Source organism: Hevea brasiliensis, chromosome 10 (assembly GCF_030052815.1).
Source record: "Hevea brasiliensis isolate MT/VB/25A 57/8 chromosome 10, ASM3005281v1, whole genome shotgun sequence".
NCBI lineage: Eukaryota > Viridiplantae > Streptophyta > Magnoliopsida > Malpighiales > Euphorbiaceae > Hevea > Hevea brasiliensis.
This window is the reverse complement of record NC_079502.1, coordinates 14,845,829-14,917,917: the sequence shown is the minus strand read 5'-3', so window position 1 is coordinate 14,917,917 and position 72,089 is coordinate 14,845,829. Positions and strand designations below refer to the sequence as shown.

Sequence of the window (72,089 nt, the reverse complement as noted above, 5' to 3'; positions counted from 1 at the left end):
ATATGGAAAGAAAGTGATAAAGGGCACTATATATAGGCGAGGGGACTGTTCTAGAATGGGTAAAAGGGGGAAGGATCCAGAGAAAGTGAGGTAAAAAGCTGGAGTAACGGAAATGCCACGTCAATTATTTTCCAGTAAAAACGACATAAGCCGAGTCAGTTGTGTCGCGGGTTGTGTCGCTCTCGGCGTGAATATCTGACGATCGACACAACCTGCGACATAAGCTAATTCGGTTGTGCTGCAGGTTGTGTCGCTCTCGGCCATTTTTAACTCAACTTCAAAATTTTTGCAATTCGACTTTAATCTCCTCCAAATGGCTACTCTGATCAAAATTCATCAAATTTCTCCAGATTTAACCTACAAAGCAAATAAATTCCAAAAATTAAACTAAGAAATGTGAAAATTGTAAAATTGACTAAATATATACTAATATCTAAAATAATAGCTATGAATAAGGGTAAATTATGTGCAAAAATTATACCTAAATGATGATATAAAATGCATGCATCAAATTCCCCCATACTCAAACTCTTGCTTGTCCTCAAGCAAAAATTTCATTGAAACTCATTTGGAAGGGAATAGAATCAGTCTTTGAAAACACAAAATCCACTAATCCAAACTACCAACTTACCTCTAGCTACCAACATTCCAAATTCCCACCAGCAAAAGCACAAAGAATGAAGCAAGCACTCTCAACTATTACAGAATAGCTAAGAATTAACCAATCAACCCAAGCAACAAATACCAACCAGCTACAAGAGTCAATTGTGCCAAAACAAACCTAAATGAAATAGATAGCCAATGTGTCTCAAATAGATGGTGAGTAATGTATGGAAGATTATATTGCCAAACCCATATGCAAGCATAAAAGATCTAACTCTACTAATGTAACGAGCATTTTTCAAAGAATCATTAGGTCTTTTTAAGGGTTGTAATGGGGTCTAATAGGGTAAAATTGTGGTTAACAAAGAAAGGGAATAAGGTAAACAAAATATGAGAATAATATTAATCGTGAAACTCAAAGTGCATCCAATTTTTTCTCTCTTTTTTTTTTTTTTATGAGAATAGTATTTTATTTTGATTTTGTATGTGTCCCTATTTTATGTCACACCCAAAATTACCTTTGGGATATTTTGGTGACCTTTTCAACTTTTCACAATTACTCTAGCACTTTTCAAGATGTTTCAATCCTCCGAGATTTTTTTATTTTATTTTTATTTTTATTTTTATATTATCATTTTTTTATGCACTTAATTGCTAAAATACTATTCTCATAGATAGGTGGTAGTGTTTAGGTTTAATGGCTAGGTAAATGATTTGGGTTCCAAAGAAATTAGGGATTTAAGGTTCAAGGGGGTTTGCAAGGGTTAAAATGAAATTAAGGTAGGTTAAGGCTAAATGTGAGGTTTAAAATATGAAGAAATGCCTAAATCATATTCTTATCAAATGCAAGTTAAAAATTTCGCTTTGAAAGATCTAGGATGCTTGTTCTAGGAATGGTGAGACGACAATGACCATTTTCTTTCTTAAAGGCTTATCCAGACACTCAAAACTCAAAATAATTAATCAGAATCTGTATACCTAGATGAATGTATTAATTTTCAGCTATTAAGTAAGAGAAAGAATAATGCTTAAGACTTTGTACCCAGCTGGAACTTTCATTCCACTAACCATCTAAAGGCAAGTTGGATTGCTTGAATAAGTGGCTTATGGAATTCAAAGACTGGTTTAAAAATCCAAAAATTTTAAATGAAATGCATGAGTGTAAATGTCAAGTCAACCTATATGCAACTAAATATGCATAACTAAGTGTATGAAGCTATATGCAAGTGTATGTATGTGAATATGTACAAGTATGAGTGTGTCGCTAAATGAAAAAGGAAAAAGTAATTTTTGCAAAAAATTTACCCTCTCCCCCATACTCAGAATGAACATTGTCCTCAATGTTAAAAGAGTGCAAGGAATGGGATAATTTGGCTATATGTGCAGAAAATGGGTAGCTGATATGTGCATAAAGAATTATTACCATGTTGCATAAGCGAGAGCACAACTTGTGTTGACAGTGACACAAGCTGAGATGAGAATTGTTACCTCATTGAAGTGCAGCCAATTTAATTAGATAAAATTTGGACAGCTGCTGCACTCATTGCAAAAGAAACAGTGCAATGGAATCCATTAAATCAATTAAACTAAAAAATTTGGAATAGAGAAGTTAAGCTCAAAAATATAGCCATCAAGTGTAAATTCCGAAGGAGCATATCAAAGCAAGTGAGCAATGTACTAAAGACATAAAAGAAAAATGTATTTTATGAGGAACTAAAAAAAACTGAATAAGTAAATGGTTCAAGTAAAGGAAAAACAACACAAGCAGAATATTAACAAGTTCAAAATACTAATTAACGAAATTAAAGACATGAAATGTAAATGGAGAATAAAAGCTGGTCAGTCGGGTATGAGAAGTCCTTTGCCCTTGCCATCTTGTGACGGTGGTGGTGCTTGTGGTGGCTGCTGTGGAGAGAGAATGTTCAAAATCAGTGCTTGGTTTGTTTCGATCTTCTCCAGCTTAGCTCGCATGACTTTCAATTCATCTTGCATTTCAGCACTTCGATCCAAATATATGTCAGCTAAATCAGAGTGTCCAAAATTGACCTCTGTAATTTGCCGAAAAGAATAGATCTCATCACTGAGATTCTCCATGAATGTCAAAAGAGTTGCTATGGATGGTCCGTAAGTCGTTGATGAAGCAGTTGAGCTACCGTGGAGCTCGGCGTGAAGGTTGTGTGGAGGTCGCACAAATGGTCGCCGATGCCGAGGAGGAACTAATGGCGTGGGAGAACCAGTGGTTTGTCCGTTAGTGCAGAATCTCACATCGCTTGGTAGCTTCATTTTTGATACAAAATTTTTGGTTGGCTAGATGAGGTCCATCCAAAAATAACAAACCAGTTGGAAGAGCAGGACACTTGTGCATTTGAGGATTAAACCCAAAATAATGTGCAATAGGTGTGACCAAGCCTCCAAAGACAATGCTACTAGTACTTCTAGTGGTCCGCGAATCACATGGCGGCGTAAATAATAACTGTGGAAGCCTTTACGCGCTTTTGCACACCACAAAAAGAATAGATCATACTGTGACATTGTGCCAACACTGGATCCTCTGCCTAAAATTGTATTTGCAATTAGGCGCTGAAGCAATCTCAAGGCATGATTCTCAATTTTGGAGGCCTTACTGTGTCCTGGTTTGAAGTTGCCTGCTGAAGGTGCAATGCGCCCAAAATTCACACGCATTATAGTCCCATTGGTTAGTAGGTATTTTGAATGCACCATCGTGGAAAGCCAAAGATATGGTGAAAATTATCCATAGACAAAGACCCTATCTTGACCAAGGCATCTAAAATGGATCGTCAAGTCATTGTCCAAAGCAATTTTATGCTCATTAGTGGACAGGGAGGCCAGAAATTCCTGCACTAAAATGGGGTAGACCAGTTCCTGTTTATGTGCAAATCGCACCCAACCTAAAGCATCTAACAGAGACTGCATTTCATCATAAATCTTCAAGGTTTTAAGTGTAGACACATCCAAATACCTTGTTTGAATCATTTGTCGGGCTGCAATCCTTGCCTTATTTTTCTTCATTTCGGCAGTAGGTAGTGTCCAATGTGTAGCAGTAGGCAAAGAGGAAGGGAATGCAAGGTTACCTCTAGATGTACCGGGGCGTTTGACAAGATTTGAATGCCACGTCGCTCAAAGGCGCGCGCATTGGAGGCGGCTTTGGGGTTGTTGTGCGATCGTTCGGTTGTTTCGCTGACGCCGGCCGTCGATGTGTGAGGTTTGATACTTTTCGCCTTTTTCTTTTTGAGTGTGGCGATCGGAGCATTAGCAGAATGGGCCGGCGATGGGTCGGCGTGCATGGGTGGGGTGGTTTGGGGGTTGTTGTGTGGGGAGTGGGGAGGCGAGTTTTCGAATGATAATGGAGAGTCGGTCATGGCGAAATGGAGGGTCGTGATCGGGGAAAGAGAAATATGGGAAGAGTTACGGCCGGTGAAGGCGACGGGAAAAATGGAGGTTACGGCAGGGAGGGTTGTGTCGGGGGCGATGTCGAGAGGAAGATGAAGGTAATGGGCTATCGGGTTAGGGTCTTTAGGTTTGGGTTGTGGGCTTGGGTATAGGCTTTTGGTTTTGTTTGGATATTTAGGTTTAATTTCGGGCTTGGGCTGGTGGGGTACGGTTTTTAGGGCTTTGGGTTTGCTGCTGGCCCATTCCGGTGAAGGGAGTTTTTATCCCAAAAGGGTGCCCAGCGAACACAAGCGGCGACACAAGCAAGACCCGGTTATGTAATCTGCTGCCCAATTTGACCAAATTTCATAGCACCTAAAAAAAATTGAAACAAATTAGATTTCAAATGATTAAACCTTCATAACATGAATTCTAATTGTCCAACTTGTTGCGTTCATCAAATACTCGCACAAAATAATTTTTCAAAGCACCAATTCACACACCCATATTCAAATAATTTTCTTGTTAAACCAAGATGTTAAAATTTGGAAAAATTTTCTCTTAAAATTAACCAAAAGGGCAATGAATCCAGCAATATGAACCAGCAAATATTCAACAAAAGAGAGATGAAAATTAAAAGTGAACAAATTAAAAACCTAAAATTTAAAGCTAAAATTTAAAGCTAAAAAAAAAATAAAATTTTTATTGCTCATTTGCTTGCAATGCATTACATCCCATCTGCACAAGGAAATTAGAACAATGTTAAACTCTGAATAAGGAGTATATAAAAAAAAAAACTTAAAACAAATGAAAGAAAAAATTGGGAGTTATGCACAAAAATGCTAAGTTTAGGTCTTTAGCTTCACCATACTTACTCAAAATTTCATGGAGAATGAGAAAGATAGCAAGTTGCTATCTTCTCAATTGGCTCACCAACTGAATAGTGCCTCAACCTTTGCCCATTTACCTTGAAATTACCCGATTTTTCACCAAAAATTTCAACAGCACCATGGGGGAAAACTTTCACAATTTTAAATGGGCCGGACCACCTTGATTTTAATTTTCTTGGAAAAAATTTCAACCTTGAATTGAATAAGAGAACCAAATCTCCTTCTTTTAAGTCCTTTTTCTTGATATGCTTATCATGCCATTTTTTAGTTCTTTCTTTATAGATCCTAGCATTTTCATAAGCATCAAGTCTCAATTCTTCTAATTCATCAAGTTGCAAAAGTCTTTTATGTCCAGCAGCTTGCAAATCAAAATTGATTGCTCTAATGGCTCAATAAGCTTTATGTTCTAACTCTACGGGCAAATGGCATGATTTCCCAAAAACTAACCTATAAGGTGTAGTTCCTATGGGGGTTTTAAATGCTGTTCTATATGCCCAAAGAGTGTCATCTAATTTAAGGGACCAATCTTTTCTGGACTTATTGACGCTTTTCCAAGATTTGCTTGATTTCTCTATTTGTGATTTCTACTTGGCCATTTGTTTGAGGGTGATATGGTGTGGCAATCCTATGCTTTACCCCATATTTTCTCATCAATTTTTCAAATTGGTGGTTGCAAAAATGGCTACCACCATCACTGATTATGGCACGTGGGGCACCAAACCTGGTCAAAACAAATTTTTCGTAAATTTCACCACAACTTTTGCATCATTGGTAGGTGTAGCAATAGCTTCTACCCATTTAGATACATAGTCCACCCCTACCAAGATATATTTATTTCCATAAGAAGATGGAAATGGCCCCATGAAATCAATTCCCCACACATCAAATAATTCAACTTCTAATATGGACTGTTGGGGCATCTCATCTCTCTTGGAAATGTTGCCTACTCTTTGACACCTATCACACCTGCTTACAAAGTCTCTCACATGTTTAAACATATTAGGCCAATAGAAACCTGATGTCAAGACCTTTTCAATAGTTTTTGAGACACTAAAATGACCACCATATTCAGAGGAATGACAATGGTAAATAACATCATTTATTTCTTCCTCTGGTATACATCTCCTAATTATTCCATCATTACATCTTCTAAACAAAAGAGGTTCTTCCCAAGAATAAAATTTAACATTATGCAAGAATCTTTTCTTTTGCTGCCAAGACAAATCAGGTGGCAAGACACCACAAGACAAGAAATTCACAATATCAGCAAACCATGGAAGTGCGGAATTCAACACATACAACTGCTCATTCATGAAAAATTCATCAATTGGCACAATTTCATCATCTTTATTTTCAGTTTTTATCCTAGAAAGGTGGTCAGCCACCACATTCTCAACATCCTTTTTATCTCTTATTTCCAAATCAAATTCTTGAAGTAATAAAATCCATCTAATCAACCTAGATTTAGCTTCTTTCTTGCTCATTAAATACTTTATTGCTGCATGATCAGTGAAAACAATTACCTTTGAGTTGACCAAATAAGAACGGAATTTATTAAGTGCAAATACTACCGCAAGGAACTCCTTTTCAGTTGTAGCATAATTGACTTGGGCTTCATCAAGGGTTCGGCTTGCATAGTAAATGGCATAAGGTTTTCTATCTTTTCGCTGGCCAAGGATACTCCAACAAAGAAACTCGCTTGCATCACACATAATTTCGAATGGCAAAGTCCAATCCGGGGGTTGCATGATAGGAGCTGTTGTTAAGGCCGTCTTTAACCTGCAAAAAGCAACCATACAATCTTGATTAAAATCAAATTTAACATCATGATTCAAAAGATTTGTTAAGGGTTTAGCAAGTTTAGAAAAATCTTGAATAAATCGCCAGAAAACCCAAGATGTCCAAGGAAACTCCGCACTCCTTTGACAAAGGGTTGGAGGGCATTTTTCAATAATTTCTATTTTAGCTCTATCCACTTCCATTCCCCTATTTGAGATTAAATGCCCTAAAACGATTCCCTCTTGGACCATAAAGTGGCATTTCTCCCAATTCAACACCAAATCATTATCAGCACATCTCTGCAAGATTTTAGACAAATTAGTCAAGCATGAATCAAAATTAGTACCATAAACTGAAAAGTCATCCATGAAGACCTCCATAATTTCTTCAATAAAATCAGAAAAAATGGCCATCATGCACCTTTGAAATGTGCCAGGCGCATTACACAATCCGAATGGCATCCTTCGATAGGCAAAGGTGCCATAGGGACAGTAAAGGTAGTTTTCTTGATCATGGATGTATTGGAATTTGAAAGAAACCGAATATCCATCTAAGTAACAAAAGAATGAATGCTTGGCTAATCTCTAACATTTGATCCATAAAAGGAAGGGGAAAATGGTCTTTTCTTGTGGCATTGTTCAACTTCCTATAGTCTATGCACATTCTCCAACCTGTAACAGTTCTAGTGGGTATCAATTCATTATTCTCATTTTTAACAACTGTCACCCCACCTTTCTTTGGTACAACATGCACAGGACTCACCCACTCACTGTCAGAAATGGGGTAAATAATTCCAGCAGCTAGTAATTTTAGGATTTCCTTTTTCACAACATCCTTCATTGTAGGAGTCAATCTTCTTTGGTGTTCAATGGAAGGTTTACTATTTGGCTCAAGGAAAATCCTATGCATACAAACTGTTGGACTAATTCCCTTTATATCATCAATTGCATAACCCAAAACTCTTATATATTCTCTCAAAACTCTCAACAATTTTTCTTTCTCAATATCAGTCAAACATGCATTAATTATAACAGGATATGTTTCATTTGGTCCAAGAAAAGCATACCTGAGGTTGGAAGGAAGAGGTTTAAGATCTACCTTTGGGGCATCCTCTACCTTTAATGATGGTGGTTTAATCTCTAAATTTTGCACTTCTTCAAGTTGAAAAATTGTGGCTTCAGGATGTGGTGGAGAACTCTCCAAGTGTTGTGCAAAAGCAGCTATGTTGTGATTATCATCATCAATGCTCCCACCATGGACTAAGCAATTTTCAAGTGGGTCTTGTGGATAGCTTTGTCTGAAATGCTCTTGAACAATCTCATCAATAATGTCTACCCGCAAACAAGACTCAAGTTCTTCATGTTTCCTTTTCATGGCTGGATTAATGTTGAATATCATTTGATCATCTCCCACTCTAAGTGTCAATTGCTCACCCTTTACATCAATTAATGCACCACCTGTTGCCAAAAAGGGTCTTCCCAATAAGATAGGAACTTTTGTGTCTTCTTCCATATCTAAAATGACAAAATCCACCGGAATGTAGAATTTCCCAACCTTGATAGGCACATTTTCAAGAATGCCTTCCGGATACTTAATTGAACGGTCAGCTAATGAAAGATACATGTTTGTGGGCTTCAATTCTCCCATATTCAACTTCTCATATATTGAAAGAGGCATTAGGCTGACGCTAGCTCCAAGGTCACATAAAGCATTTGCCACACAATTATCACCAATATGACAAGGGATGGAAAACACACCCGGATCTTTGAGTTTGGGAGGTAACTTTTTCTGAATTATAGCACTGCATTGCTCTCCCAAGTTGATGGTGTCATAATCTTCTAGCCTTCTCTTGTTGGAAAGAATCTCCTTCAAAAACTTGGCATAACTTGGCATTTGGGATAGTGCCTCAGTGAATGGCACATTGATATACAATTTCTTTAGCACTTCAAGGAACTTGCCAAATTGTTTGTCTAGTTTATGCTTGATGAATCTTTGAGGGTAGGGAAGGGTGGGCTTGTAAGGTTCAGGTGGGATGTATGGTTTCTCTCCTTCATCTTGCTCACTTTTGCTTTCTTCTTCTTTTTCATTTTTCTTGCTCTCAACTGAATTTTCTTCTTTTGTGCTCTCTTTTTCTTCTCTCTTATTTTCACTCTCTTGACCAACTTTTTTACCACTTCTCAAGGTTACAACCTTACATTGTTCATGATTGGCTAGGTAGTTTCCCATAGGAATTGCTTCCTGATGAGCTTGCTTGTTGCGCCAATTGAGTCTCCAACATGCAGTTGTAGACTTGTAATTGATCCATGGTTTGTCTCATGTGTTGCATTTCTTCCTCCAATTTGCTATTCATTTTGCTTTGTTCAGCAAAAAATTTCTCCATCATGCTCTCCAAGGTTGGCTTCGGTTCATGAGGTGGAAGGGATTGTTGTGCTCTTGCTTGATATTCAGGTTGTGGTTGCCTTGTGGGCTGAAATTGAGGCTGAAATTGAGGTCTATTCTGCTGCACATACTGCTGGTTATGAGGATAATTTGAGCTTTGACTTTGTTGAGCAAAAGTTGCTTGTGGTCTCCATGTTGAGTTGTTCACATTAGAGTAAGCATTTCCCATAGGTTTCTGTTGATAACCTCCTGCATAAGCAGCTTGCTCCTGCAAATAATCATCACCATAAGAAGAGTAATCAACTCCACAACTTTGAGTTCCATCTGTGAAGGCAACTTGTTGCATAGTTGTAGGAGTTGAGTTTGTTGCCTTTGTGCAAAAATCACTAAGAAGCTGAGTCAACTGATCAAATCTTGCATTCATGTAGCTAACTGAGTCTAGTTCATAGATCACAGCTTTCTTTGGCTCAAGTACTCTAGGATTTCCCCATAAATGGGTATTATGAGCAATCTTCTCTAATAGATCATAGCATTCTTCACTTGTCATTCTCATGAAATCTCCTCCTGCTTGTGAATCAATTGTGTTTCTTATGGTCGAGTAACTCGTGTAGAAATTCTGAACAATCATCCATTTCGGTATTTCATGATGAGGACATTGCCTTTCAAGCTCCTTAAATCTCATCCAAGATTCATACAAAGTTTCATCATCCCTTGGTTTAAAAGCTACCATCAAATTCCTCAAATGAGTAGTTTTCCCAGGTGGGAAAAATTGAGATAGAAAAGCTTGAGATAGCTGCTCCCAAGTAGCTATAATAGCTTGTGGAAGTGAATCATACCACTCCAATGCTGAATCCCGAAGAGAGAATGGAAATAAGGTGAGCCGAATAACTTCATCAGAAACTCCAGGTTGTCTTTGTGTACCACATATCATCAAAAATTTCTTCAAATGAGAATGAGGATTTTCAAGTGGGTTACCTCCAAATTGTGAATTCTGAACCATTTGAATAAGACCAGTTTTTAATTCAAATTGATTAGCTCCAATAATAGGTCTGTTATCTCTCACATCAGTACATCTAGGAAAAGCATAGTCTAACATGGATCTTCTTTGAGGATCATTTTGATTAACCACAGCATTTTGCCCGTTTTGCTCATCTCCTCCATTGTTTCCACCAATAGCTCTATTTTGATTCTCCATATTTTCAATTGTCACCTCTTGCTCAAATCTTTGTTGTTCTTCTTTTTCTGCTTCTTTTCTTCTCTTGTATTCCTTTTTGTTAGCTCGACAGAATTTTTCAATTTCAGGATTGAACAACAATTCAGTGTCACTTGTGCTTTTCGATCGTCTCATAAACAAGAAAAGTACCTGAAAAACACAAGGAACAATAGTGAAAATAAAAGAAAATAAAAATTCTAATTAGCTTAAAACAATTAAAATCCAACTTAAAACAAACAATTCCCCGGCAACGGCACCAAAAACTTGATACGGTGTGTTGTCCGCAAGTGCACGGGTCACAGTAGTATAGTTTTAAAAATTGATATCGATCCCACAGGGAATTGTGCTTAAATTGGAAATAAAAGTATAAGCTAATTAAAATGACAAAAATTAAAAGATATTAAAAATAAAATCTAAAAATTAAAATTAAGACAAAAATTAAAGATGTAAAATGAAATTTGGAATTAAAATTGGTATTTGAGGAATTAAAACTAGATCAATCAATTAACTAAAATTAATTAAACTAGATTACCAAAAATTAATTTGAAATTTCTATTTATGAAATTAAGAAGAATTAAATCTAAAAAAAAATAAAGTAATTCTAGATATTGGATTTAAATTGGAATTAAATTTAAATTGCTATTTATGAGATTTGGAGGATTTAAATCTAAATTCAATGAAAATTAAATTGATTCTAGAGATTGGATTTTTCAATATTGTTTGCATGTGGTTTATCCCTAATTTAGCCAAACACATGAGAATTGCAATTTTGAGGGAAATCAATTCTTAAATTTTTGAAACCTTTTTCAAGCATCTCAAAATTGGTTTTCATTAAATCAAACCCTGTTTTCACGGTATTTCAAATCTAACAAAAACCCAACTAATGCATAAAATTGATTTTTGGAAAATTCCCCTTAATCTTCTTAGCTTATTTCTAACACCAAGAAAATAAAGTTTATTGCAAGATTATCCATCCCCAATATTCACTTTTCAGTCCATCTATTAAGGATTAAAACTTAACTTAATGAGGGCCCATTCATCAAGCAAGGCAATAAGCACACAAGCAATAAATCAAAATATAACAAATCCCATTTAAATGGCTAAATCAGTTCAAAACCACAATACAAATCAATATTTACAAACCCATCTCTAGAATCTCAATCAACTACTCACAAATCATTGTTTAAAGACAAACCCAAATGAAGAAATGAAGAAATAATGGAAATGTAAGCTAAAAGGGGTAGAAAAAACCCAGCAAATTGCAGAAGGATCTCTATAGAAAAGTGCAGAAACGTGATCCTTGCTGCTGCTGGAAGAAGAAATGCATAAAGTGCTCCCTTCTCTCTTTCTAATCTTGCCAAAAATGCTTCCCTTGCTCTCTATCTAATCTTGCCAAAAATGCTTCCCTTGCTCTCTATATGGAAAGAAAGTGATAAAGGGCACTTTATATAGGCGAGGGGACTGTTCTAGAATGGGTAAAAGGGGGAAGGATCCAGAGAAAGTGAGGTAAAAAGCTGGAGTAACGGAAATGCCACGTCAATTATTTTCCAGTAAAAACGACATAAGCCGAGTCAGTTGTGTCGCGGGTTGTGTCGCTCTCGGCGTGAATATCGACGATCGACACAACTCGCGACATAAGCTAATTCGGTTGTCTGCGAGTTGTGTCGCTCTACCATTTTTAACTCAACTTCAAAATTTTTGCAATTCGACTTTAATCTCCTCCAAATGGCTACTCTGATCAAAATTCATCAAATTTCTCCAGATTTAACCTACAAAGCAAATAAATTCCAAAAATTAAACTAAGAAATGTGAAAATTGTAAAATTGACTAAATATATACTAATATCTAAAATAATAGCTATGAATAAGGGTAAATTATGTGCAAAAATTATACCTAAATGATGATATAAAATGCATGCATCAGTTGACTTTATATTAATTGACTATAATATAATATTAATTTTAATTTGATTATTTTAATTTAATTCATTATTTATGTTAGTTCAACTCTTTTTTTATAAAAAAAATTAATTTATTTTAATTTTCTTGTGCTTAATGAAATGAGAAAAGTAAAATAAGAATTAAAAATGATAAGATTTGTGAATTAAAACTAATAATTCTTGAAAGAAATAACAAAAATAATAGAGCAAATTAAAAGAGGATTTAAAAGCAATTGATGAAGAGATAATGGTTGATGAGAAGAAAAAGGTTTAGTGCATGTCAAATGATAGATACCAAAAGGTATTAACTTTTTATAAGCAAAGAGATAGAGAAAATTCAGATCAGAATTAATTAGGGCATTAAATCATTATTAACTAAAAAAAAGCTATTTTTTAATTGAAAGAATTTTAATGTTGCTATTTAAAATATTAAAACTATAAAATAGCCATAAACTTTTATAAAGTAAGTTAGCAGTTACTTTCAAATTAGTAGCCTTAATGGCCATAAGTTTTTTTTTTTTTTTAAATGGCCATAAGTTATTCTTTATTATTATTATTATTATTATTATTATTATTATTATTATTATTATTATTATTATTATTATTATTATTATGATTTAATGAAATATTAAACGCCTTATATTGGTAAATCATCAGTAATTAAATACTAAATATAATTGCAGTTAATGTTTTGAAATTAAAAATTAAGGAATATGATAATGGATGATAACTTTATTTACTAGTTATATATTATAATTGTTCAGGAAATACAAAAAAAATTAATATTGACTTTTTTTAAAATAATTTAAAAATTAATGGATAGACATTATCTTTAATAATTAGACATGCTTAGAAAAAGAAATTCAATTATTAATTTCTCACAAAAATTAAGTATACCATGAAGCTTGATTCTAATTTAGAATAAATATTTTAAAGAAAATTAAACTTTTAGTCATGGCAATAACTATAGAGTAATATAATATTTATTAAATTTTTTTGAAATTAAACATTTTTTTGTTGACAAATTATCAATAATTAAACACTAACTATTATTGCAGTAAATGTGCTTTAAAATATTATAGTAAACAACTGTAGTTTGCCTTTAAAATAAATGTGAGTCTCGATTTAAAAGTTATTGAAGTTCTCAAAATAAAAATTAAGGAGCATGATAATAGATGATAATTATATTTAGTAATTAATTTTTTTTAATATTTAAATTTAAAAGATCAAATTAATTAAGAATTATGTTCAAAAAAATTAAATTATATAATAGTTATATATTATAACTGTTTAGAAAATAAAGAAAAAATTATTATTAATAAATTTAATTAAAAATTAATATTTGACATGAATAAAATAGAATTAAAATGTGATAGGAAAAAATTATCATTAATTTATACAAATTTAAAATTATCATTTTACATAAATATAATAAATTTAAAAATTTAAGTGAAATCCTACCTACTTGACACATGGATTTCCCTTCTTCTTTCTTTCTTTTTTTTTTTGCCTTTTCCTTCGCTCTGAGTTTCCAACGTTGTATAAAATATTATATTTTAGTTATTAAAAGAAACTGGATAAGCTTTAAGGAAACTTTATTATAACACTGTAAAAAAGCATTAAGCTCCACAAGAAACAGTAGTAGTAAGCCCTAGCACACTGGCAGCTATAGCCAACAAACGCAAAACTACTATATTACGAAAAACATTCAGCAACACCTCAGCAGAAGAACATTGAACTAGCAACATGTCACACCTTACCCCTCTGTAAAGCATAACATGATCCCGTAGAATACCTAATGAACTACCGAACTTCACCTACCGATAATTCATTAAGTACACTACAAGGGATTTTAAAACTATTTTCTTGTATTTTGGTAGGAATTAAAATCATTTATTCAAAGCTTATAAACTAGTAAAATTTTTTGTCCATTTTAATTTTACCGCAAATTTTATAAAAATTTTGACAGAGTTTCGTTTGTATTTGGAGAAAACAGTTCTTCAAATACCCGAGAAAAATACTTCCAAAAATTTTTCATAACTCCCAACCACCAAATAATTTCAAGTCAACTCAATTCAATCCACTTCAAAAATAATTCCACAATACAATCAAAGTTTATCATCTCAAAATTTTTAATAACTTCATTCACAGTGCATAAAGTATGAAATTCACAAACTACAAATCTTAATTTACGAAAAGAAGTTCCAAAAATAATATTATTATAATTTATTATACAACTGCTCACTTTGCATTGATACTTATGACATTACAGTATTTACATCAAAATAACTACAAAGGTATAAAACAATACCCGTACAGAAAACGTCAATAAAGTCTTTAATATCGATAGCAGCTCACTCTACTGCTTTCTCCTTGCTCTTATCTGCGACAGCAAAACAAGTTATTGCTGAGTATAAAAATACTCAGTGGTGCACAATAAAAATTTTAAATACAATACATAAATCATTCATTGCCAAAACACAATTTAAATATTTCTCAATCACATTTCACAAATTATCAAAGCTCATAATAACACAATTTAGTCAAATAATTTAAGAACACAGTGTTGCCAATTCATACACAACTTAAGCCATGACACAAAATATCCGATCAATGCCACGTTTTACACCACGACAAAGCAATCTACAACCCCACTAATCGAAGTCAATGAGGGAGGTGGCTAGCTAGCTAATGAGTACTCATTCGATTTACAACCTCAACTGGTAAACAAGAGAGGGAGGAAAAATAACCGATCTCACTCCATAAATGGAGGAGGAATAATAAGATACTGTCATGCTAAGTGTGAATCAAAAATCAATTTCAAACATTTTATTCAAATGATTCGTGAGAAATCCAATAAATTTCCAAAGTTATAATTTCATTCACAAGATGGCAACACAATCCATAGTTAACTTCAAATTTTTATAAATCACACTAAATCAATTTTTCAATGACAAAAGGCTCAAATAAGGTTTATTGTGCACAAACCTGACGTGAGTCGCCTCTAGGCCTTGACTCAGTCTCTCTGAGCTTCAAAGTGTTTTTCAGCTGAAACACACAGTTTCACAGTGTTTCAGTACCATAACTTAGCATAAATCCAAAAATAAATTTAACTTTGCTTTTATCTAGCTCTAATGTGCTAAACTCGACGTTCTCGAAATTTTTGTGTTTTGAGTTACTATTCACTATACTATTCAAGTCAAATTGTTGACTTTCTAAGGCTTAATAGGTATGGGAATTCCAAATTCACCCACATACCACATTTTGGTCACTAAACTTGTTGGTTTTGGTCATTTTCTCAACACTTAAGTCTTTTAGGCAAAATTGTCAATTTTCAGTTTTTGGTGTCTAGGTTGCACTATTCCATTGGTCACTTTTTTGTTGGAATTTGGTAAAACTTCCTTCATAGAAAATGTTCCCTATTGTCTTAAGTTTATTCTCCTTTTCAAATCACTCCAATTGGAGTTTTGTAGCTCAAGTTATAGTCAAAATACAGTTACTATTCATGTTGCAGATTTTTGTTCTGGTTGATTTATTGATCCAACTTCATTCAGCAATTTAATCAAGTTAAGTTCATAATTTGGTCTAACTTTCTTCATATGAAATGTCCTACTATGCCTTAGGTTTCCATCGGTTCAAGAATCACCTAAATCGGAGTTTTCTAGAGAGAGTTATAGCCATTGAAACTTTACTGTTCATATGGTAAATCTGCAGTCTGCAGATTCAGTGATCCAACTTTGCTCAGTAATTTGATTGGGTTAATGGCATAATTTGGGTTAGTGTTCTTCATGAAAGTTTTAGGTATATATCTCATCTAACCACTGGTAAAATTTCAGGTCATTTATACTTGCCTAGCTCGAGTTATAGCCAAACGAACAAATTGTTCATTTGGTCAGTTATACAAAGGCATACTGTGATTTTTCAACTTTGGTCAATTTGTTCACTAGGTTTTGTTCACTTTTTGGGCATGTTTCCTAAATAAAAATTGTGTCATTTAGTGCCTATTTTCAATCTTAATTGGTCCCATACCAATTGGACTTGTAAAATTTTATTTTTGATCCCTCAAAGTTGATTTGGTCATGCTGCAGTAGCATAACCACACTCCCTCCGAATTTGACTTTAATTCCAACACTTCTAACACACTTAATTAGGTCACAAATGACCATTTCTCACTTCACATTAGGTCAAAGACACCATTTACAAGTTTGTCTCATATTTGGTCTCTAAACCCTAATGTCCAAAACCCTAAGTTTGTCCAATCTTCACAATTCATGTAATCTAAATATACAATTCATATATATAACATCTATTCACCAAGATTTCATGTTTAACCTAACTAAATACCATCAAAACCTTAAGGTTCCATGGCTGCCACATTCTCTCTTCCCTTATTTAAGCATGGTTTCCTTTATTTCTAATGCAATTTCATCACACATAAACTTAAATTCATGAATTCAATAAGAATCTAAACTTGAAATTGCACTTACCTCAATTTGTAGATTTCCTAATTCTTCAATTCTCCAAGTTTTCTTTTTCTTCTTGCTCCCAAAGTGTTTATCTAGGTCTAGGGGTAAGATTTACTTAAGGACTTTAGGGGAATTTATGGTTAAATTGGGGTGTATGAAGCTTAAATTGGGAGCTTCAATGGAGTTTGAGAGAGAGAGCTAAGGGAGAGAGAAAACGGTTTGGAAGGGAAGAAGAAGACAATGATTTTTTTTTTCTTTTATTTACTTATAGAGGACCCAAAAATTCCAATTAAGTAAATATATTAAGTATTATTTTTATGGCATCATGCATGAGGTCATGCATGATGTCATCACCTTTTGACTTTTCCTTTTTCTTTTTTTTTCCTATTTATTTTTTTTCTATTAGTTCTTTAATTTAATTCTCGATTCTGAAATTTTCTTTTCTCTGATTTTATTTGACAGTTAGGTCAGGAGTTAGCTCTCGGGGTCAATTGACCAAATTGCCCCTCACCTATTCATCCCAGTCTGCAAATAATTCAATATTTCTTCCGGCTCCCTGACCTAATTATTTGACTGGCTTAACAGTTCTTTTTCGTGATTTTCTCTTTTCCAATGTGTTCGTAATGGTCCTAAGGACCGCGGCGTCACATTTTACAGTTCGAAATTTGAGTTTAAAATGGCTTCGCAGTCGTTCTCGAGACGGTCACCCATCGCTGTGACTCTCGGCTTGTTTAACTTCTTATGTTCTGTTTTTCTTATTCATACTTAACTAATTGACATTTACTAATTATTTATGTTTATAGCTTCTTTAGTTGTCTTAAGTGTGGTTCTAATCCTCTTAATTGTCTGGACCGACAACGGTCACCGGAACAGTGAAATATACCAGGCTATACAAATAGGGGTGTTAAAATTCTCCCCCCCTTAAATAAATTTCGTCTCGAAATTTTACCTGGTATCAATCTCTGAACAGCTGTGGGTGCTGTCTCCTCATGTCCTCCTCTCGTTCCCAAGTAGCCTCCTGGCTCGAATGATGGTTCCATAACACTTTTACCAATGGTATCTGCTTATTCCGTAGCTGCTTCACCTCATAAGCCAGAATCTCTATGGGTTCTTCTTCATATGTAAGGTCTGGATTCACTTCAATTTTTTCTACTGGTAGTACATAAGTGGGTCTGATTGATACCTCCTCAACATAGACACATGGAAGACATTATGTATCCTCTCCAACTCTGGAGGCAGTGCCAATCGATATGCCAAAGGACCCACTCTTTCTAGAACCTCATATGGCCCAATGAAGCAAGGACTCAGTTTCCCCTTCCTGCCGAATCTCATAATTCTCTTCTAAGGAGAAACCTTGAGGAATACTTTCTCACCGACTGCATACTCAATATCCCTTCTCTTCAGATCAATGTAGGACTTCTGACGGTCTGATGCAGTCTTAAGTCGATCTCTGATCACCCTGATCTTCTCTTCAGTTTGCTGAACAATTTCGGGTCCAATCATCTTTCTTTCACCCACGTCATCCCAACACAACGGGGTTCTACATTTTCTGCCATACAAAGCTTCATATGGAGGCATCCAAATGCTTGATTGGTAGCTATTGTTGTAAGCAAACTCAATCAAAGGCAAGTTTGTATCCCAACTGCCCTCAAACTCAATCACACAAGCTCGTAGCATATCCTCCAAGATCTGAATTACCCTCTCGCATCGCCATCACCGGTGGAATGCGATCTTGAAGTTCAATCTAGTTCCTAGGGCTCTCTGAAGACTACCCCAGAATCTAGAAGTGAACCTAGGATCTCTGTCTGATAAGATGGATACTGACACTCCATGCAGTCTCATAATCTCATCAATGTACAACTTGGCCAATCTTTCTAAACTGTAGTCCAGCCGGACTGGCAGAAAATGAGCAGATTTGGTTAGTCTGTCAATAATGACCCGTACTGCATCATGACTCTTCTGTGTCCTCGGAAGTCCCATAAAAAAATCCATAGTTATTCTCTCCCATTTCCATTTTGGTACTGGTAGTGGATGTAACAACCCAGTGGGTACTTGATGTTCTGCCTTCACTTGTTGACAAGTTAGGCATTTGGAAACAAATTCTGCTACATCTCTTTTCATACCCATCCACCAGTAATGCTCCTTTAGCCCTCTATACATTTTTGTACCACCAGGGTGCATGGCAAAAGGAGACTCATGTGCTTCTTTCAAAATGATCTGCCTCAAATCAACATCATTAGGAGCACACATTCTGCCCTGGTGTAGCAGTAAACCATCATCTCTAATTGAGAATTCTGGTTTCTTGCCCTGCCGGACTTCTTCCAACAGCTTCTGATACCTTTCATCATTCTAAGCAGCCATTTTGATCTGATCAATCAATACTGGCTGTACATGTCATGCAACTGCTGTTTGCCCATCATCATTAATCTCTAAGCTGGCATGCAATGATCTTAACTCACGTACCATAGACAAAGGAGTAACCCATAGACTTGCCATAGTCTTGCGACTTAAGGCGTCAGCCACAACATTAGCTTTCCTTGGCTGATAGTCTATCAGACAATCATAGTCTTTTATCAACTCTAACCATCTCCTTTGTCTCAAATTCAATTCTTTCTAAGTGCCCAAATACTTTAAACTCTTATGATCTGTGTAGATGTAACATTTCTCCCCATACAAATAGTTCCTTCAGATCTTAAGAGCAAACACAATAGCTGCAAGCTCCAAATCATGTGTCGGGTAATTCCTCTCATGCGGTTTTAGTTGGCGTGATGCATAGGCAATGACATTTCGATCTTGCATCAATACACAGCCTAACCCATTATGAGAAGCATCGCTATATACTGTGTATTCTTTACCCGGAGTAGATAAAGTCAGGAATGGAGCCTCAGTTAAACATCTCTTTAATTCATCAAAACTCTGTTGGCATTTGTCCGTCCACTAAAATTTCACATCCTTTCTAAGCAGCTTGGTCAATGGAGATGCCAACATGGAGAATCCCTTCACAAATCGACGGTAGTATCCAGCTAACCCCAGAAAACTGCGAATCTCTGTGATATTTCTGGGTGGCTTCCAATTAAGGACAGCTGCTATCTTGCTAGGATCTACCTTGATGCCCTCTTCAGATACTACATGCCCCAAGAAAGATATTTCTTTTAGCCAAAATTCACACTTCGATAATTTGGCATATAGCTGTTTCTCCCTCAAAGTCTGTAGTACAATTCGCAGATGTCTATCATGCTCTTCTGCATTCCTCGAATAGACCAATATATCATCAATAAATACCACAATAAACTGGTCGAGGTATGGTCTGAAGATAGTGTTCATCAGATCCATAAAAGCAGCCGAAGCATTAGTTAACCCGAATGGCATGACCAAGAACTCATAATGGCCATAGCGGGTTCTAAAGGCAGTTTTAGAAATACTCTGCTCTTGTACTTTCAGCTGATAATAACCTGATCTCAGGTCAATTTTGGAGAACACAGCTGCACCCATCAACTGATCAAACAAGTCATCAATGTGAGGCAATGGGTATCTGTTCTTTATTGTCACCTTATTCAACTACCGATAGTCAATGTATAACCGGAGAGTGCCATATTTCTTCTTTACAAACAACACTGGCACTCCCTAAGGTGACACACTAGGGCGGATAAAGCCCTTGTCAAGCAGCTCTTGCAACTGCACTTTCAACTCCTTCAATTCTGCAGGTGCCATTCTGTATGGGGTTATGGAGATTGGGTCCACACCAGGCATAACATCAATCTCAAACTGCACCTCTCTTTCTGGAGGTAATCCTGGCAATTCATCAGGAAATACATCCGAAAAATCACATACCGTAGGGATGTCCCTCAATGCTGGACTATCTACTTAGGTGTCTATCACATGTACCAAGTACGCCTCACACCCTTTCCTAATCATTTTTCTGGCCAGTGTTGCTGAAATGATATTTGAAGGCAATAACTGCCTCTCCCCATGTATTACTACATCACCATACCGAGGAAGACCAAAAGTGATCGTTTTCGATACCAATCATCGCATGATGCCTGGCTAACCAATCCATGCCCAAGATAATGTCATAATCTCTGAAGGGCATTTCAATCAAATCAGACAAAAAAGTGTGTCCTTGGATCACCAAAGGACAATCCCTATATAATTTATTTACCCTGACCTCTTGGCCTAATGGACTAGTTACTAGCACATCATAGTCCATTGGTACACACTGAATAGCAGTAGAACACATCACACTAGCACTAACATACGAATGTGTGGAGCCAGGATCAAATAACACATGTACATCTTGGTCAAGGATGGAGAAAATACCAGCTACTACGTCTGATGTTTCAGCCTCCTCCCTCTGACGCATGGTATACACTCGACAGTGCGCCATCGATACCGGGCCGTTAACAGCTTCTGACTCTCGTGGAGTGTTATCAGGACCCCTACCTCTGCCTCTACCTCTACCAGCTGGCTGTGATCTTCTTAGTGCAGAGACTTGGGCTGATCCCTCAGATGTAGCAGAAGGTCCAGACCGGCGCGGACTAGTACAATCCTTAGCGAAATGTCCGCTCCCTCCATACTTAAAACATGCACTGGTGGCCTTGAAACAAACCCCACCATGTGTTCTACCACAAGTTTCACATTGCCGGACTAATAAAGATCCTCGAGAAGCTTGTTGGGTCGGCTGACCAGACCGGGGTGGTCTTTGGCCAAAGAATCTGCCTCTGCCAGATCTACGAGAGCTAAATCCCCCAGACTGTTTCCTCTTCCCAGAACCACTCTCAGGTGCTTGCCCAGTAGTCTTTTCAGTCTTCTCTTTCTCTTGTGTATCCTTCTTCACTGCCCCTTCTGATTCTATCTTTTCCAATTCCAGGGCCTGTGAGATCAACTTAGCGAAATTCTGATGTCGGAAACCCACAACTTGCATTCTCAGATTCAGCCTTAACCCGGACTCAAACCTCTTACATCTGTCTCTGGGGGGTGGAGACTAAACTTCCAGTGTAGTAGCTCAGTCGAGAGAAGTCTCTCTCATATTCTGCTATGGTTCTGTCCCCTTGTTTCAAACTCAGGAATTCTTGTAACTTCATATCCAAATATGCATCGGGGACCCACTTTTGTCAAAACTCCCTCAAAAAGTCTGACCAAGTCAACACAGGTGGCTCGACTAGGCTGTGAGGGATGATCTTCCACCATTCATATGCATCACCTTGGAGAAGAGATACTGAATATTCGAATTTTAATTCTTCAGTACATTACAGCTTCCTGAAAACCCGTTCCATTCTTTCCAACCACTGTTCTGCCTCCAGTGGATCCACAGTGCCTTTAAACTCGATGGCCCCAAATTTCATCAATTTTTCATATTGTCGAGCTGAGGGCTGTGGTTGTGCTACAGGTGCTTGCATCTGAGCTTGGGGTAGCACATTTTCCCGCCATTTGCTGGAAAAACACAGCCATCTCATTGCATAAACCGAAAGGTGGAATCGCGTGGCCGAGTAGGAGCTGGAGTAGCTGACCCACTCACGTTCTGGAGCGCTGGGTCTTCCCCTTGAACCTCAACCTCAACTGGTAAACAAGAGAGGGAGGAAAAATAACCGATCTCACCCCATAAATTGAGGAGGAATAATAAGATACTGTCATGCTTAGTGTGAATCAAAAATCAATTTCAAACATTTTATTCAAATGATTCGTGAGAAATCCAATAAATTTCCAAAGTCATAATTTCATTCACTAGATGGCAACACAATTCATAGTTAACTTCAAATTTTTATAAATCACACTAAACCAATTTCTCAATGACAAAAAGCTCAAATAAGGTTTATTGTGCACAAACCTGATGTGAGTCGCCTCTAGGCCTTGACTCAGTCTCTCCGAGCTTCCAAGTCTTTTTCAGCTGAAACACACAGTTTCACAGTGTTTTAGTACTATAACTTAGCATAAATCCAAAAATAAATTTAACTTCACTTTTATCTAGCTCTAATGTGCTAAACTCGACGTTCTCGAAATTTTTGTGTTTTGAGTTACTATTCATTATACTATTCAAGTCAAATTGTTGACTTTCTAAGGCTTAATAGGTATGGGAATTCCAACTTCACCCACATACCACATTTTGGTCACTAAACTTGTTAGTTTTGGTCATTTTCTCAACACTTAAGTCTTTTAGGCAAAATTGTCAATTTTTAGTTTTTGGTGTCTAGGTTGCACTGTTCCATTGGTCACTTTTCTGTTGGAATTTGGCAAAACTTCCTTCATAGAAAATGTTCCCTATTGTCTTAAGTTTATTCTCAATTTTGAATCACTCCAATTGGAGTTTTGTAGCTCAAATTATAGCCAAAATACAGTTATTGTTCATGCTGCAGATTTTTGTTCTGGCAGATTTATTGATCCAACTTCGTTCAGCAATTTGATCAAGTTATGTCCATAATTTGGTCTAACTTTCTTCATATGAAATGTCCTACTATGCCTTAGGTTTCCATCGGTTCAAGAATCACCTAAATCGGAGTTTTCTAGAGAGAGTTATAGCCATTGAAACTTTACTTTTCATATGGTAAATCTGCAGTTTGCAGATTCAGTGATCCAAATTTGCTCAGTAATTTGATTGTGTTAATGCCATAATTTGGGTTGGTGTTCTTCATGAAAGTTTTAGGTCTATATCTCATCTAACCACTGGTAAAATTTCAGGTCATTTAGACCTGCCTAGCTCGAGTTATAGCCAAATGAACAAATACTGTTCATTTGGTCAGTTATATAGAGGCAGACTGTGATTTTTCAACTTTGGTCAATTTGTTCACTAGGTTTTGGTCACTTTTTGGGCATGCTTCCTAAATGAAAATTGTGTCATTTAGTGCCTATTTTCAGTCCCAATTGGTCCCATACCAATTGGACTTGTAAAATTTTATTTTTGGTCCCTCAAAGTTGATTTGGTCATGCTGCAGTAGCATAACCACACTCCCTCCGAATTTGACTTTAATTCCAACACTTCTAACACACTTAATTAGGTCACAAATGACCATTTCTCACTTCATATTAGGTCAAAGACACCATTTACAAGTTTTTCTCATATTTGGTCTCTAAACCCTAATGTCCAAATATAACACCCCTAGTTGTATAGCCTGGTATATTTCACTGTTCCGGTGACCGGTGTCGGTCCGAACAATTAAGGTAATTAGAACCATACTTAAGACAATAAGAGAAGCCATAAATACAAATAATTAGTAATTGCCAATTAGTTAAGTATAAATAAGAAGAACAGAACATAAGAAGTTAAACGAGCCGAGAGTCACAGCGATGGGTGACCTTCTCGGGAAGGACTGCGAAGTCGATTTAAACTCAAATTTTGAACCGTAAAATGTGACGCCACCGTCCTTAGGACCATTACGAACACAGTGGAAAAGAGAAAATGACGAAAAAGAACTGTTAAGCCAGTCAAATAATTAGGTCAGGGAGCCGGAAGAAATATTGAATTATTTGCAAACCGGGTTGAACCGGCGATGGGCAATTTGGTCAATTGACCCCGAGAGCTGACTCCTGACCTAACTGTCAAATAAAATAGGAGAAAAGAAAATTTCTGAATCGAGAATTAAATTAAAGAACTAATAGAAAAATAAAAAAAAAGAAAGAAAATGAAAAAGTGAAGAGAGGTGACATCATGCATGACATCATGCATGATGCCATAAATCCTATAATTTAAAATTTTATTTTAATTGAATTTTTGGTCTTTCATAAGACAAAAGACAACAAAAAAAAATAAATAAAAACAAATAAAGTCATCTTCCTCATTATCCTTGCCGCCCCACCTCTCTCTCCATTCTTACTCACCTTGTTCCACCATTGTTAAGAGAAAGAAAGCTTGAATTTCTCTACTTTCTTCCATAAATTCACAAAGTCCCAATACAAAAAACTTCTCTTTACATGTTGAGGAAGCATTAGAGAGTAAAAAGAAGAAGAAAGAATTGAAGAAAGGAAAGCTTAGAAACCATCCAAGCAAATGTTAGTCTTCTAACTTTCAATTATCTAATCAAATGCATGTTTAGTTATTTAAATGAGCTTAGAAACTAAAGAAATGAAATAAAAACACTTGTGGAGGACTAAACTAAAATTTCGGCCAGCATGATGGGGAGTGTGATTTGCATGGTTTGATGGATTTGAATGAGTATATGAACCTCAATTAGATGAGCAATTATATTTAAAAGCATTGAATTGGTTAAATGCAACAATTAGTGTGAATTAGGATTTTGGACATTAAGGTTTAGAGAAAAAAATGTGAGAAAGTTGTAAATGATGTCTTTGACCTAGTTTAAGGAGAGAAATGGTCAATTGTGACCTAATGAGGTGTGTTAGGAGTGTTTGAATCAAAAGCAAATTCGGATTGAGTGTGATCATGCTGCAAGTTACCTTTGAGGGGCCAAAAATAAAAATTTACAAGTCCAATTGGTATGAGACCAATTGGAGATGAAAATAGACATAAAAGAGCACAATTTTCATTAAGGAACCATGGCCAAAAACTGACCAAAACTTGGTGAAACAATTGACCAAAGTGAAATGATAGCAGGCTGCCACTGCACTAAACTGACCAAATGAACAGTAACTGTTCATTTGGTCATAACTCAAGTTAGACAGGTCAAATTGACCTGAAATTTGGCCAGGGGTTAGAGGGCATATAGATCTAAAACTTTCATGAAGAACATCACCCCAAATTATGCCATTAACCCATTCAGATTATTGAGCAAAGTTAGGTTACCAAACCTGCAACTCTGCAGAATTTTCATTGAGCAGCAATGTTTGGATGACTATAACTCCCTCTAGAAAACTCGGATTTAGGCGATTCTTGAACCGATGGAAACCTAAGACATAGTAGAACATTTCATATGAAGAAAGTGAGACCAAATTATGAACTTAACTTGATCAAATTATTGACCAAAGTTGGATCAAAATCTGCCAGAACCCAAAATTGCAGCATGAACAGTACACGTGAACAGTAAACTTATTTTGACCATAACTTGAGCTACAAAACTCCGATTGAGATGATCCAAAAATGAGAATACACTTAAGACAATAAGGAACATTTTCTATGAAGGAAGTTTTATTAAATTCCAACAGTAGATCGACCAATGGAATAGTGCAACTTCAGAGAATCAAAACCGAAAATTGGCAATTTTGCCAAAATGACCTAAGCTTTAAACAAATGACCAAAACCAACAAGTTTGGTGACCAAAATGTGGTATGTGGGTGAAGTTGGAGTTCCCATACCTATTAAGCCTTAGAAAGTCAATAATTTGACTTGAATAGTGCAGTGAATAGTAACCCGAAACACAAAATTTCGAGAACGTCGAATTTAACACGTTAGAGCTAGGTAAATGTGAAGTTAAGTTTATTTTGGATTTATTTTAAGTTTTAGTACTGAAACATTGGAAAATTTCATGTTTCAGTGGAAAAGAATACCGGGACAGAACCCGAGGAGTCGAGTCAAGGCCAACAGGCGACTCGTTTGAGGTTTGTGCACAACATATACTTTTATAATCATCTTTTGCATATCGTTTTGAATAATATGAAATGTTGGATTATGGAATTCTTATGATGTTTGATCTAAATTGTTGAAAGTTATTATGTATATTTGAAAAGACAATGTTTAGCAAATTGTTAAGAAAAGTTTTGAAACCACAGTGTCATGACCACATATTTGAACACCTCACTAGCACGACTAGTGGGGGTAATTAGTTTCGAATTTTGATTCCTTCTCTGGAGAAGTGTTGAGGTGTGCCAGTAGAAGAGGATGTGAATGGATATCCATATATTTGAGCTAGCTAGCCTTGTGATATGATTTCTCTTTAGCCTCTGGCTATTGAGATTCATGTGATTTCTCTTTAGCCTCTGGCTATTGAGATTCTATTTGTTTCGAATGGCGTGATCTAACTGTGGGTTTTATGAAATGTGTTTTGATACTTTGAAATGAACTTGGTTTACATGTAAAATCTTACAATGCATGATTGTATTTAATTTTCATGTTTAGCCAAATTTTTGAATGAATGTGCTTTAAGTTTTGCATAAAGATTATTTTAGTATATTGTGCACCACTGAGTCCTAGTACTAAGCGATAGCTTTTATTGCTGTCGCAGATACAGAGACTAGAGGAGCAGCAGACTGAACTGCTGAGGTGTGTGAAGTCATCAGCTTGAAGCCTTCGGGTATAATTTATACCCTAACTGTAAATACTTCTTTTGATGTATATATTGCACATAAATGTATGGACATGTAAAAATGGGTCTTGAGCAGCTTGTACACAAATTTGTATGAAGTTTGTAATAAAGTTTAGTTTGTGTTTCTTTTGATATAAATTTGTAAGGTTGTGTATAAATTATTTTGTTTTTAATGAAATATGAATGATATTGATTGACAGTATTTTGAGAATTATTGAACTTGTGAATTTTGAGAAATTGATTGAGTTTGATTGTGAAACTGAAGTAGTGGTTGAGAAAAACTTTTAGAAGTGCTTTTTACAGGTATTCGAAGAACGGTTTTCTCAAAATACAGAGGAAACTCTGTCAAAATTTTTATAAAATTTGCAGAAAACTAAAATGGCTAAAAATATTAATTAGTTTTAATTTCAACTAAATGTTTTAAATACTTATTAGAAATGCTCACCACTTGTCAAAGATAAGAAAATTATTTTAAAATCCCTTGTAGGGTACTTAATGAGTTATCGGTAGGTGAAGTTCAGTAGTTCATTAGGTATTCTACGGGATCATGTTATGCCTTACAGAGGGGTAAGGTGTGACACCAAAACCCTAAGTTTGTCCAATCTTCACAATTCATGTAATCTAAATATACAATTCATATATATAACATCTATTCACCAAGATTTCATGTTTAACCTAACTAAATACCATCAAAACCTTAAGGTTCCATGGCTGCCACATTCTCTCTTCCCTTATTTAAGCATGGTTTCCTTTATTTCTAATGCAATTTCATCACACATAAACTTAAATTCATGAATTCAATAATAATCTAAACTTGAAATTGCACTTACCTCAATTTGTAGATTTCCTAATTCTTCAATTCTCCAAGTTTTCTTTTCCTTCTTGCTCCCAAAGTGTTTATCTAGGTCTAGGGGTAAGATTTACTTAAGGACTTTAGGGGAATTTATGGTTAAATTGGGGTGTATGATGCTTAAATTGGGAGCTTCAATGGAGTATGAGAGAGAGAGCTAAGGAAGAGAGAAAACGGTTGGGAAGGGAAGAAGAAGACAATGAATTTTTTTTTTCTTTTCTTTTCTTTTATTTTATTTACTTATGGAAGACCCAAAAATTCCGATTAAGTAAATATATTAAATATTATTTTTATGGCATCATGCATGAGGTCATGCATGATGTCATCACCTTTTGACTTTTCCATTTTCTTTTTTTTTTCTATTTATTTTTTTCTATTAGTTCTTTAATTTAATTCTCGATTCCGAAATTTTCTTTTCTCCGATTTTATTTGACAGTTAAGTCAGGAATTAGCTCTCGGGGTCAATTGACCAAATTGCCCCTCGCCGGTTCATCCCGGTCTGTAAATAATTCAATATTTCTTTCGGCTCCCTGACCTAATTATTTGACTGGCTTAATAGTTATTTTTCATGATTTTCTCTTTTTCACTGTGTTCGTAATGGTCCTAAGGACCGCGGCGTCACATTTACTGTTCGAAATTCGAGTTTAAAACAGCTTTGCAGTCGTTCCCGAGACGGTCACCCATCGCTGTGACTCTAGGCTCGTTTAACTTCTTATGTTCTGTTTTTCTTATTCATACTTAACTAATTGGCATTTACTAATTATTTATGTTTATAGCTTCTTTAGTTGTCTTAAGTGTGGTTCTAATCCTTTTAATTGTCTGGACCGACAACGGTTACCGAAACAGTGAAATATACCAGGCTATACAAATAGGGGTGTTACACAACATTCTTGTGCAACCCAGGCAGCTCTGGAACTGGACCCTGTCTTGAAGAGAGTTCAGACAAATTATCCTCAAACTTCATAAACTGCCCCATCTGTCGTGCAGCAAGGTTAGCATAACACAAAGGAGCCACTGCAAGAAATACAATAACAACATTGTTAAGGCACTACGAATTATCTTGTTGAGTACTGAAAAGTGCAGTAAAATTACCTGTTCTAATAGCGGTAGAACTCCTTTGGTTCCTGAAAAATAAGTAAATCCAATCAATTGATCATGGGGATGAAAAATTTTGCATTCAAATGATGGATGAGAAGGAATTCGAGCTTGAAAGCTTACACATAAGAAAGAGCATGGATAAGATTTTGCAACTCATCTGGAGAGAATCCAATCTCATCAAGCAAGATATGATAGTGTGTAGGCCTTGAAGTTCCCTATCATAATGGAGGAAAATAAAAATAATGCATACAAGTATGATTCGTTATTAAGAAAACCGAGGTTATGCTCGTAGATGTTTCAGATCACGCAATGTTTATCAAGCATCACTGTATGTGTGATAGAGAGAGGAGGCAGAATACTTACAGTCATGCTTGCATGAGCGCACAAGTAAAAATCATAGTTTCTGGGATGCACAATCTCTGTATCCACAACGGTCCCTGTGAAATTTTGTGGGGTATTGCATCATGAAAAATAAAGAAATGAAAAAATATAAAAATAAAACAACTCTGCAAACTAACTGACCAGAAGGAACATTTTCAGGGCTAATATCTTGAAATAGCTTAGTGTGGTGATCCTTCTGAGCAACAATTACTGTGAACTTGGGAACGTCTACCTCACTTTTAAAAAGATCCTGATAGGCCTGTAAAACAAGAAAGTTCATCAACTTGAAAATAACAATAATTGGAAAACTCATTTTATATCTCCCCTTATCAGCAGGTCCTACAGCAGCCCACAAACTTTACAATGGAGCAAAAAGAACAAGAACAGTATTAAAATAGGCACAAATCTGTAGTAGAACCTTTAGGATCTGCTCCACTTCAACGTTCAAAACCTTACTGAACTGTGACTCAGCCACTCCATTCCTGAAAGCATCAAGTCGAAGTTCATCAACCAAAAGAATCCAGCAGTAGGAAACAAGCGTATTTAAATAAATCCCAAATATATCTTATCTACCATAATTAAGTTCTAATTGGCTGTTAATACTGCAAATAATTAAACTGTTAAATATAAAGAAAAAGATAATTTTAACAAGTAGAATAATCTTGTTCGCACCTATTAATTGTGCTTATAGGTGCAACATTAGATCTCATTGTTAAATGCGCAATCAAGAATGACAATTCTAAGCCTCATATTTACTTTCTTCAGGTCCTTCAAAGAGAATTTTTAATGAAAGGCACCGATTGATACTGATAGTTGAGGTACTCTCAGGGCCACTACCAAGTGTTATTATCCCACTAAGGCATTGCCCTATGACGAAAAATAAACAAATTGGCAGCAATCCATGTGTCACTCAAATTTTCTAGAACCTAGACATTTGGAAAATTTCCCAAAAAATAAACAAATTAGAAGTCAAAGTATAATTAACATAATGCAGTGATACCTGAAAACAATAATGCGCTTTGGTTTGTTTCCATCGCTTGTATGACAAAAGTCCTCTAGCAGCTTCCTGCAACAGTGAAAAATTCCTCAACTCAGATGAGTGATAGAATCATGAAAACAACAATTCTTTGCAATGTTTATGTAAAATATTGATTATGGGACTATCTGATGAATTTAAAGACAGTTTTGCTGTTACCAGAAACCATTATTTCAATGGATCCAAGGATATAAATAAGGCTTCAAAGGTTGATAATCTTACAAATGTGATGGAAATCTATTTACTACATTACCTCATCATGCCATCATCCTTCCCATTAGCTAAAGGGTTGTATAGAGCATCAATCATCTCCTCCTTAGGAGATTGAGCTCTTACAGAAGCTCTATACCTTGAAATATGAGGCCAATATAGAGATCCGACAGCCTGAAAACTTCAACATTATCAATACTGAGCATGAAAAAATTCATTAGAATTCAAATTTTACCGCGGCTACTGATGGTATATCTGATCGGCCAGGAGAGCCAAGAGACACGCCCATGCCCAAAATCATTGTGGGAGTATCCTTTATGAGGGGTATTTGCATGGAATCCTCAATTGCCAACAGATAATTAATTCCTCCAAGCTATAATAAAAGACACAATTTTAACTCAATGTCTTATCTAAAGTGTAAACAAATAGAGATACTTCATGGTCCTATTTTCAAGAAATACCTTAGAATTGATCTTAAGAAGTACATTGGTAAGATATTGATCATTAATCGTAGATGGATAAATGCACTGTGTAACAATGCCAAAATCACTGAGACATTTCTTCTTCCATGGTCCTGGGAGTGCAAGGGAACATATTTGTCAAGTAATTTCAATGAGTTACCCTAAGAAATGTAATACAGAAACAGATGATTAATATACGATAAATGTCAGATTTCTTCTCTGGCAAGACGCACATAATAAACTGGGTATCTTTCAGAAGCTTAGCTTTGTTCAGCATCTCAAACATATTTTCTACTCTCTCACAGCCTGCCAAATGATACAAATACTTTTACATTAGTCAAGGCCACATAAAAATAACATACAAATAAAAAAAGACTTACATCAATCACAGTTCGTTTTCTATCTTGAGGGTTTTGTCTAGAACTTGCAACCAAAGATGCTCTTAGAGTTGGGGATAGAGCTTTTGCATAACGCTGGAGCGGAACAAGCGTAGAAAGATGCAACACAGGAAAAGCATAGGAAGTAAGACAAGATTAAAGCAACACAAGCTAAAAATAAAAATGTTGCGTAAGAAATTTCAGCATGCCTCTATTGGCAGATAGATTGGTTGTTTAGTATTGCCAACATCAAGGCAAGGCAGACATGCAGAGTCGGTGAGTTCTATGCCAGTGTTTAGTAAAATACTCATACACTGTTATCTTCACAACCTGCGCCTCACCATTTGCATAATCATGGCTTCTCACTTTCATTGAAAAACTAGGAAATAAGAGCAAAGTCAGAGGTTCACAATGGATACAAAACGAAGAGTGACAATTCAAAGAAGGAAAAGGCGCAGATGGCAAAGAACCGGTTACTATTGCTCCTTGCAGACCTTTTGGCTCAAGCCTATAATTTATATTCCGTGTTACAGTGCCTTGGCTTAACCCTCAAATTTTTCAACATACTTTTGGCCTGTAGATCAATATATAAATGAATTTTCAACAACACAAAACTATGCTGGATTTAGCGGATGCAATTTAGCAACTTATTGCCTTCACCCAGTCAATATAGCATGGATCCTGTGCATTCTGATTAGCTTTCAGAAAATCAATCACTAGTCCAGGGGTTAGGAACATCGTCATAGACACATCTGCAGCACACCAGAAAAAAGAAGAATGGCAGACATCAATGAATAAGCAGCAACAAATTAAAAACACAGAAATTACAAGTACAACAAAACAAAACATTATACTCAAACCAAGTTTTGATTTAAACAAAAAAATAAAAAGTTAATACCCATATTAAGAGACAAGCCACCCTGAGTGGTACGGAAGCTGGAATGGAATCCCCTAACTCCTGTTATACCTCCTCCTACATTAGTGATGTTCTTTGGATCGTCATGAAAGAATGTCTGCCTTAACAGAAAGCACCCGCTTTGCCTGTTCTTCAAGATAGTATCCAGCACTCTTAAAGCATCTCCAGTATTATTATTTGTCTCATTTCCTTGGAGAGACAGAGCAAAGGAATTTAAAGGGATTTTCGCAGCATAAACTATTTCCACTTTAAAAGTCTCTGACCGCAAACGACGTTTAGACCTCTTACAAGTTACCGCAAAGCTACGACCACCATCAGCGTTGCAACTTCCATTATCATGCAAAGACAGTTTAATTCAACACAAGTTAATTCCAGCATAAAATACTCCAACACACAAATCATAGAAGTGGATGGACAATTCACATACCGTTTTGCAATTGATTCCTTAGGAACTACAGTGAACTCCATCCAGGACTGTGGCAGACGAACCAATGAATAGAGGGTTTTCTCACCATCATATGCGAAGCTTTTACCAGCTAGTTCACATGAGTACGTCTGGCAAAGCCTATCAATTATTTTTCGCTTTTCATCAACAACTCTGCTATCTTCAGCAGTAATAGAAACCTGCAACATTGTAAGGCATAAGCCATATATATATATATATATATATATATATATATATATATATATATATGTTGAAATACCAGAAATAAAGCAGACAATAAGTAGAAACCACTGGGTGAACATACACAATACTGGTAAAACACGACATCTGTGACATTAACAGAAACTTTGAAGTGGTTGCTGAGCAATGGTATGGGATGCCCGCTACTTCCAAACCCAGGCCTGGCTATGATAGAACGGTTGGTTGGTTTTGGACAGGATCCACCAGATACTTCTTCCATCTTGCAATCAAAACAGAAACGATCATCTCATAAGTGACTTATCAGCTTCACAAAATATAGATGGATTCATACCAAAAATGCTTGTTATTACAGAAATGAAAACACAGATTGACACAGAAATACAACCAAAATCAGAGTATCAGAGACCAATTAAGAAAAAAAATAGACGCTAAACACAAGACTATCAAAGACTCGTTCAAGCAGAGAGCTAGAAAGCAAAAATAACACTAGGGAATGGATGATTATTTACTGAGAGTGAAGGCAGTGTGTATTTGGCTTCTCTGGTCTTCAGAGGTCACCAAGAGAGTGAAGACAATGGAGGAAAGAAGAATACAGAGCGTGCTGTGTTTAAGGAATCGCGTGTATTTATAGATACGTTGTGGGCGATTCGCTGTCCATTCATGCAAAAGTGCAAAAGTTACGGTGATAAAAAAAAAAAAAAAAAAAAAAAACGCTCAATTAAGTGTGAGCTTGATTTGGTGGATTATCACACATTAATGATTAATGGCCAATGATTAAAATATTAAAAATTTATAGTTTAAAAATTTATTTTCTGATATATATATATATATATATATATAATGCAGATTTTTCTGATAATGCCACATAAAATTATGAAATAATGCTAAGTGACAATTTATTTAATTTCATTAAATTTTCTCTAATTTTTTATTAATTGCTTATTTAATTTCTTTACATTATAATTAAGTTATTAATTACCAATTATGTATATATGAGTCGTAAATTATTTAATAGTTACTCTCTTAATATTATAATAAGTAGTCATTATTGTAAGATAAGTTATAACATATTAACATATATTAATTACATATATTTATATATTTATACTTATTACATATATTTATATCTATATTATGTGTAAATGAATTTTTATTATGAAATCTCTATTAAAAAGTTTGAGAGATAAAAAGTAATAAAAATAAAATATAAAATAAATACTACATAATTTAGATATTATGTTATTTTTATATATTAAAATTAAAAAATATATATATAAATTAAAATTATTAATAACTACGGGTAATTCCCTAATTAATATAAAGTTTGTATTTAACAAATGGCCTAATTCAATATTATAAATCTAAAAGCTAAAAGCCTAAAGTCCGATTCAACTTCAACCGCTAAATTAGACCAACACTAGAACATGCAAGCTCATTGAACGAGCTTCAAATAGATTTTCAAGTGCTTAAGGGTGAATTTAAAAAAATTTCAAATCAAATGAAATCAAAATTCATGAGGTTGGATCATCAAATCCAAAATTTCCAATTCCAATTAGGTTTTAATTACAAAGAGCAAAAAGCAAAATAAAAGGCTATATTTATTTCATAGAAAATAATTTTTATATAAAAAAATTTTTAAAAAAATTATTCATAAAATATTTTTATTATTTAATTGTAACATTAAAATAATAATATATGTTTACATTATGCATATATAAGTATTTTCGTATTTTAATAAAATTATCGAAATTTTTTCCTTGAAAATAATTTAATTTTCTCTCTAAAAAATATTTTTCCATTAACTCATTTTTTGAATATCCAAAACGCTAAAAATAAAAAAATTTTAACAACCGTTCTTGAACTTATATAGTTGTAACATTACAGTCCTTTAATTTAAAAATGTAACATAAAACTCCTTTAATTTTCAAATTTTGCACAGTAAAATCCCTCCAACCTCCAATCACCAGTTTTCCTATTATATGTTGACCTGGACAGTTCCAGCGTAACGCTTAGTCATCATTTCTCTTTCCTTTCTCAAGCCATGTGTAAATTGAATCCTTTTACTCTCTATAGAGAAAATAATTTTCATCTGTAGAGAGATTAATTTTATACTTTGTATAAGAAAGGAAAGAAAAATGCTAACTAAACGCCACACTGAATCTGTTTATATCAGCATATAACTGAAAAATCAGTAATCGAAAGTTAGAGAGATTTTACTGTACCAAATTTAAAAGTTGAGGGAGATTTTATGTTATATTTTAAAGTTGAATGACTATAATGTTACAACTATATAAGTTGAGGGATAGTTATTAAAATTTATCCTACCAAAGTTATTGCAATGGGAAAAGTTAATAATGATTCATTAAACATTTTGTATATTGGACTTCATCTCTTGTTACACTTAAACAGCCATGCAATTAATTTAATCTTCATTTAGTGGAACGGATTAAGGAAGGAAGGAGATGATATGCCTGGGATTCTGAAAAATAGATATAAGCATTTTTTTTACAAGGGTGGTTGCTATAAGCTCGAGTTTATATGAGAATTAGTTTAGCAATTATTAGATTAAATATTCATATTTACATTAATCAAATTGAATCAAACTTAATTGAATCAAATTAAATTTTTAACTAATCAAATTATTAAATTAAATATTTACATTTACATTAATTAACAGACTCTAAAATTGTTAATAAAACCGAATTGAAATTGAGAGAAAATTAAAATTAGTCAACCTGTGACACCCCTTATCCGTCTACAGTGTAGCCGAGCGAGACATGTCACTCTGGGTGCCGGAGCGCCTTAACTTATCTTATTTCATTTCTTAGTAATTATATTTTATTTTATTTTATTAAGGTCAATTTATTAACCGGAGAAATTGACGGAGTTTCCCCTCAATTTATTCATAATTTTGACGATTTTCACCTGTTAAAAGTCTCAACAATAATTTCAAATATGTATAACTTTTCTTAATCTCAATTCTTATTTCAATATTTCAAACTCAAATCTTCATTCATACATTTCATGCATAATCAAAATGGAACTCATTCATAAATGAAATACTAAACATCATTAATTTACATAATTTACATAGCAAAATAGTTACATAATTTATTCATAATTTTGACGATTTCCACCTGTTAAAAGTCTAAACTTCATTACAAATAGTTACATAAGTCCATAACTTACATAGCAAAATAAATATCTAACACAAAATATTAAATACTAAATCTTTGATGGAGCCCAGTGGTCCTACCCAAAATGCACTATAATGGAGGTGACACCGGACTCAATACAAATCTGGACTCTCACCCATTCTGAGATCTGTTGGGCTCTCTATCTGTGTCTCCAGTACCTACGCGTGGCAAAAATGACACGCCAAGAATATAGCTTAGTGATGCCAATATAAAATAAAAATAAACTAAATAAATAAATATGCAGAAATTATTTTTTTTATTTCATGCAGACTGAAATTTTGGTTATTATTAGTAATATTATTAATTTAGTACTTTTTATATTCATTATTTGGAAATAAATTATTAAGACTCATTTTAGTTGGCCAAGTAACCTATACTAGTTGACTGGACTGGATAAACGGGTAAACTAGCACTGAGTACTAAGTACCTCAGGCCGTCACACCATTGGTCACATAGTGTCTCCAGGTGTGCAACAGAACAGCTAACAAGCCATAATAATCATCGGGCATAAAGCCAAGTAAATCAAGAGTATCAAAATGGCCAAAAGCCATAAATCACAAAATGGCACTATAGGCCATAAATCATGAAATTGCATGAAGCCATATGCAGTACTACTATCAGAACTCTATTGGCATGCCAACCTATCCAAACCAATCATTCTAGGCATACTAGGGCATGTTAACAAAGTTAATTGTTTAATTCTTTGCATTTGATGTTTGGTGGTTACTATTTACCTTACTATTCATGTAAAAATATTGACTTTTTCATAATTAATAGTTATGCAAGTTCTAATTCTACAAAAATACCATATTTTGGATTACATTTATTGGCATTAGTTCCCAATTTCAATTCAAAGCTCATTGGAAATAATTTCAAAAATTCAGATTTGGTCACTTGAGTTTGCTGTTCTACTTCATCAAAGTTGTTCCTTAATGTGTCTAATTTAAATCTCTTTTTGAATCACTCTATTTGGAGTTTTGTAGCTCAAGTTATGGCATTTTTGCCATAACTGGCCGGATTGGTCCATTCCTAGATTTTCTGGGCAAATTTGGTTATGACAGTTTTGATAACTCAAATTTGGTTAGCAATTTGAATTGGTTGGGGTCAGAATTTGAGTTTCTATTCTTCATAAAAGTTGTTCTACATTGTCTAATCTTTCCATGGGTTCAAAAATACGGTCATTTGGACCTCTTTACACAAAGTTATGGCCATTTGAATAAGCACTGTTCATTTGGTCATTTTCCAGGTTCAGAATTGGTATACTCGGATTTAGGCAAATTTTAGGTCACTTTAAGTTGGTTTTCTGAGCAGGGTTTCTTCATAAAAAATGTGGCATTATGTCCCTAATTTCACTTTCAATTAGCCTTGCACTAATTAAAGCTACACAAGTCAAGTTATGGCTGCCCAAACACACTAGACTCAAGTCTAGTATTTCTGGCACAAAAGGGCAGCACACCAACTCATAATCCAATGCCATAACAAACTTTATTTTATGGTCAAACTATGCCAAAGGGTCACTAATTGACCATTAAAACATCAATTCCACAACAATTTAGCAAACCCTAATTTTTTGCCACAAACCCTAACTTCCAAAGTTTCAATCTTTCACCACACATGGAAATTAATGCCTTAGTTCATATGCACTCATCAAACTCATCACAATTTAACCTTAATTTAAATGAAAACCATCCTAACCCTAACCTACCCATGGCTACAAAATTCTTGGGTATACATACATATGGATTTCATTTCATTTTATTGTAATTTTCTAACTCAAACTAAGTTCCTAAACAAGAATAAAGAGAGAGAGAGAAAGAATTAGCACTAACCTTTTGAAGTAAGATTCTAGGATTTTTAAATCTTCACTTTATCTTTGTTTCTTGGTAGCCAAACATTTCTACAAGGTGTGGGTTCAATTTTTAGTAAAGACAACTATGGGTTTTGCGGTAAGAATTGAAAGAAAATGAAAGCTTTTATAGCAATGGTGGATGGTGAGTTGAGAGGGTTTAGCCATCATGGAGAAGAAAGAAGATGAAGTGATTTTTTTATTTTAATTAATATCTTTTTATCTCTTATACGTAAGCTTGCTTAATATTGATTGGCCAAACACTTTTTAATTACATCATGCCCATGTTAGAAATTTGATTTTTAAATTTTTATTTGTTTTATTTTCTTTCTTTCATTATTCCTATTTCCATTTAAATTTATTTCCATATTTATCCATATTTTATAACATAAACCTCACTTACTTGAATGGACAAGTTGGTCAAAAATCAAGTCTGAAGGTGAAATGACTAAAATGCCCTTCGTTTAGCTTATCGAGTTAAAATTGTCTGTACTGATTTACAAAATTTTCTTAGCATTTTCTTGGCATTCTATTGCCATCTAAACCTAAATAATTCTTTGTTGGAGTCTCAAAAATTATTTCACAGGATTTTCCATATGTCTAGGGCTGCCAACTGTCTTTGCAGTCGCTTCCCGTTAGGTCACCCATTGCCGGAGCTACGGCTCATTTAACCTTAGTGCATTTCATTACTTAAAATTTTCCTTAATTTTTCTAATTATGATTTGGGTTATTTATGACTCCGCACTCTAGTTTAAATATAGTTCCAGAAATTTTGGCTGTCGGGACAGATATTAGTTATCGAAACAGTAGAATGTATGGACTATTGAGGGCGTTACAGCTCTTCCCCTCTAATAAAAATTTTGTCCTCGAAATTTACTTGATGCAAACAGTTGAGGGAACTGTTGCCTCATCATCTCTTCACATTCCCAAGTTGCCTCTGCAGTGTTATGGTGCCTCCAAAGTACTTTTACCAGTGGAATCTATTTGTTCCTCAATTCCTTCACTTCCCAAGCTAGGATCCTTATTGGTTCCTCTTCATATGTCAAATCCGGTTGTATTTCAATTCTTCCATGGAGATGACATGTGAAGGGTCTGATCTATACCTTCTCAGCATGGATACACGAAACACATTATGGGCCAATAAACTTAGGGCTTAACTTACCCTTTCTTCCAAATCTCAATGCCTTCTTCCATGGTGAGACTTTGAGAAATACCTTCTCGCCAACTTTATATTCTATGTCTTTTTCTCCTCAAGTCAGCATAAGAATTTTTCTGTCTGAGGCGACCTTCAAATTAGATTTAATCAATTTTACTTTTTCTTTAGTCTGTTTCGCCAGGTCTGGTCCCACAAGCTTATCTTCACCTAGTTCAGTCCAACATATCGGTGTTCTACACCTCCTCCCATACAGTGCTTCATACGGAGCCATTTGAATGCTAGCTTGGTAGCTATTATTATAGGCAAATTCTGCCAGTGGGATGTATCTGTCCCAACTTCTCCAGTGGATAGTTAGTTCTAACTGACAAAAAATGGGCTGACTTGTTTAATCTATCTACTAACACCCATACTGCATCATGTTTCTTCTGGGTGAGTGGTAGACCACTAACAAAATCTATGGTGACCTGGTCCCATTTCCATTCAGGTATGCTTATAGGCTGCACAAACCTAATGGAACTTGATGTTCTGCCTTGACTTGCTGACATGTCAAGCATCTAGTTACATAGTCAGCTACGTCTGTAATGCCCTTGCCGTAGGTAGTCAGTACATTTTACTGTTTTGACGACTAATGTCTGTTCGGACAATCAAAATATCCGAAATTACACCTAAACTATAGTGAGGAGGCATAAATTGAAGAAAATATAGGAAAAATTTAGAGAAAAATAAATTAAAGTTTAGAGAATTTATAAATTGGTATAAAATAATAAAAATAACCCGATGAGCACCATGAAGGCCATTTCGGTCATTTCACCCCTAGAGGAGAATTTTGACCTAAATGTCAAATTAAAATTAGGAAATAGAATAATTAACATAAATTAAATTTATGAATTTGAATTTAGAAAATGGAAAGAGAAAGAAGAAGAAAAGAAAAGAAAAGAAAAGGAAAGAAAAGAAAAGAAAGGAAAAGAAAAGAAAAAGGTTTATGAAAATTTAAAACAAATTAAGTACACATATATATATAAAGCACAAGAGACAAAACCCATCTACTTTTCTCTCCATCTTCTTCCCCACTCTCCCTCTCTCTTGTCGTCCACCCTTGTGCTCCCTCTCCACCATTTTTGTCAAGCTTTCAAGCTTGATTTTCCAAGCTTCCACACACCAAAACTCATAGCTCTCTTTACAAAAAATACTCCCTACACCCTAAGGAAGCTATAGATACCAAAAAGAAGCAAAAAAAAAAAAAAAAAAATGAAGTTTGGCAAGACACCCAAAAAGGTTAGTGCTCAAAACTCTTAATCTCTTCTTTAAGCATGAAAATCATGCTAAACCAAGTGAAGATTTACATGAAATTTAAAATAAAAATTTGGAAAAGAAACCCTTGAATTTGGAAGCCCTAGAGGAACCACGAAAATGATGGATTTTGTTAGTTTTAGTTTAGTTAGGGAAGTTAATTAACAAGGTATGATATGTGAAAATTGATTTCATAGCTATATATGTGAATTTGATGTTTGAAATTAGGGTTGTACACAAAGAGGGGATTTTGTGACATTTTTGAATTTGACCTAATTTTGTTGAGATTGATGATAATAGAAGTGACATGTATGCTTATTTGGAGTTTGGAGGAAGAGGAGATTGAATTTTGGGAGTGTCAAATTTTCTGCAGGTTGGGACTCTATGAGTCCAGTGTGTTTGTTGAACCCTAACTGACAATGTGTGACTCCAATTGGTATGAGGTCAATTGGAGGTGTTTTGGGACATCCAAACCTTCATTTTTCAAGAAGAAACCCCGCCCAAATTCTGTCAAAATCATGACCAATTCTCTGCCCAAACCCGGATGACCAAACACTGCCAACCCAGAAAATGACCAAATGAACAGTACGTGTTCATTTTGTCATAACTCTCTTTATACTGGTCTAAATGACCTAAAATTTCATCAATGGAAAGTTTAGATATAGGGCTACACTTTTCATGAAGACCACTTGGCCCAGTTTTGCCTTTAACCAATTCAAATTGTTAGCACAAGTTGGGTCACTAAAACTGCTAACCCAGAAAATGACCAAATGAACACTTTCATTTGGTCATAACTCTCTCTATACTAGTCCAAATGACCTAAAATTTCATCAATGGAAAGCTTAGACATAGGGATACACTTTTCATGAGGACCACTTGACCCAGTTTTGCCTTTAACCAAATCAAATTGTTAGCATAAATTTAGTTACTAAAACTGTCAACCCAGAAGTTGTCCCAAAATACTATTCCTTTAGTATTTTGACCATAACTTGAGTTCTATAACCCCAAATTCAGTGATTCAAAAACTGAAATTCAAGTTTAAACATAAAGGAGCAATTGTTATGAAGGAAGTGTGACTAAATAGACATCCTAACCTAGTCAAATTCCTAGATAAATATAACACATCAACATGAACCTAAAGAAAGGTTCATGGGAAAAATGCTATATAGAATAATTAAAATACTCATAAGGAAAATTTAAATATTAAAAATGATATGAATATGTAAATTAGGACTAATGTCCTATTAATATGAAGTTAATAGTACAAATGAACAGTACTAGAAAATAGTAATATTGAATAGTTCTAAATTAATTAAAAAATGTTTAATTGCCCATAGTATACCTATACTTATTTATTTAGTTTGGATAAATTGGTATACTAATTAGGGACTATAGATAGCAGTACTGCCTACCAAGAAAATCATGAACTGACAATATATGTCTGGTATGATTATTCTACAGGCTATATGCCTACTTACTGGCCATTGTGCCTACTTTATTTCTGGCTTTATAAGCCCGACAATGGTTTCGTGCGATACCGCTCGCGTTCGATGACGATATCTTGGATAGACATATGGCTGTCTAACTAGTATACACCTGTGCATCCAGCTTTTATAATTTGTTATAGATTTCTTAGGCACTGATAAAAATTAATTAAGACTTAAAATACAATAAGTAATCATAAAAGATCCCGATAATGTTAATTGTTTCCAAAGAGTAACAAAATATAAAAGACCCAGAAATTATGAGTTGCAGATATTATTTCAAATGTTAAATTATTGTTATTATAAATTATGCATCACCAAGCGTTATGCTTAGCGCGTTGGTTTTCCATTGCGTAGGTACTGGAGATCACCCCAAAGTTGCAACACCAAAGACACAAGAGTGCAATCGTGAGCTCTAATCAGATCTGCCATTGTCTAGAGTCACCTCACCGGTCTTTTGTATTTTGGTAGGGCCCATGTATAGACTGGTATTTTGGTTCATTATGTTTAGTCATGATGTAATTACTAGTTTATGATGTATTTCATTTTGGACTTGAAATGAAAACTTATAATTTATTATCTATGAATTTCCATATGAATGCAATAGATGACACTTCATTTTGAGATCTCAAAAATAGTTGTGAATGATATGATAAAAGAGAATATGATATGAAAATATGTGAGATGACTATGAATATGTTAACAGGTGATAGTGGAACCCGCCAGATGCTAATAAAACAGAGGAGGATCTGTCCGGGTCTCCACAGAAATAAGATATAAAAAAAAAATTCTACACATAAATTACCTGATTTAAATGACATTAAAATTTACAATAGACATGATAAGACAAGATAGAGTGCTTCAGCACCGAATGTGGCACTTCTTGCTCGGCTATACAATAGACGGGTAAGGGGCGTCACATTTAGTGGTATTAGAGCAGAGGTTTAGGCGGTCCTAGACCTAGATAGATAGAAAGAAATAGTTGCATCACATGCATGGGCCTTTAAATAGAGTCAAGGTGACACTAATGCAGATCTGTTTCTTTGTCTGTTTTATAGGATCGTGGCATCTGATCCTTCAGAGCACGGACCTCCAGGATCGATAGAGGAGAAAGTAGAGAGTCACGCACCTGCTCCTAGTCGGGCGAGAAGTGGTAGTAGAGCAGAGTCATCTCGAGGTACTGTGAGTAGGGCACAATAGGCCTTCTATGAACAGATGACACAGTTGTTCCATCAGATCACTGGAGCCATTCCCCAGCCACAGCCACCTCCACCTCCACAGCCACAGCCACCACCACCACTACCACCTGTACAGCCACCTCCACCCCCATAGCCGCAACCTATACACAGATCTCCAATAGAGAGACTGCGAAAGTATGGGGCAATTGACTTCAGAGGTAAGAGGGATGATGATCCAGCCGCAGCAGAGTATTGGCTGGAGAGGACAGAGAGGGTATTGCAGTAGTTGCACTGCACCCCAGAGTAGCAGTTGGAGTGTGCTCTATCACTGCTATAGGAGGATGCATATAGATGGTGGGTGATAGTATCTAAAGTGGTATAGCTTGCACAGATCACTTGGGATTTCTTTCTGGCTGAATTCAGAAAGAAATACATCAGTCATGTGTACTTGGAGGCCAGAAGGAGAGAATTCCTGGCACTGAGACAGAGGCAAATTGATACCTCAATATGAGCGAGAATTCATGAGACTTAGCGAATATGCATTGGAGTTGATGCCGACAGAGGTTGAAAAATGCAGAAGATTTGAGGACGGACTAAATGACAACATCAGGTTGATAGTGACATCTCACCACTTCACAGATTTCTCTCTGTTGACAGCATCAGCCCTTGATGTGGAGAGAGTCAGAAATGAAGAGCAGTCCAGAAAGGATAGGCAACGCAAGAGGGGTTCTGGGCCTGGTCAGTCCGGTTCAGCAGACACAGGTAGTAAGAGACCCAAGGAGTCTCAGGGTTAGACTCAGGGTCGGGGCAAGAAACAGAAGCCTCGGTTTGCTCCAAGGAGATGAGGAGGACAATCTGGTGCATCAGTGGGTAGTTCACCTAGTGCAGCTACACAGGGATCAGCCCCACCACCTGCTTGTGTACATTGTGGTAGACCCCACAGAGGAGAGTGCAGATTGTTGACAGGTGGATGTTTCAGATGTGGGTCTATGGATCACTTCCTGAAGGATTGTCCACAGAGGAACACTAGTGCTCCCACTGCTCCACCTCAGATGGAGAGGTCTGCCCCAGCAGCACATAGGGGTAGAAGACCTGCGAGGCCTGATACAGTTGGTACATCACAGAGGCCTACTGCAGAGACAGTGCAGAGGCAGGAGACTAGGGTAGCACCACGTGCTTATGCTATGAGAGCTCGAGATTAGCCAGAACCAGCTGATGTCATTAGAGGTACATTTTTTTTTTATGACCTGCTAGTATGTGCATTGATTGATCCGGGTTCCACACATTCATATGTGTGTATCACACCACCAGTTGATAGAGGGGTACAAGTAGAGGAGCTAGAGGAGGACATACAAGTCACAAACCCTTTAGGCCATAGTGTCATGGTGAAAAAGGTCTACAAGGGTTGTCCTCTGAAGATACAAGGGTATGAGTTTTTAGCTGACTTGATTGAGCTACCATTCCATGAGTTCGATATGATATTGGGTATGGACTGGTTATCACGTCATCAGGCGATGGTAGATTGTCAGTTAAAGAGGATGTCACTACAGACAGTAGATGGGGATGAGGTTACAATTGTGGGTGAAGGAACGAGTTGTCTTTCCACCATCATATCAGCCACAACAGCCAGGAGATTGATAAGAAAGGGCTGTGAGGCTTTCTTAGCACATGTTGTTGATACCAGGAAGACTAGCCCAAGCATGCATGAGATCCCTACTGTATGTGATTTTTCGGATGTGTTTCCGGAAGAGTTGCCGGGTTTTCCACCCGATAGAGAAGTGGAGTTTGCTATAGAGGTTATGCCGGGTATTGCACCAATGTCCATTGCTCCATATAGGATGGCACCTACTGAACTGAGAGAGTTGAATGTTCAGTTACAGGAGCTACTAGACAAGGGCTTCATACGCCCTAGTGTGTCACCCTGGGGAGCACCAGTGCTATTTGTGAAGAAGAAGGACGGCACCCTTCGGTTATGTATAGACTACCGGCAGCTGAATCAGGTGACTGTGAAAACAAATACCCTTTACCTAGGGTAGATGACCTGTTTGATCAGTTGAGGGGAGCTGGAGTATTCTCCAAGATAGATCTAAGATCAGGCTATCACCAGTTGAGAGTGAACGAGATAGATGTTCCTAAAACTGCTTTCAGGACCCGGTATGGACACTATGAGTTCTTAGTGATGCCATTTGGGCTGACAAATGCACCAGTAGCTTTCATTGACCTAATGAACCGCATCTTTCATCCCTACTTGGATAGGTTTGTTGTGGTCTTTATAGATGATATCTTAGTGTATTCTAAGAACCGGGAAGAGCATGATGAACACCTGAGAGTAGTACTACAGACACTGCGGGAAAAACAGTTGTATGCTAAGTTGTCCAAGTGTGACTTTTGGTTGGATGAGATATCCTTCCTTGGACACATTGTGTCAGCAGATGGGATCAGGGTAGATCCAAAGAAGATTGAAGCAATAGTTGAATGGAAGCCTCCCAGAAATGTAACAGAAGTCAGAAGCTTTTTGGGGTTAGCTGGATACTACAGGAGATTTTTGAAGGGATTTTCCCTTATAGCAGCCCCACTGACTAAGTTACTGCATAAGAATGCAAAGTTTGACTGGAATGAAAATGTCAAACCAGCTTTGAGAAGCTGAAGGCTATGCTTACAGAAGCTCCAGTGTTGACATAGCCAGAGTCAGAGAAAGACTATGTGATCTACAGTGATGCCTCTCACAATGGGCTTGGGTGTGTTCTAATGCAGGAAGGGAAAGTAGTTGCCTATGCTTCTAGACAGCTAAGGCCACATGAAAAGAACTACCCAACTCATGATCTAGAATTGGCGGCAATAATATTTGCATTAAAGATATGGAGGCATTACCTATATGGTGAGAAGTGTTACATCTACACTGATCACAAGAGTCTAAAGTACTTGCCAACTCAGAAGGAACTCAATTTGAGACAGAGGAGATGGATTGAATTCCTTAAAGACTATGACTGTGTGATCGACTACCATCCTGGGATAGCAAATATAGTGGCTGACGCCCTAAGCAGGAAGTCCATGATGGCTTTGAGAGCATTGAATGCTCGGTTGTCTTTAGCACAGGATGGGGTAATGTTGGCTAAGTTGTGTGTAAAGCCAAGTTTGTTACAGCAAATACAAGAAGCACAGTTAAGGGATGAAAAGTTGCTAACTGTTATGGGCAGAACTCAAGAGGGGAAGGAGATTGATTATGAGTTGAAAAGAGATGGGTGCCTGTACTATAAAGGCAGAATATGTGTATCAAGAGATGAGGAACTGAAGAAGAATATCTTGAAAGAGGCGCACAGTAGCTTCCATGCTATGCACCCAGGAAGTACTAAGATGTACCAAGACCTGAAAACACATTATTGGTGGCCTGGAATGAAGAAAGAGATTGGTGATTTTGTTACTAGATGTTTGACATGCCAGCAGGTTAAGGCTGAGCATCAGGTCCCATCAGGGTTGTTGCAACCTATATCCATACCAGAATGGAAATGGAACCGCGTTACCATGGATTTTGTGACTGGGCTACCATTGACACAGAGGAAGCATGATACTATATGGGTGATTGAGGATAGATTGACCAACTCAGCTCATTTCCTACCAGTTAGAACCAACTACTCATTAGAGAGATTAGTAGAAATTTACATAGATGAGATAGTCCAGCTACATGGAGTGCCAACATCAATCATATCTGACCGAGACACGAGATTTACTTTGAGGTTTTGGAAGAGGCTACAGGAGTCTTTAGGCACTCGACTACACTTCAGTACGGCTTTTCATCCACAGACGGATGGATAGTCAGAACGGGTGATTCAGGTAACCCTTAGAACCTAGTAAATTATTATAAATGTTAAAAGACTACTAAAAATGACATGAATCACATAATAGGTATTGGAGGATATGTTGAGAAGCTGCATCATTGATTTTGAAGGAAGTTGGGAGAAGTATCTTCCTTTGGTAGAGTTTGCTTACAACAACAGCTACCAAGCCAGTATTAAAATGGCTCCATATGAAGCATTATATGGGAGGAGATGTAGAACTCCCTTATGCTAGACAGAAATGGGTGAGGAGAAAGTAGTGGGCCCAGATTTAATGAGACAGATAGAGGAAAAAGTGAAACTCATCAGAGACAATTTGAAAGTCACCTCGGACAGACAAAAGTCATATGCCGACTTGAGGAGAAAGGATATAGAGTATGAGGTTTGCGATAAGGTGTTTCTTAAGGTATCACCTTAGAAAAAAGTGCTAAGATTTGGTAAGAAGGGTAAGTTGAGCCCTAGGTTTATTGGTCCATACGATGTCATTGAGCGTGTGGGTCCAGTAGCCTACAGGCTAGCTTTACCACCTGAGTTGGATAAGATCCACAGTGTATTCCATGTGTCAATGCTCAAGAGATACAAATCAGATCCTTCACATGTCATTTCAGCAGAGGAGATAATTGTGCAACCTGATTTGACATATGAAGAAGAACCGGTCAGAATCTTGGCACGGGAAGTGAAAGAACTCAGAAACAAGAGGACCCCACTAGTGAAAGCCTTGTGAAGACACCACAACACAGAAGAAGCGACATGGGAGAGCGAGGAGACGATGAGGCAGTAGTTCCCTTAGCTCTTCACATTAGGTAAATTTCGAGGACAAAATTATTATTAGAGGCGAAGAATTGTAATGCTCTCGCCGTAGGTAGTCCGTACATTTTACTGTTCTGACGACTAATGTTTGTTCGGACAGTCAAAATGTCTGGAACTACACCTAAACTATAGTGAGGAGGCATAAATTGAAGAAATAAATGTTAAGAAAATATAGGAAAAATTTAGAGAAAAATAAATTAAATTTTAAAGAATTTATAAATTGGTATAAAATAATAAAAATAACCCGATGAGCACCATGAAGGGCATTTTGGTCATTTCACCCCTAGAGGTGAATTTTGACCTAAATTTCAAATTAAAATTAGGAAATAGAATAATTAACATAAATTAAATTTATAAATTTGAATTTGGAAAATGGAAAGAGAAAGAAGAAGAAAATAAAAGAAAAGAAAAGGAAAGAAAAGAAAAGAAAAGAAAGGAAAAGAAAAGAAAAGAAAAAAGTTTATGAAAATTTAAAATAAATTAAGTACACATAAATATATAAAGCACAAGAGACAAAACCCACCTACTTTTCTCTCCATCTTCTTCCCCACTCTCCCTCTCTCTTGCCGTCCACCCTTGTGCTCCCTCTCCACCATTTTTGTTAAGCTTTCAAGCTTGATTTTCCAAGCTTCCACACACCAAAACTCGTAGCTCCCTTTACAAAAAATACTCCCTACACCCTAAGGAAGCTACAGATACCAAAAAGAAGTAAAAAAAAATAATAAAATAAAGTTTGGCAAGACACCCAAAAAGGTTAGTGCTCAAAACTCTTAATCTCTTCTTTAAGCATGAAAATCATGCTAAACCAAGTGAAGATTTACATGAAATTAAAAAGAAAAATTTGGGAAAGAAACCCTTGAATTTAGCAGCCCTAGAGGAACCATGAAAATAATGGATTTTGTTGGCTTTAGTTTAGTTAGGGAAGTTAATTAACAAGGTATGATATGTGGAAATTGATTTCATGGTTATATATGTGAATTTGATGTTTGAAATTAGGGTTGTACACTTCAAAGTGGGGATTTTGTGACATTTTTGAATTTGACCTAATTGTGTTGAGATTGATGATAATAGAAGTGACATGTGCTTATTTGGAGTTTGGAGAAGCAGTAGATTGAATTTTGGGAGTGTCAAATTTTCTATAGGTTGGGACTCCATGAGTCCAGTGTGTTTGTTGAACCCTAACTAACAATGTGTGACTCCAATTGGTATGAGGCTAATTGGAGGTGTTTTGGGACATCCAAACCTTCATTTTTCAAGAAGAAACCCTACCCAAATTCTGTCAAAATCATGACTAATTCTCTGCCCAAACCCTGATGACCAAACACTGCCAACCCAGAAAATGACCAAATGAACAGTACGTGTTCATTTGGTCATAACTCTCTCTATACTAGTCCAAATGACCTAAAATTTCATCAATGGAAAGTTTAGACATAGGGCTACACTTTTCATGAGGACCACTTAACCCAGTTTTGCCTTTAACTAATTCAAATTGTTAGCACAATTTGGGTCACTAAAACTGCCAACCCAGAAAATGACCAAATGAACAGTACGTGTTCATTTGGTCATAACTCTCTCTATACTGGTCCAAATGACCTAAAATTTCATCAATGGAAGACATAGGGCTACACTTTTCATGAAGACCACTTAACCCAGTTTTGCCTTTAACCAAATCAAATTGTTAGCACAAGTTTAGTCACTAAAACTGCCAACCCAGAAATTGTTCCAAAATACTATTCCTTTGGTATTTTGACCATAACTTGAGCTCTATAACCCCAAATTCAGTGATTCAAAAACTGAAATTCAAGTTTAAACATAGAGGAGCAATTGTTATGAAGGAAGTATGACTAAATAGACATCCTAACCTAGTCAAATTCCTAGATAAAGATAACACATCAACATGAACCTAAAGAAAGGTTCATGGGAAAAATGCTATATAGGATAATTAAAATACTCATAAGAAAAATTTAAATATTAAAAATGATATGAATATGTAAATTAGGACTAATGTCCTATTAATATGAAATTAATGGTACCAATGAACAGTACTAGAAAATAGTAATAGTGAATAGTGCTAAATTAATTAAAAATGTTTAATTGCCCATAGTATACCTAGACTTATTTATTTAGTTTGGATAAATTGGTATACCAATTAGGGACTACAAATAGCAGTACTGCCTACCGAGAAAATCATGAACTGACAATATATGTCTGGTATGATTATTCTACAGGCCATATGCCTACTTACTGGCCATTGTGCCTACTTTATTTCTGGCTTTACAAGCCTGACAGCGAGTCTCGTGCCCGACAGCTGTCTTCGTGCCTGACAGACGTATACTGGATAGACATATGGCTGTCTAACCAGTATACACCTGTGCATCCAGCTTTTATAATTTGTTATAAGTTTCTTGGATACTAATAAAAATTAATTAAGACTTAAAATACAATAAGTAATCATAAAAGATCCTGATAATGTTAATTGTTTCCAAAGAGTAACAAAAATATAAAACGCCCAAAAATTATGAGTTGCAGATATTATTTCAAATGTTAAATTATTGTTATTATAAATTATGCACCACTAAGCATTATGCTTAGCGCGTTGGTTTTCCATCGCATAGGTACTGGAGATCAGTCTCAGCAGCCGCAGCAGCAGCACTAGTAGTGCACTGACAGAGCTCTGATCAGATCTGCCATTGTCCATAGTCACCTCACCGGTCTTTTGTATTTTGGTAGGGCCCATGTATGGACTAGTATTTTGGTTCATTATGTTTAGTCATGATGTAATTACTAGTTTATGATGTATTTCATTTTGGACTTGAAATGAAAACTTATAATTTATTATCTATGAATTTCCATATGAATGCAATAGATGACACTTCATTTTGAGATCTCATAAATAGTTGTGAATGATATGATAAAAGAGAATATGATATGGAAATATGTGAGATGACTATGAATATGTTAACAGGTGATAGTAGAACCCGCCAGATGCTAATAAAACAGAGGAGGATCTGTCCGGGTCTCCACAGAAATAAGATATAAAAAAAAATTAAAAAATAAAAAAAAATAAAAATTCTACACATAAATTACCTGATTTAAATGACATTAAAATTTATAATAGACATGGCAAGACAAGATAGGGTGCTCCAGCACCGAATGTGGCACTTCTTGCTCGGCTATACAATAGACGGGTAAGGCGCGTCACAACGTCCTTCTTCATACCAGGCCACCAGTAGTGAGGCTTCAAATCATGATACATTTTAGTACTTTTTGGGTGCATAACATAAACACTATGGTGTGCCACTTTTAGAATGTTTATCTTTAATTTCCCATCATCTGGTATACACACTTTTCCTTTGTAATACCAACACCTGTCTTCTTTCACTTCATATTCTGTCTCCTTCCCTTCTATGATTCTGCCTATAATAATCATTAGCTTCTCATCTATCTTCTGTCCATCATGTATATGCTGTAGCAGGTTTGGCTTTACTTGGAACTCAGCCAAAATAGCTCCATTATAAGCTAAGGACAAACGGGCATGCAATGAACTCAATGCTGCAATGGACTTTCTGCTCAAGACATTAGCAACTACATTTGCCTTCCCAAGATGGTAGTCTATCACACAATCATAGTCCTTCAGGAACTCAATCCATCACCTCTGTCTAAATTTGAACTCCTTCTGGGTTGGCAAGTACTTCAGACTTTTGTAGTCTGTGTGTATATAACATTTTTCACCATATAAGTAGTGCCTCCATATCTTCAGTGCAAATATGATCGCTGCTAGTTCAAGATCATGAGTGGGGTAGTTCTTTTCATGTGGCCTTAACTGTCTGGAAGCATAGGCGACCACTTTCCCCTCTTACATCAGAACACACCCTAACCCATTATGGGAAGCATCACTGTAGACCACAAAGTATTTCCCGGATATTAGCTGTGTCAATAGCCTCTATCAACATAGCCTTCAATCTCTCAAAACTGGCTTGACACTTGTCATTCCAGTCAAATCTTACATTCTTATGTAGCAACTTAGTCAGTGGAGCAGCTATCAAAGAAAACTCCTTCACAAACCTTCTGTAATACCCAGCTAATTCCAAGAAACTTTTGACCTTAGGTGCATTTATGGGAGGCTTCCATTCTATCACTGCTTCAATCTTTTTGGGATCCACTCTAATCCCATCAGCTGGCACTATGTGTCCAAGAAAGGCAATCTCATTCAACCAGAAGTCAGACTTGGACAACTTAACATACAGTTTCTTCTTTCTCAATGTCTACAGAACAATTCTCAAATGCTCACCATGATCCTCTTTGTTCTTGGAATACTCTAGTATATCATTAATAAAGACCACTACAAACCAATCTAAATATGGATGGAAGATACGGTTCATAAGGTCTATAAAAGCTGCTAGTGCATTTGTCAAACCAAACGGCATCACTAGAAATTCATAGTGCCTATACTAGGTTCTGAATGCAGTCTTAGGCACATCTGCATCCTTTACCATTAGCTGATGATATCCTGATCCGAGATCAATCTTAGAAAATACGCCTGCTCCCTTCAATTGATCAAACAGATCATTAATTCTCGGCAATGGGTACTTATTCTTCACAGTTACTTTGTTTAGCTGCCGGTAGTCAATGAGTAATCTCAAAATTCCATCCTTCTTTTTCACAAATAACACCGAAGCTCCCCACAGTGACACACTGAGGCGTATGAACCCCTTATCCAGTAACTCCTGCAACTGGATTTTTAGCTCTTTCAATTCAATGGGTGCCATTCTATAAGGAGCAATTGAGATTGGTGCTATACCCGGCATAACCTCAATAGCAAATTATACTTCCCTTTCTGGGGGCCAACTAGGTAATTCTTCAGGGAACACATCAGGGAAGTCACTTACAGTGGGTATGAGACTAGGTCCAGCCTTTCTGGTATCAATAACATGAGCTAGATAGGCTTCACACCCCTTCATGATCAATCTCCTTGCAGCAGTGGCTGAGATGACATTAGACAGAAAATTTGTCCTTTCTCCCACAACTGTTATCTCATCATCTTCAGGAGTTTTTAGTGTAATCCTCTTCTATCTACAATCCACTATTGCCTGATGAAGTGACAACCAATCCATTCTAAGGATGACATCAAACTTGTGGAAGGGCAATTCAATTAGGTCTGCCGAGAACTCATACCCTTGAATCCACAACGGGTAACCTTTGCACACTCTATTTACCACAACACTGTGGCCTAGTGGGTTAGTGACTAGAATATCTTGGTCACTTACCTCTACTTGAATTCCCCTCTCCACAGGTAACTCAATGCAAATATATGAATGTGTGGATCCTAGATTCACCAATGCATGCACAGGTATGTCATAGAGAGAGAACATACCCCTGATGACATCTGAAACATCCTGCTCCTCCTATGCCCACATAACATATGCCCTTGCTAGTGCCCTGGCCTCTGGCCTCTCAGCTGACTTTAATATCGGCCTCTGTGAAGTTCCAACTGCCTCAGATTTACCCGACCTTCTACCCCTTTGAGCTATAGGGGCAGGTTTATCTGCTGGTGCTGGAGCAGCTGTAGCAGTCCTCCTTGGGCAATATCTGATCTGGTGCTCAGTAGACCTACACTAGAAGCAACCCCCAGTCACTTGCTAACATTCACCCTTGTGCCACTTATGGCAGTGTGGATAGGCTGAAGAGACTGCTGGGGCTGGTCCCCTATACACCGTCCCTAGAGAGCTGCCCACTGATGGTGTGGACTAGCCTCTCCTCGGTGTGAACTGAGATCTGGGCCTCTGGGACAAGCCCTGACCTTGTGTCTGACTCTGGCCCTGAGATTGAGGACCCTTGAACTTCTTACCAGGTGCAGAGAGAGAACTGGTTTGACCCGAACCTCTCTTCAGTTGTCTATCCCTTCTGTTCTGCTCATTAATTCTAACCCTTTCCTCTTTCAGTGCTGCTTCAACCAATGTTGCGAAGTCTGTAATCCCCAAAGCTGTTATCCTGAGCTTGATATTATCATTCAACCCCTCTTCAAACCTCCTACATCGGTCTGCTTCAATAGGGACTATCTCTCTCCCATATCTGCTTAGTCTGACAAACTCTCTCTCATATTCTGCCACTGACAGTTATCTTTGCCTCAGACTGATAAATTCTCTTCTCCTCTCCTCCAGGAACACATTACTAACATACTTCTTTCTAAACTTTGTAAGGAAAAATTCCAAGTGATCTGATCTGGCTGCACCTCCCTGGATAGTGTGTCCCACCACTGATAAGCATCATCTTGAAGTAGGAACACAACACCCTCTAGGTTTTGCTCTGGGGTGCAGTGAAGTTGTGACACCCCTTACCCATTTATAGTGTAGCCAAGCAAGATATGCCACACAGTGTGCCAGAGCACCATATCTTATTTCATTACAATTTTCTCTTTCTTAATTTATTTATTTATTCATTTATTAGTCACAAAGTGAAATTTATGCCATTTAATTTATTTATTGAAATTATGAATTAATTTAAGGTTCCGAATATTTTTTAGAAAATCCGGCAGAGTGCCGATAAAAATGGAGAAAATAGTTCTTCGGAACCTATGAAAAACACTTCCAATAATTCTCAAACTCCATTTGTATCACATCAATTTACAACAATTTCTTAACAATTCCTCCATTTGTCATTCATTCATTTCACATCATCATTAGGCTCAAATCATAAATAAATTCTCATATGTTATTTATAAACACAAAGTTACAAATACTTACATTAATACAAAATTATATTACATAGGTTTCAAATATACATGATAAAATAAGAGTTTAATTACAAAACTTACAAAAATCACAAAATACAAAATGGGACCTAGTGTCCTACCAATGCACTGTAGCCTGTGAGGTGACACGGACACTAAGCAAATTACATTTTATGATATTAACTTCTTCATGCATTTTGTTAACTGTTTTATTGATGATTTTGAGCTTCTTTATATTTTATTGTAATCACTCTTAATCTTTATCTTGATATTTCATTTCCTTATTTTCTTTAATAATCAGTTCAATTACAATTATACTTTTCCATGCCCAATAACCTATACAAATTGACCGGACTGGATAGACGGATAAACTAGCACTGGGTACCAGGTACCTCGGGCCGTCACACCATCGGTCACAATGTGTCTCCCGGTGTGCAAATAGAATGGCTAATAAGCCATAAAAGCAATAAGGCATAAAGCCAAGTAGAACATCATAATCAGTATAGCCATAGGCTATCATCAAAGAATGGCATGGACCCATACATCATACGCAGTACTGCTATCAGAACCCTATTGGCATGCCAACCTATCCAAACCAATCACATTAGGCCTATTAGGGCATATTACAAAGTCATTTCTTGAATATTTGTACGTTATATGTAAGGTTACTATTTATTTCATTAGTCAACTAAAATGTTCACTTTTTCATAGATAATAGGTGTATTGGTTCAAATATCACCAACATACCAAATTTTGCATTCCAAAGTTGTTGGCATTGGTTGCCAATTTTATGTCAAAGCTTAGTGTTAGTTATTCACAATTTTCAGATTTCAAGCACTAAGTTTACTGTTTCATTGGTCATTTATACAGTAGGAATTTGGCAAAATTGTCTTCATGAAAGTTGTTCCTTATTGTGTCTAGTTATATTTATTTTTTTGAATCACTCCATTTGGAGTTTTGTAGCCAATTATGGCCTAAACACCATAACTGGCTGGATTGCAATTTTCTAGATTTTTCTGGGCAGAACCAATTGTCGACACCATATTTTGGCCGATCCCCAAAATCAATAAAACTTTGAAACCGATCCCCGGTACTAAGTCTCCTTCAGACAGCTAATCACATTTCCGATCCCTCTTTGATAGGCTGTCACAATTCCGATCTCTCCCCGCAAAGAATTAAATTAAATTGTTAAGTTCTCGCATCAGTCAAAGCTTTACCAGTCTATCGCTCACCGATCTCTCAAACCCATTGTCGAAACTCAGGACCCGTCAAGTATATTCCTGATAAATGAACTGGCACTAGATCTTTTCCTACCAGTTTTATCGCCGATCTCCCTTTCGAAAGTTTAAGAGTTAAGGTTTTGGTTCGGTTTAATAAGGATTCCAATCTTAAGTGTTCAAGTTAAATTTTCAATTTTAATCAAGTCCCATTCAGCATTTCTTCCCACTGATCTCATGCTTATTGTGCTTTCCGATCTCTTATACTTAGATTAATAATTGCATTTAGTTCTTGTTTCGCTATGCTCATACAATCAAATACTTAGGCAATTCAGAGATTTTCCAATCACATCCATTCATTGAACAAAAGAGACAGCCCATTTCATTTCATTTTTTGTATAAGCTATTCAGCTGGAGGGTCACCCCCAGCCTGATTTACATTTTGCTCACTCTCTCTCTCACCCTCGGCTTCCTCCTCACTGTCCTCATCATCGCCCTCAGGAGCCAGGTCGGCCATCCAAGAGAAGTCCTCCCCTGGGTAACGTTTCTGGAGTTTGACCAAGAGGTCCTTGTAAGCATTCACGTAGGCCCCGGCTATTCCCGTCACCATCTCTTCATCTTTCTCCTTAAGCTCCCCGTCTTTCTCTTTAAGCTCTTCGATGAGTTGGGCAACCTGAGCAGCTTCGTTGGCCTGTAGCGCCTGGACTTCTCCGAGAACCCGATTCCTTTCAGCCAGAATAAGATTCAGTTCGGCCACCCTGTCCTCATAAAACTTCACCCGCCCCTCAACTTGAGATATATAATCTTGAGCGGATGAGAGTTGGGATCGGAGGGAAGCCACTTCCTGATTTTTCTTCCCGATCTCCTTGCCCAGACGCTGAACCTTTTCCCAAACCATGGTCTGATTCACCAGGCACTCCACGTTCAGGCTCATGGATTGAGTCAAGATATCATCAAGGCTGTTCGAGGATAGCCTGTCCCGATCCTCCCGAAGGAAGATGGAAGACCCCAAGACTTGGGCAAAACCGGGGTTCTCCCGAACACCGTTATTCTTCGGGACTCGATTAGCTTTTGAGCGCCACGAGAAGAGGTCCTCCCGTAAGATTGAGAAGGACCCTTTACGTGCTTGGAATAATCGGAAGAGCCGAGGTCGCTCTTCCAATCTAGGAGGAGATCGGACAGCTTCAGCGGTCGGCAGATCCAAAGGTTGAGGCGGGTCCCCTTGTACTTCCCCAGATTCATGACCAGGTGTTCGAAGCATTTCCGAACGCTTCATTTCCGGGAGATCTCTTTGTCCTTCTTCCGCTTCCTAGAACCCTCACCACCCGCCATACCTACACAAAGAAAAGGTCAGTGAGATCGCTAAGGTCCTGAGAGCTGAGATATAGAAAATACCAATGCCGAGGTCAGAGAGCGGAAGTTCGCGGTCTTGGCCGGTGAGCAGTTGAATGGTCCAATGGTGCAACTCGGCAGTCACCGCATCCAAACAAGAATACTTTTGAGTGGCGGCCAGACTCTTCAGATCCATCACTATTAAGCTTTCCTCCTGGTTCAGGGTAATATGCTTCGGAAGCAAAGGCCCCTAGTACCACCAGCTACGGGGGAAGTCCTCAAAGTAGCTCGGATCTTTGCTCCTCAGAATGAAGAAACGGTTCTTCCAATTCTTAAGGGATGAGGGCAGATCGGAAAAGAGCCCGCAATGAGGCTTCGCCTGAAAGAACCAGTGTTCGTCATCCTTTCGGCGAGTTAGTCTGTGCAGCTCGGCGAAAACCTTAGCCGTAGGTCTGATTCCCTTAGCTCGGCATAGACCTCGGAAGGCTACCAAGATCCGCCACGAGTTAGGGTGAATTTGAGCAATGCACGCTCGGTGAAGTTTTAGGACCTCCTTATAGAAGTCATCTAGAGGGAACCGAAGACCGGCCTTTAACTGTTCCTCGTACACCATAACCATGTCATTCTGTTCAATGGAGTGATCGACACGAAGGTCGCCGTGGCACTTGATTAGCTCGCATTTAATCAGGCCGAATGTTGTATTCTTGGCTAAACGATTGCAGATCGGATACTCGAAGAACCGACGGTAGCTCATCTATAGGGAGAGTCTCCCTCCCTGAAACAGGTGCACGCCTTGATGGTATGATCCGCCCCCGAGCTGGAACGGAGACCCTAGGGGGTTCAGGTTGCGTGCTTGGCCCGACTACCTCTTCTTCATCGGACGACCATGAGAACTGAATGGAAGGAGGGCTCGCCGCTCTCTGACCTTCGGCACCGCTCATTTTCAAAAGGAATAAAGAACTTAAACTAAAAAAGAAGATCAAAGCCCTTACCGGAGTCTGATCGGCGTCGGAAGAACTTGAGAAAACGAGAGAACTTCGAAGTTGTGAGCAGGGGATTGAAAATGGAATGAGAGAACAACTGGCTAACCCTCCCACCCCTATTTATACTAGTCCGAGCATTTAATGCTCGCGAGGTTCTAGGCAACGCATCGATTGGTGGGACTCGACAGCTGTTCTGACACTTCTCTCAAATATCCGAATGTTCCGAGATCGGTTAATTGGAGATCGGCATAATAGGTTAAATATTTTGAATAAAGGATCAGTTAAGTGTCATTCAGGTAAAGAACCAGATCGGATAATCACATTAGAGATCGGAAAATAATCAATGCAAAAATAATAAGATGATAACCGACAAAATAAAGTCTTTATTTTCAAAAGATCGGATTACATCATTTGGGCGATCTCTAGGGATCGGATTACACTAAAATTGGATTACATCATTTCTGTGATCTCTAGAGATCAGATTGCATTGAAAACAAAATACATCATTTGGGCGATCTCTAGGGATCGGAATGTCACATTGTGATCGATCCAAAGGGGTGTCACCGACTGTAATCGAGGCGCCGCTTTAACACCCAATGTGGAGGAAAGTCATTCGAACACTCAATGTTATGAGAAGCCGAATGAACTCAGTTGAGCGACTCGAGATCGGTACAACCGAGGTCCGCAATACAGATCGGTCAAATCCAGTTCTCTCACCATTGTCAGTTAGGGTTATGCGATCACCGGGATCGTAAATTTTCAGCCGGTGGTTAAAGAAGCTCATCGGAAAGGGATCAAAAACCATCATGGCGGAACTTCCACCGAGCAGCTAGAACAGAAAAGTAAGAAGGAAGAGAGGAAAATCAGATGAAGGAAATGTCTCTGCATGTGGGTATATATAGGGGAAAATGAGCATTTATTGTCGAGCGTAAGACGGCTTAACGCCTCGAGAATCAAGGGGAAATTAATGCTTTGACCAGACCAGACCAGAGAAAAGGAGAGATCGGAATAATAGATCGGAAGACGGGAGATTAACATGAGAGATCGGAATAGGAGCGTGTCAAGAAGAAGGATCGGAAGACAAAAGGAATAAGACAAATCCCAAATAACCGTTATCAGAATCAGAGCCGAGGTAGTTAAAGCGTTGCAGGCGAGATCTCCGCCGCACGCCTAAGAATCGCCCGCACGCCGACAGTGCGGTATGTCATGACAGTCAGTATATCCCAATCCCGCCATCGATCTCACTTGTAAGGACAAATCCGAACCCTTGGATCAAGAGAGAAGACAATACCAGCGCTTTCGCTCTTAGCCCTCAGATCGTTCCGGACAAGAAGATTTGGGACCGTTAGATCGAAAGAAGAAAAGGACAAATATTCTGAAGAGAGATCTCAGCCTTTCATTTTGATTCTCTTTAATTCCTGGACATCCGATCATGTCCTTCGAAATCTTGACCCTCCATCTCCCTCAAAAAAAATCCTGACCCTTAATTGGGAGAACCCGATTCCTATAAATACAAGCATGAAAAACTGTTCAAGGGGACGGACGGACAAAAAGGAGAGGTCATATTATAGCGGAAGATCTCTGAAAACTTCATTTAGTTTGTTATTCCGCTACTTTGAAGTGTCGATTGGAAAAACTTTTGAAACTAGTTTTCTGAAGTGTTTTTTGAAAAGGATTCTGATAATCTGGAACTCTACATTTCCGCTTGTTCATTATCCGTCACACCTCACTTTCAGCCCTTTATCATCTCTGTTTTCATTCCCACTGTCTAAGCTAAACTTCATTCCACTCGGCTTTTATCTTAATCTGATTATATTTTAGCTGAGCTCCCTTCACTTCCCAACGAACATCAGCTCTCAGGCTAATCAGTCCACTATCTTATCTCTATTTGCCACCCCGTAGCTATTTCAGTAGATTTGGCTCCTCACAGGTAAGGGCTCATATTGCTGTTTTACTAAGTGTTTACATTTATTTTTCGCACTTTCTTTGTTTCTTCTTACGTATGTGATTTTCTCCAAGTTCATTTTGTGCAAAAGGACCCAAAAGAATGTTACTCTCGAGTTATCTCTTTAGTGATTAGTCCGTCATTTTATTAATCTTCGTCATGCAAGTTTTTCTGGTTCCTAGTAGCGTGTAAATGGTCAGGCAAGACGTAGGTAACTGCAACTTAGGGGTCTCTTTTAAAAGAGAGAACCTGAATAACGCGTCAGGAAGATAGCCAAACTATTAGGCTGACGTGAACAGCGATTCGACAAAGAGGTCATAAAGTGGAATAAAACCAAAATAAGCAAAACAGAATAGATCGGTCATTAATAGATATTGGTAAAATGAATACATGGAAGGTCGGTAAATCAAGCCTAGTTATCCCCATCTAGCCAAAAGGTATCGAGAAGCCTTATCCCCAGCATCTTTGAATGCCAGAATCCTTAGCTTTAGGCTCTTATGTCATACAGCCGAAATTAAAATCCGGGAGATCGGAAAAGTCCCTTTCAGGCTCCTGTTAATCTAAAAGAGATCGGAGGAGAGTTCTTATCCGATCTCCCCTCAAAATTTTAATAAACGTTAAAAAGAGATCGGAGGAGAGTTCTTATCCGATCTCAACTCAAAAATTTTGATAAATGTCTAGAGGAGATCGGAGGAGAGTTCTTATCCGATCTCCCCTCAAAATTTTAATAAACGTTAAAAAGAGATCGGAGGAGAGTTCTTATCCGGTCTCAACTCAAAAGTTTTAATAAACGTCTAGAGGAGATCGGAGGAGGGTTCTTATCCGGTCTCCCTCCAAAATTTTAATAAATAACTTAAAAGAGATCGGAGGAGAGTTCTTATCCGATTCTCGCACCAAATCTTAACCCGTACGCAAAATAATCTCAGAACTAAAAAATTCGTAACGTCAATTCACTAAGGTGGTCTCATTTACTTGTGTATCTGGGTGATCCAAATTCAGTGAGAAATCAAATGTTCCTTTAGCCAAAAGGATTAACATTTCCATTCAAGCCCTCCTAACTAATTTATAAAGAACGCAAAATTAAATCTACTTACCCTTATTAAGGGACGAGGTGGGGTGCCTAACACCTTCCCCACCCGTTTACGGACCCCGAACCTAGAATCTCTGTTTTGAAGTGGTTTTATTTTTAATTTATTTTCCCAAATGGTTTTCTTTAGTTTCCCTCAAAACTAAGGTGGCGACTCCTCACTTTTCCCACTTCGATGAGTGATCATCCAGGCGACCGCAAAATCCCTTGCGACAGCTTGGCGACTCCACTGGGGACGTAATTTTAACCCCGGTCTAGTGGTCCAAAAGTAGATTTAATTTTGTTAGATCAAATTATAGTTAGATGGGCTCATTCGGCGATGTTTTACATTAATTATTATTGCTGCTAACTATTTTGTTTTGCCTGTTCTATTTCCTACAGTACTCTTCATTTCAAAAAAGGGGAAAAGGGGAAAAATGGAAAAATAAAATCCCCCTGAATTGGGAAGAGGTAAAGGTGTCCCTTCACACACTGAACACTCACACGATGTCCTCACACACTATGGTCCTAACCCGGGCTTTCTTACCCTTTTAGGAAAGTAGGAGGGGGTCATGTAGCGGTACCCGTTGGGTTTTACCCCGTTAGTATCCGTGAAGGCTTCTGCTCAAATTGAAACTCGTTCTATTCACCGTGATACCCGTGGAATTTTCCCGATAATATCATGGGGGTAGAATGAGGTTCTACTGTTTACAGTAGGGGCAATTTGGGAACCTGTGGCTTTTAGAAAATTAGATCCTGAGCTAAACTATCACAATAGTTGAAAGCCGTAGTAAACTACCTTATGAGATAGAACTATCCAGATAGGTAGCGCTCACCCGGTATTAGGAGTCTCCCTATTGCAGGACAAAAGGGGCATACTTACTCTTACCCTATTCTGCTTTAATTTCCTTTTGTTCATTTTTTGAGGGTAATCTTGAATCCTACTAGAACACCTACACATTTTCCTACTTTGATAAATGTGTACGTGTCACCCTGTCAACAGTATGATTCAAAATTACCCCAATTTGTCTTACTAACGAATTTTCCCGCAGGCATTACCAAACCGAGAGTCTGTAAAAGGATAGGCATCATTTTTATCATAGCATCCTCGAGTCAGTCGGCAGAAGAGGCTCAGCATGCTAAACTTTGGTCCAAATCAGCTCATAGGTCGGTACCCTCGTAAAATGATGTTTCCGAGGCACACGCTAGCTCAATACCTTCACTAGATCTGGATAAAATAGAGGTCAGAATGAACAACCTCGAGGGTCTGTCTAAGGGATGGAGGTCGCTTCCCGATCAGGTCAAGGTACGATTTGAAGAGAAGTACGGAAGGATTGCAACCTTGATGCAAGTCAAGGTCCAAATCCCGGCATTAAAAGCCATGTTGTCGGTTTGGAATTCTAAGTACGGGGTATTCTCTTTCAATGACATTGATACGGTTCCCACTATGGAAGAATATCAGGCATTGCTAGGGATTCCTTACTCATTACAGAACCGGATCTACCTACACCTCGAACATAGGCAGACCTGGAAACGACTGGCACATATGTTGGGTACTCCCCCAGAAGAATTGAAGTCAAAAGAAACCTCCAAAGGAAACACGCATGGTTGGTATTGGACATATCTCCAGAAATGGTTAGATCAATGCCTCCGAGAGAAACGGTGGGATCAAGCTTCGGTAGCACTCGCCTTGGGAATCTATGGTCTGATTTTGTTCCCAGGACCATTGGGAATCATAACTTGCAATGCGGTGGAAGTGTTCGAAAGAGAAAGGCAGCAGATCAATCCAATACCGGCGATCCTTGCGGAGACTTTATTAACCCTTACCTACTGCAGACAACAGGGCAAAGGGTCCCTTAAGTGTTGTTCTCAACTGTTATACCTCTGGATTATCAGTCACATGTGTCCCGTGGAGACGAAGGGGTTGACTTGGTACCTTGACCAGCCTCCCATCGAGAGAATGACCCGGTTAGTAATCAGTCTGAAAAATGAACAGCAGTGGTGGGAACGGATTTTGAGTTTCAATAGCCATGATTACTGTTGGAGGAAACTGTGGACGCCGTGCCAACCTGCTCGATCAAGCAGGTAATCGGGCCAGTATCCCTAATCGGAGTAACCGGGTATACAAGTTACACTCCGGCATTGGTAATGAGGCAGTTTGGCTCAACACAGTCCGTGATCAACATCAAAGAATACCACCAAGGTCGCTTCTACCATGAGCTCAAGGAAGAAGAAGGGTTGAAAATGGCTCGCAAGTCTTGGGAAAACATCACTCTGATGGAGAAATCACCCAAAGGCCCAAGTGCCTCGGGCGATTATCTTAAATGGAGAACTGACAGGGACCAAGAACACTCTACTGTAGAATTCAAGGACAGCAACCCTCGCCAAAACGCCCTATTAGAGGAAGCTGATAATCGCCTGGTTGACTCACTACAAAAGGAAAATACCGAGAACTCACAGCTGCAAGAACGAATGAAACAATTGGAGGACCAACAGCAGAAACTTAAGAGAAGGGTGAGAAGACTCAAGGAAGAGGCAAGAGCCGAAAGGATGGAGTTCGAAAAGCAAGAGGTGCAAAGGGGAAAAGGAAAAGACTCTCTTCAAGCCGAGGCCAAAGAAATAAAAGTGCGTAATAGTAAGCTTCAGGAAAAGATGAAATACCAAGAAATACTCATTGAAGAGTATAAGCAAGAAAACAAAAAGAAGAAGCTTGAATTAAAAGAACAAGCACTACTCATCAACGATATCTTGAAAGAGTGTGCTAAAGAAAGGAAAGAGAAAGAAAAACAAGCTGCTCTCTATCAAGGGCTGAAAGAGAATGTTGACCAGCTGGAGAGAACAATAGCACAGGGAAAATAAGAACTATTACCTGAATCCGAGTATGCCCTGAAAGCATTCGATCCTGCCAAGCAAGAAGAAAGGTTATATGAGTATCTCAGAAAATGTCATCTCATTATAAAGAACCTCCCAGAGCCTAGGCCGATGTAAAGAATATGGTGTACAAATTATTCAGTTAATGAAATGATTTTTGGATCATTGTTTAGTAAATTTGTGAATGAATAATATGACTCCCGTAGGAACTCCCTCGCTAGGGTTATGTGAAAAATTGAATGCGCTATATGGACAGGTATCATAAATGCGCATTCAATCCCGTCATTCACAGTCGGACTATCGGACGATGCCATGATAAAGTTGATGCGATTGTCCTTTTACAGATTTCAACCTGGCTCTCAAATGCCACTGTATCCTTCGTCCAGACCAGGACTTTTAGTTTCTTTGCAAAATTCAAAATTCATTTAAAATTTTCTTTTTTACTCACAGGAAATCAATATTGCTTCAAACAAAGCAAGTCTGACCAAGCACACGGTTCAGCCCAAGCGAGTGTACTTAACAAGATCTCGGACAAAGAAGATAATGGAAGATCAGGAACAAGTACAGAACCTACAGGGGCAAGTCTCCGAATTGAAAGACCAGGTCTCAGAACTTATGAGACTAATGAGAGAAATGTCCAGAATAAAACCGATAGCAGAGTCTAGCCCGCCATTACCTCCTCCACCACCTCCAACAAATGATCCTCACCAAGCTTCAACTTCTTTACCTTTCGCCTCCCATCCGGACCCGACAATCACTGTCAATCCGGTTACTACAAATAATGATCTACCTTACTCTCATTACCCAACCGTTCAAAACACCGACCCATACCCTTCAAATGTGATCCCTCCCATTCACTTCACCCCTCATCTCCCAACTGGGGGAGTATTCCACGCAGTAGGGGGAGAAAATAAGTCAAAAGAAAATGAGAAACTGTCTGTTCTAGAGGAAAGATTGAGAGCAATTGAAGGGCTGAATATGTATGGCTCTGTGGATGTGGCATCACTAAGACTGGTGCCAGATGTGGTGGTGCCACCCAAATTCAAGGTTCTGGATTTTGACAAGTACACTGGGAACTCAGATCCCAGATCCACTGCAACCTATATTGCCAAAATGTCTGCCCTAACAGAAGATGACAGACTTCTCATTCACTTCTTTCACGAGAGCCTCTCCGGAGCGGCTCTAAGATGGTGCATACAATTGGACAGGAGCAAGCTGCACTCCTGGAAGGATTTAGCTGATACCTTCTTGAAGCAATACAAATTCAATTGTGATGCGGCACCCACAAGGAGAGACCTCCAGAACATGGCACGTAAAGACCGGAAGGTTTCAAGCAAGATGCCCAGAGATGGAGGGAAAAGGCGGAAGTATATCCCCTGGATCGACAATGAGCTATGCTCTTTGTTCATCGAGACTTTGAAGGCTCCCTACTTCAACTTGATGATTGGAAACACTTCCAACAGCTTCTCTGACATCATCCAGGCGGGTGAGAGAATTGAGGCCAACTTAAGAATGGGACGACTGCAGGAGTCAGCAGAGAACCCTGTAAAGAAGACTGCCAGCTTTGGCAAGAAAAAGGAGGGTGAGGTGCATTCCGTCACCCGTCAGAATAATTACTCCCCATTTCCCCAAAACAACTACCGACCATATCCTTCCTCTCATGGCCAAACCATCGCAAATATCCCACCTCCTTTCCCAAATTATCCACACCCGCGCCCACAATATCCCCCACCTACAAATTACCAACCAAGACCGCTTCCTCCTCCTGCTCAACCAAGACCACCACAAAATAATCCAAGGCCCCCAAGGAACCCTGATCCACCTCTTCCCCTCCCACTCAGTGAAATATACCGATACCTTGTCAGTATAAACTAAATTGTACCAGTCCCCTTAGACCCAATCCAGCCACCATACCCCAGGTGGTATGATGCCACTGCCCGTTGTGAGTACCATGGAGGGGCACAAGGGCATTCTACTGATAACTGCGGGGCACTCAGAGGAAGAGTGCATGCTTTAATCCGAAATGGGTGGTTGAAGATTGAGGGAAATGGTTCCCTCCCCAATGTTACCTCAAACCCATTACCCAATCATGGTACAGGCAGTGGCATGAATATGATAGAACCTGGGGATGAAAGCAAAGAATCACCTGATGACCCATTCATCGATGTCATCCAACTGGACTCCTTGTATGAGGCCCTAGTATCGCCAATGGCTGAGGGACAGGAGCTGGACAACTGGACAACAGAGGATATCCCTGTACTCAATTTCGAGTAAAGTACCTCTGGTTATCTACACTTGATCATTTTGTCCATGATGACAAGTGTAATACTGTAAATGGACCTTTTCTTATGGCATTAATATTAATGAATAGATAGCGCATTCTAAATCCAATACTCTCTTTCTTTCCTTTTTAATTCCATCCTTATAACACGTTCTATTCTTTATTTATTCAGGACCATTCATCAATTAACACCTAATAATCCAATAGACTCAGAAATCCCTCTGGTTAATTTTGAAATCCCCATAACTGCCATTACTTCAAGTGATTCTGAGGAAGACCTTACACAAGAAGACGGTGAAAAGGATGAGCCCTCCCTCGTGCCTTGTGGAGACGAGACGCACACAATAAACTTGGGCACGGAAGAAGTAAAAAGGGAACTTAAGGTCGTGGAGCGTGAAGAATTGGGAGATATGATCAGTTTGCTTAAAGAATTCCTCGATGTATTTTCCTGGAGCTACGATGATATGGTGGGTTTGGACCCTCAGATAGTAACACACAAAATTCCCTTAATTCCAGGAACGATTACGGTAAAGCAGAAACTAAGGAGAATGAATTCCGACACACTACTCAAGGTTCGGGATGAAGTCAAGAAACAGTATGACGCCGGGTTCTTGGAAGTGGTCAAATATCCCCAATGGGTGGCTAACGTCGTCCCGGTAATGAAGAAGGATGGGAGAGTCAGGGTGTGCGTTGACTACAGGGATCTTAATAAAGCTAGCTTGAAAGACGATTTCCCTCTCCCCCACATTGATGTGTTAGTTGACAATGCTGCGGGATTGGGCAGGTGTTCATGTATTGATGGGGTATCAGGGTACAATCAGATCCCAATGGACGAAGAAGACAAGGATAAAACTGCTTTCATCACTCAATGGGGAGTATTTTGCTATCGGGTCATGCCCTTCGGGTTGAAAAATGCCGGGGCTACTTACCAGCGCGCAATGGTCACATTATTCCACGATATGATGCATAAAGAAGTGGAGGTATACGTGGATGATATGATCATCAAATCCAGGGGAGAAGAGAGCCACGTTCAGGTGATGAGGAGGGTATTCGAAAGGCTCAGGAAATACCACTTGAAGCTGAACCCTGCTAAATGCATATTCGGAGCTAGATCGGGGAAGTTGTTGGGATTCATAGTAAGCGAGAAAGGGATGGAAGTAGATCCAGACAAAGTCCGAGCTATTCAAGAAATGCCGTCCCCAAAAACAAAAAGGGAGGTGCGCAATTTTCTGGGAAAGCTGAACTACATTTCGAGGTTTATTTCTAATCTCACTGCCAAAGCTGAGCCTATTTTCAGATTACTCCGGAAGAACAACTCTACCCAATGGGATTCAGTTTGTCAAGAGGCTTTTGAGAAAATCAAGCAGTATCTGTCAAATCCACCAGTATTGGTTCCACCTGTGGCGGACAGGCCTTTGATCCTGTACATGGCAGTCCAGCAGAACTCGATGGGATGTGTTTTGGGACAACATGATGATACCGGCCGAAAAGAGAGGGCCATTTATTACCTGAGCAAGAAGTTCAATGATTGTGAATCAAGGTACTCTTTCTTAGAAAAGACTTGTCAGCGTTAGCTTGACAAAGAAATCGCCTCAAGCACTACATGTTGAATCACAAGACATGGCTCATCTCCAGGATGGATCCTATCAGATATGTATTCGAGAGCCCATTCGTGCCAGGAAGGATAGCCAAGTGGCAGGTTATACTCTCCCAATATGATATAGTCTACATGACCCGGAAAGCGGTGAAAGGTAGCGTGATTGCTGACCTCCTAGCGGAAAACCCTATCCAGGATTATGAAGCTCTGGATTTTGAGTTCCCTGATGAGCATATTAATGAAGTAGACTGTGAAGAAAAGGGGCCAAACGATGTATGGGAATTATATTTTGATGGAGCAGTCAATTTATCCAGGAATGGAATCGGAGCTGTACTAGTATCCCCGGACGGAAAACATTTCCCGATAGCTGTCAAATTGAGATTTGACTGTACTAACAATGTCGCAGAATATGAAGCTTGTGTAATGGGTCTACAAGCTGCTATCGAGATGAAAATCAGAAAGTTGGAGGTGTACGGAGACTCGGCTCTGATAATTTATCAAGTCAAGGGAGAATGGCAAACCAAAGACCTCAAGCTGATCCCATATCAGAAGTACCTACTGGAGCTAATCAAGGAATTCGAAGAAATCTCTTTCACCCATCTTAGCAGAGACAAGAATCAATTTGCTGATGCCTTAGCTACTCTAGCTGTTATGGCTCAAATCGAAGAAGGGCAGACGACTCAAGCATTAAGGATTAAAGCAAGGGATGAGCCAGCTTACTGCTTCATGGTTGAAGAGGAGCCCGATGGAAAGCCTTGGTATCATGATATCCTGGTCTACTGCAGAACCAGAGAATTCCCCTCAGGGGCAAGCAAAAATGAAAAGAAGATGATTCGGAGATTAGCGTTGGGATACTTCCCCAGTGGAGAAACCCTATACAAGAGGAGCTCCAGCGGCGAATTATTGAGATGTGTAGATGCAAAAGAGGCAAACAGAATCCTTTTTGAGACTCATGAGGGAAATTGTGCAACTCACGCCAATGGACACGTGATGGCTAAGCAAATCATGCGACGGGGATATTTTTGGACCACAATGGAAAAGGACTGCATCGAGTATTTCCGAAAGTGCCATAAGTGTCAGATTTATGCGGATCCAATAAATGTGCCACCTCACAAGTTATTCAACGTCGTCTCACCATGGCCTTTCGCAATGTGGGGCATCGATGTGATTGGTCCCATCAATCCCAAGGCATCCAATGGACATAGATTTATCCTAGTGGCCATCGACTATTTCTCCAAATGGGTCGAAGCAATGTCGTATGCTCACATCACGCAAAACACGTTTCTTAAATTCCTCAAAAGCAACATCATCTGCCGGCATGGCCTCCCGAATGAAATTGTCACTGATAATGCCAAGAACTTGAATGGTCCGAAGGTGCAGAAACTGTGTGATCAATACGGAATCCGACATCTCAACTCCTCCCCATACCGTCCCCAGATGAATGGAGCGGTAGAAGCCGCAAACAAAAACCTCAAGAGGATAATTCGGAAAATGACGGTCACATATAGGGATTGGCATGATATGCTCCCCTACGCTCTTCACGCATACCGGACTTCCGTGAGGACCTCAACCGGGGCAACTCCATACTCATTGGTCTACGGGATGGAAGCAGTATTACCTATTGAGGTCAAAATTCCTTCCTTAAGGATTCTGAAGGAATCAGGAATTGATGAATCAGAATGGATCCAGTCAAGGTTGGATCAGTTAAACTTCTTTGGACGAGAAAAGATTAATGACATGTCATGGGCAATTATACCAGAGGAGAATGGCTAGGGCATTTGATAAAGGTGTTCACCTATGCGAATTCCAACCCGGGGACCTAGTACTAAAGAAAGTGCTGCCGAACCAAAACGATCCCTGGGGCAAATGGTCACCAACCTATGAGGGACCCTATGTGGTTAAAAAGGCATTTTCTGGAGGAGCCTTGATCTTGACCCACATGGACGGTGATGAATTCCCGAGACCTGTGAATGCCGACACTGTCAAGAGGTACTATGCATAAAATGAGTAAAGGATGAAAACCCGAAAGGGCGTCCCAAAAAAAAAAAAAAAAAAAAAAAAAAACTTGGGGTGAAAACCCGAAAGGGCGCCCCAAGAACCAAAATGGAGAAATAAGGAAGGGGATATGAAACCGAGGATGGAGAGGAAACTGTCGCGGCATGAGGCTTCAGAGAACTTAAAATAATGGCAGTTAAAAGACTTCAAAACCAACTATAAGGAATATGTGAGATCTATCCTTGTACCCTTCCTTTTCCTTTGAAAGTATATCCCTATTTTTCCTAAAGCCATAATAAAATTATACTTTATTCCTTCTGCTTTTGTTTTCCTGTTTACTCACTTTTCAAATACTATCCTTTCTCTTTGTTTAATGCGTTATTGATTAGTTAAAATTTTTGCCATGAGATTTGAATTCGAAAATTGATAACCTCACGTACTTTATTATGAGATTTGCAGGGAATGGCCTTCAAAAAAAAAAAAAAAAAAGGGTGAAAACCCGAAAGGGCGCTTTTGGTCGAATGGACGAAAAGAAAGTGAAAACCCACAAGGGCGCTTTCCGTAAAATAGAAAGAAAATCGGGGACAGAAAAGGGCCATCCGAAGGAATGGGATCATGGGTCGAGTCTTGCAACTCCTCCTTCATTAATCATCGGCCTTCGGTATCTTGTTAAGTACACTTCGTCAGGGAAAGAACTTCATGTGTCAGGGTTAGACTTGCTTTGTAAGTTGATTTTAATTTCCTGCAATTTACATTTCTGTTATCAACCTCTGGTTCCTTGATCTAAGTTGATTTTAATTTCCTGCAATTTACATTCCTGTTATCAACCTCTGGTTCCTTGATCTAAGTTGATTTTAATTTCTTGCAATTTACATTTCTGTTATCAACCTCTGGTTCCTTGATCTAAGTTGATTTTAATTTCCTGCAATTTAATTTTTCTGCTATCAACCTCTGGTTCCTTGATCTAAGTTGATTTTAATTTCTTGCAATTTACATTTCTGTTATCAACCTCTGGTTCCTTGATCTAAGTTGATTTTAATTTCCTGCAATTTAATTTTTCTGCTATCAACCTCTGGTTCCTTGATCTAAGTTGATTTTAATTTCTTGCAATTTACATTTCTGTTATCAACCTCTGGTTCCTTGATCTAAGTTGATTTTAATTTCCTGTAATTTACATTTCTGTTATCAACCTCTGGTTCCTTGATCTAAGTTGATTTTAATTTCCTGCAATTTACATTCCCGTTATCAACCTCTGGTTCCTTGATCTAAGTTGATTTTAATTTCCTGCAATTTACATTCCTGTTATCAACCTCTGGTTCCTTGATCTAAGTTGATTTTAATTTCCTGCAATTTAATTTTTCTGTTATCAACCTCTGGTTCCTTGACCTAAGTTGATTTTAATTTCATGCAATTTACATTTTCTGTTATCAACCTCTGGTTCCTTGATCTAAGTTGATTTTAATTTCCTGCAATTTAATTTTCCTGCTATCAACCTCTGGTTTCTTGATCCAAGTTGGTTTTTAATTTTCTAAGTATTCTAACTTCCGTTGCCAATTTCTAGGTCGTTAACTTAGGTACACCTAATCGTCCAAAATATGAGTCTGAATCTTTACATAATTCCTACACGAAAAATTTTTTTTTTTCCTTTAATAGAAATTATGTAAAGAGGGGCAGCTGTCGACACCATATTTTGGCCGATCCCCAAAATCAATAAAACTTTGAAACCGATCCCCGGTACTAAGTCTCCTTCGGACAGCTAATCACATTTTCGATCCCTCTTTGATAGGCTGTCACAATTCTGATCTCTCCCCGCAAAGAATTAAATCAAATTGTTAAGTTCTCGCATCAGTCAAAGCTTTACCAGTCTATCGCTCACCGATCTCTCAAACCCATTGTCGAAACTCAGGACCCGTCAAGTATATTCTTGATAAATGAACTGGCACTAGATCTTTTCCTACCAGTTTTATCGCCGATCTCCCTTTCGGAAGTTTAAGAGTTAAGGTTTTGGTTCGGTTTAATAAGGATTCCAATCTTAAGTGTTCAAGTTAAATTTTCAATTTTAATCAAGTCCCATTCAGCATTTATTCCCACTGATCTCATGCTTATTGTGCTTTCCGATCTCTTATACTTAGATTAATAATTGCATTTAGTTCTTGTTTCGCTATGCTCATACAATCAAATACTTAGGCAATTCAGAGATTTTCCAATCACATCCATTCATTGAACAAAAGAGACAGCCCATTTCATTTCATTTTTTGTACAAGCTTATTCACCGGAGGGTCACCCCACTGATTTACATTTTGCTCACTCTCTCTCTCACCCTCGGCTTCCTCCTCACCGTCCCTCATCGCCGCTCAGAGCCAGTCGGCCATCCAAGAGAAGTCCTCCCCGGGTAACGCTTTCGAGTTCGACCAAGAGGTCCTTGTGAGCATTCACGAGGCCCCGCTATTCCGTCAC

At 37.7% G+C, this 72,089-nt stretch overlaps 1 non-coding gene and 1 pseudogene across 1 annotated transcript; one reads left to right on the top strand and one right to left on the bottom strand.

Moving 5' to 3' along the window:
- The first annotated feature begins 9,679 nt into the window (after positions 1-9,679).
- On the top strand, positions 9,680-9,786 carry LOC131170000 (small nucleolar RNA R71). The gene has a single exon (XR_009140944.1). It is a non-coding gene; the product is annotated as a small nucleolar RNA R71 (small nucleolar RNA).
- Positions 9,787-28,573: 18,787 nt separating this feature from the next.
- LOC131169155 (protein argonaute 16-like) lies at positions 28,574-33,080 on the bottom strand (annotated as a pseudogene).
- Positions 33,081-72,089: the final 39,009 nt, after the last annotated feature.